This window comes from Coccinella septempunctata, chromosome 8 (genome assembly GCF_907165205.1).
Source record: "Coccinella septempunctata chromosome 8, icCocSept1.1, whole genome shotgun sequence".
Lineage (NCBI taxonomy): Eukaryota > Metazoa > Arthropoda > Insecta > Coleoptera > Coccinellidae > Coccinella > Coccinella septempunctata.
The window spans coordinates 6637398-6709486 of NC_058196.1; the positions used below are offsets into that span (position 1 = coordinate 6637398).

The following is a 72089-nucleotide window of genomic DNA, read 5'->3' on the forward strand; positions in this document are numbered from 1 at the left end:
TCATCACCATTTACATCTGAATATTTAGCTTGAGATGAAAGAAGTTCAACGGATGCATAGATACACACGATGAATTAAAAACAGTCATAATTCCATTCGAGAGAGCCAAGATTGGTTTTCTTTCACGTGATTCTTTCCCCTACAGATAAATGCGATAAAAAATCGTTGAGATATGCCGCCTGGATTGCAATTATGGAGGAAATAGCGCGCTGCGCCTCTCTACAGTTAATTCATCCGTATACTTATATTCCGCCTGTTTACATCTGCTTTGAAGATACAACGTTGCCATTTTCGGAGGTGCTAACGAGCAAAGAGTCCCCCACAGCAATTCTTCGATATACAGCTCAGCACACTAGCGCCAGTGATATACATTCGAACTAAAAGATTGTTCAGTACATAAACGGGGTGCGTTGTGACCTCAAAACGATTTTTTGATATGTTGGTCCCTGAAGCCTCCTGAATCTAACAAGCTAAAAAACAAGGCAAAACGTTGTCACCTCCGATTTCGGAGGTGACAGCGATATATATGAGGTGAGAGCGTTAAACGAGTTACTATTTCGGAGGTGGTATTAACACTTTATAACTATATATATATATATATATATATACAGGGTGTCCGGGGAATAACTGTACATACTCTTACCAGAGATAGAGTTGGACTAGCTGGTTACGGATTGACTATAATAAATTAATTTCTGGATTTTTCTAGAAAGCTACAGGGTGATTTTACAACTTCATGGAAATACTTAGACCATCATAAAATCCAAACTTATTGACGGATATTATTGAAATTTGGGAGGTTATGGACATATGCTAAGGTCAAGTCAGAAAGATATCATTTATTTCATTATTCCAGGGTCGGACTCATTAATATGAATTTAAAGAGTTCAGGGTAAAAAAAACACTTTGTATTTCAAATTACAAATAATTGATTCGTTTTTTAGGAAGAAGCTAAATTATGCTTCAATTCTTGGTATCACTCAAAGTTGTCACATCAACAATTATTTTTTCATGAATTTTTGAATTTGGATAAATTTCGAAAAATCGAATTTTTCACCATGAAGAGAACTGAAAATCTCAGGTTTGAAGATAAAATGCGAATGTATTAATAGAAAATTTACAAAAAAAATCAGAGCTTCAATAAGCACTTCAATAACGAAACAATAACAAATGAAAAAAACTAAAATACAGTAAAGAGTACCTAATAAAAATAAAAATAGGAACGAATGAATTGCTGAGTCAACGATATTTCAAAAGTGGTTCGAAATGAAAATCATTAGCCTGTACACATTTCTCATCTTGCCGAATTTTCAAATTGGATACAGTCTTCCGAATCATATCGCCATTATTTCGTAAAATATCGCAACAGTTGATTATTCTCTTCATCAGCTATTCTCTTGACTGGAAGAAGTGTAACTTTGGTCTATATAATTGTAGTCGAACACTAGGTATACATAAGAATAATTTTGAAATATGCTTCTGTATACCCTTTAAACATTACCAATTTTTTTTTCAAAATACCTTCATTTACTCCCTCAAAGTGAAATCCGAGTCTGGAGTGGCCACCCAGTATATCAACAAATTATCATAGTCTTCTTCACCTTTAGTGACTTTTTTAAGAAAATTTATCATTTATTTTCGACCTGCACAAGATGACTATGTCCTGTTCAGGTAAATAAATTGCAATTTTCGAACTTTATCCAAATTAAGAAATTTATAAAAAAATAATTGTTGATGTGACAACTTCGAGTGATACCAAGAATTGAAGCATAATTCCAGCTTCTTCCTAAAAAACGAATCAATTATTTGTAATTTGAAATACAAAGTGTTTTTTTTTACACTGAACACTTTAAATGAATATTAATGAGTCCGGCCCTGGAATAATGAATTAATTGATATCTTTCTGACTTGACTTTAGCATGTGTCAATAACCTCCCAAGTTTCAATAATATCCGTCATTAAGTTTGGATTTTATGATGGTCTAAGTATTTCCAAAAAGTTGAAAAATCACCCTGTAACTTTCTAGGGAAATCCAGAAATTAATTTTTTATAGTCAATCCGTAATCAGGTAGTCCAACTCTATCTCTGGTATGAGTATGTACAGTTACTCCCCGGACACCCTGTATATATATATATATATATATATATATATATATATATATATATATATATATATACATATATATATATATATATATATATATATATATATACATATATATATAACTATATATATATATATATATATATATATATATATATATATATATATATATATATATATATATATATATATATATATATATATATATATATATATATATATATATATATATATATATATATATATATATATATATATATATATATATACACAATGGTTTAATTCCCGAACAATTATAGACAATGTTTAAGGGGTGTGGGAAATGATTGGTGTTATATTTGTACTCTCTTCTTTATTTCATATGTCTACGTTTCGATCCACATCGGGACCTTCTTCAGGACAACTAAAAAACATGAATATAAATCAGCACATAAATGAAGGACAAACAATAAGATGACCTACCGAAATACAGAGGTGTTCAAGTTGTTTCCAGAGTTACAGCAATCATAATAATAATACACAGTTAACACAGGGTAGACTGTCAGGAGGTGCATATATCCAAATGAATATGATAAATCCTATATAGCCTGCAGCAATGAAATTATAATCGATACAAAGAGGCACATTCGGAAGTTTCTAAACTATAGAGCATCTAAGAGAGGTTAAACGAAGCGGAGCATAGAACCAGGTGGAAACCCGTGAACATAAAACCATGAAATGGCCTCAAGGAATTGTCATATTTTTTTTTTCATTTATTACATTAATTATTTATAAGATGTTGTTATTGTGTTATTTCTAATTCAATTTATTATATTTATTTATTTATTTTGTTTTATTCATTAAATGTCCCATCATTATCACCATCACATTTCTTGTCTGTTCACTCATTCACCCTTATCCAGTCGTCTCCTCCACACCTCGGTATCACTATTCCAGTCTTTTTCTTCCATCAGTCAATTGTTCTCCCCTTTATTTGTCCTCGTGATTCACTCTCACTAAAACACGGTTCGGTAAACAGGTCCCTCTCACCGACCACATTACCCGGGTCTTAATCACATATCAGGTTCGAAATTGACTAAGTATAACTTTTTGCCAACCTTTCACTCTCACTGAAGGATGGAAAAAGTGGGTGGAAATTCAAACGTCCGCGGCTCATCCACCATCCAGTGTACCCATTTCAGCTCCACTTAGTGGCCTCGCCATCTCTCTCTCACTGAGTTGGTCGAAACGGATCAGATATGTGTAGATACTACTGATGTTATTGATGTCTCTTCTATAATTCATAGAATTGACCTGTCGTATGATGTGGTACATTTCTAGGAAACATCGTTTGCTTCCATTCCGCTCAGAGTCAAGGACCTGGACAGAGTCATAGTCCATGAGATGATCCCTGTTCCTGGTATGGTCGGCCAATGCACAAATCTTTTTGGGGTTTTTTATGTCGCTCTTATGCTGTGTCAATCTTTTCTTTAATTGTTGTGATGTCTGGCCTATGTAAACCTCCTCACATACAGAGCAAGGGACTAAATATACTACGCCACTCTTGTTCATGGTGTTGATTCTTTCTTTTGTGCGACTAAAAAGTTTATCAATCTTAAATTCCGATCGGGGTATCAGTCTCACGTTTGAGGTTCTTAGGAGACTGATCAATGCATTGGTTAGACCCTTGATCAACGGAATGGACGAATAGATAAGGTTGATTTTTTTTTTTTTTTTTTTTTTTTTTTTTTTAATTTCACACAGAATGTGGTGCCTTTCGGATTGCTCGGGAAAAAGCGCCAAGAGCAATCCGACTGATTAGTGTGGGAATATCACTTGTCGTATGATGCTGACAGTTGCCAATATTACGGCCTTCTGCATCCAAGTTATGGTGTTTGAAGGCAGATCCATCTCTCTCAAGTGCTCAACGGTTTTCTTATGTACCAGACCATTGCAGCTAATCACCAATGGCTTTATTTCTACTTTTTCCAGCTCAAAAGTTCGCTTCATCTGTCTTGATAGCAATTCGTATTTGGCAATCTTCTCTCCGTAGGCTTTAGCGAGGTTTTGGTCTAACGGTACCGCGAAGTCAATGATGATCGCCGACTTCTTATCTTTGTTCCATACAACCATGTCTGGTCGGTTATGTTCAGCACCCGGATCTGTTTGCACTGTCAAGTCCCAATAGATCTTGATATCTTGGTTTTCCCGGACAGTCGTCGGTTCGTAGATGTGATGAGGGACGAACTCTTGGAGAAGCCGTTCTCTGAGACACATAAACTGGTGTACAACTTTGCCCATGTTGTTATGGCGAGACAAGTATTTGGTGTTAGCTATAGTCGAGCATCCAGATGACAAATGTTGCACAGTTTCCTCAACGTTGTTGCAGAGCCTGCATTTTGTGTTTTCGATGTTTTGCTTCATTATGTGTTTCGCGTAGGCTCGTGTAGGAACAACTTGATCCTGTATTGCCATCAGGGTTCCCTCAGTCTGAGGATAGAGGTAACCCTGAGTGAGGTAGGTGTTCGTGCTGGGCAAGTCGACTTCTGGCTGCTGCAGGCTGGCATAGAACCGTCCATGTAAGGGCTTTGATCTCCATTTTTCTTTCCATTTTTCAACCATGTTCTCTGTTTCAGGTTCCTGCTCATCGTCGTTTCCTGCCGGCGTGGACACATAGCGTTGGCTAGTTACCCACTGGTGCACCGGTAAGTTGCTCTGCAGAAAAAAGGTTTTAATTCTGCTTTCTTCTTTCAGATAGACGTTCTCCAGTGAGCTCAGTCCTCGCCCCGACTCTCTACGTGGAATATACAGCCTTTCAATAGCTGAATTTGGATGCAGCAAACCATACTGTGTCAAGGTGGTCCTAGTTCTCCTGTCTAGTCTTTCCAGATCCGTCCGAGACCAGGTGAGTACTCCAGCAGTATATATGAAAGCCGGTATTGCCCAGGTATTGATAGCGGTCATTTTGTTCTTGGCTGACAGTTGTGTGTTTAAGACTTTCTTGATCCTTGTGAACAGCTCTCTTTCGACTTCTTCCTTATTCTCCCTTTGTCTAATTTCATATGTCTCCTGGACACCAAGATATTTATACCTCTCTTCTGCCCCTAAAGCTGGTATCACTTGTCCGTCTATCAACACCATATTTTCTTCACGTTCCAGTTTCCCTCTCATCACAGCGACCGTCGCACATTTATCCAGCCCGAATTTCATCCCAATGTCTCCGCTGAACTCTCTCACCAGCTCTATTTCCCCCTCCAACTGCTGTCTGCCTCTGGCGAATAATTTAAGATCGTCCACATAGAAAAGATGAGTGAGCTTTCTACTCTGGTCTAATGAGTATCCGTAGGACGATCTGTTTAACATGCCGCTTAACGGATTTAAGGCGAGACAGAACCACAATGGACTGAAGCTATCACCTTGGAATATACCTTTTCTGATATTTATTGAGGTTGTTTTGGACGAAGTTGATGTTCCTTCAAGTATAAGTGAGGTACGCCACGTTGACATTAGGGAGCGGAACAATGAAATCACCTGTGGGTTTACCTTGTATATCTTCAAGATTTCTAACAGCCAAGTGTGGGGTACAGAGTCAAATGCCTTCCGGTAATCTATCCATGCCATGGCGATGTTTTTCTTCTTCCTTTTAGCCTGTTTTGTGATTGTATTATCTATTACCAGAAGTTCCTTACTGCCTCTGCCACCTCTCCTGCAGCCATTTTGTTCCCAGGCTAATATTTTATTATTTTTCAGGTGAATCCGGATCTTGTGACCGACCGTCGAGGTAAGTATTTTATAAGCGGAACAAAGGCATGTGATCGGCCTGTAGTTTTCAGGTTTGGTAGGATCTCCTTTTTTGAAGATCATGTACGTCATGCCTTGTGTGAAGAATTTTGGTATCTTATTCGGGTTCTCCAAAGCTGAATTTAGGAGCCGTGCCAAAACCCCATGAGTGGATGGTAAGTACTTCCACCAATAATTATGAATGTTGTCTATTCCAGCCGTTGTCCAATTTTTCATTCTTTTGACGGTCATCGCTATATCTTCCTTCGTGATGACGACAGAGTGCATTTCGGATAGATTTGCATGCATTTCTTTTTCAGTATCTATCCATGTGGCTTTGGTGTTGTGGCTTTCCCTTTCTGTCCACATGTTAGACCAGTATTTTTCGAATTCCTTCAGTTCAGAATCAGCTACTCTCGAGTATTCTTGCTGGGATCTATGTTGTTCTCCCAGATCTCTGAAGAAACCTTTTTGGTTGGTGTTGAATTGATTATTTTGACGGTATCTCTTAGTTCTTTTGTGGTACCTTCTTAATCTGCTGCCCAGGGTTGCCAGTTTCTGCTTTAAGGTCTCCATATGTATCGCTAGCTGTTGTTTGTACTGAGCATCTCTTCTACTCAGCTTTAATTTCCTTGAGTAGCATTGCACTTTTCTGTTTACTTTTTTGCCAACTTTTGTCTCTGTCAGAAAAGAATGAAGGACTCCAATTTCTTTCCGTAAGATGTTAATTTTCTTTTCCAATCTTTCCTCCCACGGGGGTTTTTTCTGTGGGTGTGCCCCTTGTGCTTTAGTTACTGTCGGTGTCTGCAGAATTCTGTTAGTAACCATTGCAGCGCAGTAGACCTTGTGGCACAGTTCTTCTAGGTTTTTGGAGCTATTCAATATTTCACCCAGAGCAGTGTTTACGGTGGACACTGTTGTTTTGGAATGCTTACTTCTCCTCATCTTGGGAATTCGCTGTCTATCTGCCATTTGGATTCCCTCCCAACTTAGAGATTCCTCCTGGAAGATTTCGCGTATCTCACGTATCGTCTCGTCCGGCTCTGTCTCCACCGTTGGCTGTAGTCCATCAACCCCATCACCTGTATTGTTCCGATCCGGGAGTAAGCTTAATCGATGTATGCTCCTTCGGATGTTATCTGTCCTCGTCGTTGGAGAATTTCGAGCAGCGGTCCTCATTGCCTCAAGCTCATCCGGAGAGAGTAGCTTGCGGGTTCTTATGTTCCGAATTTGGGCTATCAAGTGTTTTCCGGTGAACTTCTTGTCGGGATAGATCTCCTCCCATCGTTCAGCCAGTTTTGCGGCATATTTCTTCGTGTTCCTTCCGCCTTCAGTAACCAAATAATAAGCATTAATCAGACTGCGGTTCATTTCTCTTGTCCAATGCTGCCTTTTCTGTTCCAGGGTTCCAGCGAGACCGCCCGAATCAGACGTGTCCAAGCCATTGAACCGGGAGTTTCTGAACAATCTTCTTGGCCTTGTGGTACCAGTTCGTAGAGGAGTGCCACTTGCTCCACTCGTATCTACTAGGGACCGTGACGATCTTCCCCTAGGCGCGATCCCAACACCAGGGGCGGGTTCCGAGGCTCTTTGAGTATCGAGAGCATGTTATACACAGTAGGAGGGGTGCTAACCCTCTCACTGGTTGACTCGGGTACGCGGGGACGTCACTCCCCGAGGGCCGGAGCCCCCCTGCGTATAGGTTGCGTTATATATATATATATATATATATATATATATATATATATATATATATATATATATATATATATATATATATATATATATATATATATATATATATATATATATATATATATATATATATATATATATATATATATATATATATATATATATATATATATATATATATATATATATATATATATATATATATATATATATATATATATATATATATATATATATATATATATATATATATATATATATATATATATATATATATATATATATATATATATATATATATATATATATATATATATATATATACCCGGTTGACTCGGGTACGCGGGGTCGTCAGTCCCCGATGGCTCCACACCACCCTGCGTATGTATATATATATATATACATATATATAGATATATATATATATATATATATATATGTATGTCAATCCTACATTTCGGGGACGAAAAAATCCGAGGATCCTACACTTTGGACCCAGAGCCTACAGTTCGGGGACGTCCCCAAAGTGTAAGTCATATTCTTGGTCAACTTATCGTACACTTTGGGTACGAAGTCCCCAAAGTGTAGCATCTTTAAATATCCTACACTTTGGGTACATTTTGTTAGTTTGTTAATGCTACAGTTTCGGTACATCTGAAATATCTATTTTAATTTTTTTGGTCGGAAAAACTTATATCAATCGTTTTTTGGATTCGCGAAAGGTGGGGGGAGGGGGTGAATATTCAAATGATCTTATAACAAATCGTAGTTTATTAGATGACGAAAGTTATTGTCCGTTGTCAAACCGAAATATTACGACAATTATCGACTGTATTCTTTGAAAAAACGCTCATAATTTAGAGATGATATGGAAGTTCCACTTATATTACGGAATTAGTTTTATCAAGGATACTCCTTCACATTTAATTAATATGAGTTTGGGCCTTTGGGGTAGGGGGGAATATTTTCAAGATATTACAAATGTGTCGCGATTTGATATACAGGGTGTCTGTAAACAAATGCGAAGGACTTAGGGAGATGATTCCTCGATGAAAATAAGAAGGGGTAGTTCCTATATAATTTTTCGAAATCGATCTCCCTTCCAAGATACAGCCTTTGGAAGGCGATGACGAGTTGACAGTTTTTAATTTTTTTTGCGGGTTCTGAAAAACACTGAGTCATAAAACTGTACAAAATATATTATGTACTCAGTGGATGTTACTCACACAATTTATTTCCCCCGAACGTCAATATTTGAGTTTATGAAAGTCGAGTTATCAAAGTTCACATATAATTCGCCTATTTTGGCGGATTCTATCCGCTAGTAGTAAGAAACTGAATAAAACAGTTTCGAAAACAGCTACTTTCGGTACTGATGTTTGTACGATTCAATAAATCATACCGTTAGTTCCATTGTCGGGGCGACTGCTGAAAAATTAATATAAGTATATGCACAGCCCTCTTAACAAGGGCTGTGGTATATGATATGTATATATGTACTCTCATATCGGAATAATATGGATTTAATGCTCTGATTGCTACATAACATTAACAGATCATTCGAAATTGTGCATTTATAAATAAATATACATAACATGCTCATTCACAATGATACATATCACAGATAATACGAAATAGATATACAATATACTTTTCATGAAAAACATTACAAATTAATGTATATGATACATAAACATTATATTATGTTTCATATGTATCATGTGGAGTGAGCACGTTATGTATAAATTATTTATTTATAAATCCACAGTTGTATTTCAAATGTTCTGTTTCCGTTATGTAGCACCCTTCTGCATGTAACATGTTGGTTTGCTGGGGTTGCAATATGTATGACACGTTGATGTTATGCAATTGTGTTTGCTGGGAAACGACTTGCTGAATTGATGAAACCTTAATACGTTACTCCTTGTTAGTAACAAACAAACAACAATAATGAATGACAATTGGCATACTGTCAAATTCCTGCATCCGTCGACCGCCTTCCCCTTGCATAACAAGAAATTGAAATCCTGGGGCTACAGCCGTCCAAAATTCAATCATGAAAATAAAATAAATCACCATTTGACGAAATGAAATGGTGATATAGAGATGACGAGATATAGAAGTATATATATATCTCGTTCACTTTCAACAAGATTCAGCTTCACCTCATTACTTTCATCCAGTGAGGTCAAGGGGTAGGGGATTTACGGGGAGAGTATCGAAATCCATACGATCTGCGGTAAGGTGAACTTTATCTCAAAGTTGACCTGAGGTGAATACCTGATTGATTGGGTTGCAATTGTTATTATCATCCCCTCAGGAAAAGAAACTATATCCGCCTTTGAGTGAGGCAATGGTATTTCCAAGAGAAATGGATTGTTAGAGAACGGCCAATAGAATTGCCACTACGCTGCCCAGACTTGACACCTTCTTACTGTTTTTCCTTTACTCTTTCAAAGTAGATGCGATGTAAAAGAATTGAAAGTAAACTGGACAACGCATGTTGAGAAATTCAAGTTGAAGTTTTTCAGAACATTAGGCATGAATTTGAAAATTTAAGGTTATATTTGTGTACAAAATTATGGACAACATATTGAAAAACTTTTATCCCTAATAGTACACAACGTCCATGGGACGTACAATTCATGTCCATTTAACGTCGGATCGTCCATGGACTTGATTTGTATTTGATCCGTTTCCGGACAGTTTTAGGACGTCCACGATATACAACGTGTCCCAAAATTCAACGATAAGCCGGCGCCGTAGGGTGTACATGGTCGTGACTACTTCAGAAAAAATAAGAAAAAAAATCCAACTCACTTTGTTATTTAATTACAAGATAACTTAGAAATTCTACGAAAATTAACACCCTTCATGACATTTTAAGTTACCACGGCCACAATTTTTCAAAAATTTTTGTAAATTTTTTTGTGTCGGCAACTTAAGTAGTACTGCTGCCCACCACGATTCCTTTATCTCCTAGAATACTTATAGTTTTTACACAAAAAATAATGAAAATATGTTTTTCCCATAAAATTTTGAAAAATTTTTCCGTTCAGCCCACTTTCCCTCATTGTTTTGTCAAAAAAAGTATGGAAACTATGGCGGCAAGTTTTTTTAAAAATTAACACAACTTACCAAGATTCCAAAATAGTATAATAATCCAAGAAAAATAGTCGCAGAAAAAATATGCGTACCATTTCTTAGAAGGACTAAATTACTTAATTGTTCTCGTTCATAGTGACAATTTTTATTATGTGCCGTAAAGAGATTGTGTAAAATCATTTCTTGGAATTTCAATGGGGTACGTGTGTTGTTGATGAAATTTAGAAATTAAAGAGAGAAATATAGCGAGAGATACACCTTAGAGAAGGATAGTAGATGTTCTTTGTTTAATAACAATAGCACTGATAAAGAAGTTCCTATTCTCGGCAAAGTCAGTACCAATCTCAGAACATAGATACATGGAATGGAAAATAAACATTCCAAAGACTGGAGTGAGATAGTTGCTTAGTGTTGCCAATCAAAATTGAGACAGTTGACTCGGACATCATTGTAACATCAATTTTCAGTACGAATAGATAGGAAGTATGTAAATTTTTCAATATAACGCCACTGCCTTAGTGTCGCGCTAGACAGAGAAACATCGAATGTGTGAACTACAAAAAATTCATTCGTAGCATAGAATGTCCATATCATGTATCTATGTTCTAAGGTACCAATGACTATTATTGTTCTGTGGTCAGTACTTTTTGCTACGTTTACCGTGCACCTTTCCGTAATAATTTATTGGACTGGATTTAAGTGATCTGCAAACTAAACTGACCTGGCATTACTTTGAACTGTGATTGTGTTTTGTGAATCGCAACTTCGGCATATTCTGGACTTTTTAGCGTTCATCATGCAGCTACCATACACACCGTTGGAATACGCTAATATGCATCTAATTTATGGAGAATGTCGGTGCAATGCTAACGCTGCTAGCAGACTGTACCGAGAAAGATACCCGGATTATCGAGTATTTCTGAATGTTCATCAAGCGTTTTCGGAGGGTCGTTTTCCATCTGCCAGGAGAAACGCTGGAAGACCTAGATCGGAATGCGATGAAGAAGTTCTGAATGAAATAAACATTGATTCAACTACCTCAGTACGTGCTATAGAAAGAGCTACCGGAATCCCAAAAAGTTCAGCACATCGAATTCTTAAACCTCACAAGCTCCACCCATATCACTATAGACGTGTGCAGACACTATTATATACCCCGGGACTATCCACTACGGATCGCATTTTGCTGTGTGATGCTGCAAAAACACCGGGAAGATCCCCAATTCCTGGACAAAATTCTATGGTCGGACGAAACAACATGTAAGAAAGATGGCTATTTGAACCTTCACAACTTGCACAGCTGGAGCAATCAAAATCCGCACCTGATGAGACAAGACAAATCCCAATATCAATTCACTTGTAGAGTTCAAGAATTACATCTCGGAGGAAAGAGAGCGAGCAGACTTTGCTCTGATTCGTAGATAGACGTAGATCTACGCTCTGATTGGACGGTATTGACGTAACAGATGGAAAAGATGCGATTCTGGAACGAGGCAAAGGTTAACCTGTGGACGGGCATATTGAATGGACAAGTGATTGGGCCCTTTGAGTTGCAAGGAAACTTAGATGGAGGTAGTTATTTGAACTTTTTACAAAATGATTTGCAAATATTATTAGAAGACGTCCCCTTAAGTGATTTACAAAACATGTGGTTTCAAAATGATGGTTGCCCAGCACACTACGCCTGTCCTGTACAAGAATACTTGAACCAGGAGTATTCAGGGCGTTGGATCGGCAGACTTGGCCCTATCTTATGGCCACCCCGTTCACCCGACCTAAACCCCCTACACTTTCTATTGGGGTTGTCTCAAGGACAGGATCTATGCGACACCCATCACGACATTCGACGAAGTTCGGCAAAAAATCTGTCAAGCTGCGGCTCATATCAGTGGAAAAAGATATGCACGAAGCATTAAAAGATCATTTCTAAGGCGATGTCGTGCGTGTATTGATGCTGGCGGTAAGCAATTTGAACATTTTTTGTAAGGTTTATTATCAAATAAATAAATAAATACCATTTTTCAATTAATTCAACAACAAAAACCCATTTTAGGCACATAGTTGATTACTACCAACAAAAGCAATTAAGACATTTCATTATTGTTTCTACTAATATGGATCTTTTTGCGACTAGTTTTCTTGAAGTATTATAACATTTTAGAATCTTGGTTAGTTGTGTAAATTTTTAAAAAAACTTGCCGCCATAGTTTCCATACTTTTTTCAACAAAACAATGAGGGAAAGTGGGCTGAACGGAAAAATTTTTCAAAATTTTATGGGAAAAACATATTTTCATTATTTTTTGTCTAAAAACTATAAGTATTCTAGGAGATTAAGGAATCGTGGTGGGCAGCAGTACTACTTAAGTTGCCGACACAAAAAAATTTACAAAAATTTTTGAAAAATTGTGGCCGTGGTAACTTAAAATGTCATGAAGGGTGTTAATTTTCGTAGAATTTCTAAGTTATTTTGTAATTAAATAACAAAGTGAGCTGGATTTTTTTTCTTATTTTTTCTGAAGTAGTCACGACCATGTACACCCTACGGCGCCGGCTTATCGTTGAATTTTGGGACACGTTGTATATCCATTGTTAGTCCGATTTATGTACAATGTCCGTATCGGTTATCCATTGGATGCCCGTGATGGACATAATACGGACTATATGACATATGTCCGTATCATATAGTTCCAAAATAGTCCCTGACCGACTTAATACAGGCAATGTCAAAAATATGTCCTTACTGGATATCCATAGGTGTCTGTGATGAACATAGTACGGACCATATAACTTATACATATGTATATATTACATGGTCCGTATAACATCCATCACGGATACCTAGTGGATATCCGGTAGGGACATCTTTTGAATGTCCATACTGGATATTCACTAGGAGACCGTAAGGGACGTAATATGGACCAAATAACATGTCCATCACGGACACCTAGTGGATATCCGGTAGGGACATCTTTTGAATGTCCATACCGGATATTCACTAGGAGTCCGTAATGGACGTAATATGGACCAAATAACATGTATATATCACATGGTCCGTATAACGTCCATGACGGACACCTATTGGATATCCGGTAGGGACATCTTTTGAATGTCCATTCCGGATAATCACTAGGAGTCCGTAATGGACGTAATATGGACCAAATAACATGTATATATCACATGGTCCATATAACGTCCATGACGGACACCTAATGGATATCCGGTAGGGACATCTTTTGAATGTCCATACCGGATATTCACTAGGAGTCCGTAATGGACGTAATATTGACCAAATATCATATATATGTTACATGGTCCGTATAACGTCCATCACGGACACCTAGTGGATATCCGGTAGGGACATCTTTTGAATGTCCATACCGGATATTCACTGGGAGTCCGTAATGGACGTAATATGGACAAAATAACATGTATATATCACATGGTCCGTATAACGTCCATGACGGACACCTATTGGATATCCGGTAGGGACATCTTTTGAATGTCCAAACCGGATATTCACTAGGAGTCCGTAATGGACGTAATATGGACCAAATTACATATACACATTACATGGTCCGTATAACGTCCATCACGGATACCTATTGGATATCCGGTAGGGACATCTTTTGAATGTCCATACCGGATATTCACTAGGAGTCCGTAATATGGACCAAATAATACATATATGTATGTCAATGAACACCAAAACTCAATATTATTTTTCACTAAACTCCATTTTTCCGATGAATATGTTCCTACAAGAAGGTATATCGTATAGGACGGTTGCAGCGAAGACTCAGTAATGCGATGTCCCCACATACTCGGGGGTTCGAATCCGGGCCAAGTGTAAAAACTTTCTAGTAAGTATGGATGGAAATGAGAACACAGAAAATACCATCTGCGTCTGAGTGTAAGACATTTGGTTCTAGAACATTGAAATTCTAATAGATAGGAGGATAGCCAAAGTCGTGGTAAATTTTTGTACCGTTGAGATAACTAATGATGGTCCCAACGGGATATCCATTGGACGTCCGCGATGGACGTCCGAATTCGGTTTAAAGTTGTGACATTTGTACGTCCCTCGGATGTCCATAGAATGTCCATTGTACCAGAAATGGACGTCCCATGGATGTCAGTAATGTCCGAAGAGAACGTCCTATGGATGTCCATAGGACTACTTTGTGCTATTAGGGATACTTTGTGGAAATATTTCATTATTTTCATGTCTTATTGCAACCCTTGCTACGGTAACTATTGTACGGTTTTTTTTTTAATTTTTCGGATGTACTGGCTCAGCGTAGAGAATTTTTGAAAAAGTCATGATATCTTATCTTCAAATAAAGTAGCTCAACACGCATTCTAGATTATAGATTTTAGGGTAGGCTGTAATCACGCTCGCAGGGTTGATAAAAATTGATTGGAACCTACCGTATAAAATGTACCCCTACTCTACCAAAAAGATTTTGATCGAGATCCGATATTGCTGGTGTTACTGGCCCCTTTAGAATAACAATAGAACCGCTTTTTTGTTGTTGAAATATCAATAAGAGTTTCGAGGTCGTCATCGAGACCTTCAAATCCGATATTTCACGTGGAAATATTCAACGTCGCTGGGCCGTAATTGCTTCCTTCATTCATATTCTGGAAACGGATTCGTGTTCGAATACCCAGTGATCATTGGGGCCGAGGGCCCCATACTCTACCTCGCGTCCCCGACAAATAGGGGCTCCAAACACACGATTTTTTTTTCGAACGAAAATGGGACTCAACATCTGTGTACCCCACTCAGCCCTGCGCATAAATTTTTTGAAGCCCTAGCACACTAGGACCCTGGGTTATACACAGCCTGGTACCCCCGGAGGGTAACATACGAGTCCTCAGCAGTGAAATCATGGGATAATAACGTTACATTATAATTAATAATTCGTTAATTTTTCTTCTGATTAAATATTTTCATTTCGAGAAAGGTATTTCTTCGATTTTATTATGTTCTCAGAATGTGGTAGAGGATGGCAATTTTTTTCACCTATTCCTCTGAAGCTTACCTTCTGAAATAACAATTCGACTGGACCTTACTTTACGGACAGTGATCGATTTTGTTGGTAATTTTTTTATACATCCAATTTTTTATAAGAAATAGATTGGTACCAGTTTCAACTTCGGCAAGCTCGTAGTTTAGGCGGTAACTTGATCTCGATTTTTTTAATGTTTCTCTCGCTTAAATTCAAAAATTTCTGTGAAAATGTTGAAATTTGAGTTATTATGCTATTTTCATAGAAGTACCTATACGAAACTAGCAGGTCGGGGGATACAAGATTTCTCCACTATAAGAAATTAGTATTATTCTAATAATATTAGGTTGGGGAAAAAGAAATCCATTATTTTTTCGGTAGATGGCTGTAGTGATCGATATCTCGTGAATTATCGATCAAACAATTTCAAATTTATGCTCGTTGTCAAGGTAACAGTTCGCACTAAAAGAATTCGTTTGCAGTTTTTTGTTTTGTCCATTCAGTTCTGAGTTACACGGCGTTAAAGATGGAAGTCAACAAAGAGAAAATTCGGTACATTTTACAGTTTTTCTTTGATAAGGGCGAAAATGCAAGTCAGGCGGCTGAAAATGTGAATAGTGTTTATGGTCCCGATACTGTAACAGCTAATTACGCGCAATTTTGGTTTCGTCGATTCCGTTCGGGTATTTTTGACGTTAAGGATGCCCCTCGCACAGGCAGGCCCGTCGTCGAAAATGTCGACAAAGTCACTGAAATCATCGAAGTGGACCGGCATGTTAGTAGTCGTAGCATCGCCCAGGAGTTAAAGATCGACCACAAAACAGTTTTAAACCATTTGCACAAAGCTGGGTTTAAAAAAAAGCTTGATGTTTGGGTGCCACACCAATTAACACCAAAAAACATGATGGATCGAATTTCCATCTGCGAAGCCTTGGCCAAACGTAATGAAATCGGCCCATTTCTTAAACGGATGGTGACTGGGGATGAGAAATGGGTCACATACGACAACATTATGCGAAAGCGATCGTGGTCAAAGCGCGATGAAGCAGCTCAGACGGTGGCCAAACCGGGACTAACGGCCAGGAAGGTTCTGCTTTGCGTTTGGTGGGATTGGAAAGGATTCATTTATTACGAGTTGCTTCCATATGGCCAAACATTAAATTCAGACATCTATTGTCAACAACTGGACCGTCTGAAGCGAGCAATTGACCAGAAACGGCCAGAATTGGCCAACAGAAGAGGTGTCGTGTTCCATCAGGACAACGCCAGGCCACACACTTCTATAGTGACTCGTCAGAAACTCCAGGAGCTTGGTTGGGAAGTTTTGATGCATCCACCATACAGTCCGGACCTCGCACCAAGCGATTACCATCTTTTTCTTGCATTGCAAAACTTTTTTAGTGATAAGAAATTGGCATCAAGGGAAGAGTGTGAAAATCAATTGCTGGAGTTTTTCGCTAATAAGGACCAAGACTTTTATGAAAGAGGCATAATGAAGCTACCATTAAAATGGCAACAAATTATAGAACAAAATGGTGCATATTTGACCTAAATAGGACAATGCAAAACATGTTAAATAAAGTCTGGAAGTTCACGTAAAAATAATGGATTTCTTTTTCCCCAACCTAATATATCGACTTAATTAATGCTACGTTGCTACTACTATAAGGCCCGGTTGTTCAGTTGAGGATTAGGCTGAGTTTTAAGATAATCCTAAATTAACTTGACAGAACTGACTTGGAATGTCAAAATTAATCTAGGATAAACTTTAATCCCGAACTGAACATCTGGGCCTATACATATAGAGTTTCGGATTTTGCGAGAATCTACTACTTTTTCTTCAAAACAACAACTACGATGAATTAAATGTGATTGACTGTTAGCGACACCATCAACCAATATCAACCATCTAAATTCTGTAGTCCATACAATTTTTTTTGAACTCTCATTATACTATGTAGCAGTCTGATACTGAAATACGTCATTTAACAAAATGAGTTGTCAGCTATCGATCTATTAATTAAATCGTTCTATAATTGGTCCTAAATTGACAGTCGTATTGTGAACAACGATATGCAGCGGATTATCTAAACAAGAATAAGAAATAAATTCTGAAATGTTTCGGATCATGAGGCTAATTGAATCTTATTCGTATCATTTGTTGAAGTTCATTATTCTGAATATCTTTCCTTCAATGAATGAAAATATAATATCCACACACATAATATTTATATGAGATAATTTTCGCAAGAGTTTCAATGAAATCTGAAAATTTTCATCATTCTGGAGCATTCTGGACATCAATAATTCTCGAATCACCCATAGAATAAATTCAATTTTATCCAATATAACACGCAAAACGAAATGTTATTCGAACTCGGCATCTTGAGCAATTCGTTCCTAAAAAGCCCGAATCAGGTAGAAAATTTTGAACCCTTCATATCAGCATTAACACGTGTTTTGCAGTAAACAGATGCCGATTTCATTTTCAACGGGCAATGTAACCAGGGTCGGCGTTGGGTAATAAAGGGATGAACGTTTCTTACAACAAGAAGAATTTGAATTTTCATATGACGGTGAGGGCATTTGTTTCAAAATTTTCACAGTACAAGAAGTATACAGGGTGTTTCACGAGTAAACAGACAAATGAAAACCGTGAATAGAGGGCATTGAGCTGTTTTCAGAATCATCCCATATACAGGGTGTCCCAAAACTAGTGAATCAAGCGTCACACCACGATAGAGTAAACCAAATATTATATTATCGAATGACACCAACATTAGTTCAACGAAAATGTACCGTTTTTGAAATAATCAGGATTTTACTAAAATACCTAAAATTGCCGATTTTCGAATTATTTTTCTAAATAACAGGGCCAGTTTGTGAAAAAGGATATCGATTTTAAATTATATTGAACTAAGATTATAGTGTTATTTCCCTTAATTGAAATTATTCTGAGTAGTAAATCGGTTACCTATGTAAATGTGAATTAAAAAAATTGTATTTTCTGCATGATTTTTATTACTCAGAATAAACCCCTCTATAGGGGTGATAATATGGTAGAAAAACACTATCCTTAATCACAAATTGGCCTTGTGATTGAAAAAATAGTTCGATAATCGGCAACTTTAGGTTAGGTTTTTTTCAGAAACGGTACATTTTCGCTCAACTAATGTTGGTGTCATTCGATAGTATTTGATCTACTCTATCGTGGTTTGACGTTTGATTCACTAGTTTTGGGACACCCTGCATATAGGTGCCTTCGGTTCTTCGGGGTTTCCTGAAATTTCTCGAATTTCCGTTCGGCTATAACTCTTGAAATTCTCGATCAAGTCGACTGAAAATTTATATTTATCCTTGAGTTGTTAATTTCATTGAAACAGAGCATTAAAAGTCGAAAAACACCAGGACCGGGCTCAGTGAGGCTTTATTCCACTTCAAACTCATAAAAACACCGTGTATGTAGTTTTTAATCATAATTTTAACTTTTTCGTTATCTGCATTATTATTGTCTAAAAATGAATTAATTATTGGGTTGCCCCACCTGTTGATCATGTTCTAGAAATAATTGTTTTGGTCAGACGCCTTTAAGGAATATAGCACTTCATGAAAATGTATTTATAAATTCTTAATTGAATTTTTTTTTTAAGAATATTCTGTTGAATGTGTTCAACAATTGTATCATATTCGGTCTTCAAAATGGTCATTCACAATGATAAAATGTTTCAAAATTGATAATACCCAAATATAGATGGAAAAACTACGCTATCTTGAAACTAAAAATTAAAACTTGATCTTCAGAATGAATCTTTTTTTCTATGGACAACTAGTTGTGTGAATGAAAACAAAGAAAGAAATCGCGGCGTGTCAGATCTGGAGATCTAGCAGTCCAATGTTGGGGTCCTACCCTTCTAATGAAATGACCTGAAATACTGATAAATACTTTTGCTGTGCAAGAATATCATCAATGTTTCAAGAAAAAATTGTAATAAGACCAGACCAATCAATATATTTCCATAGATCTAATAATGACTATAACGGAATCAGTGAAGAATTCGAAACTGCCTTTATCATACTTACTCACTAAAAGACCAAATGAGATGAAAATCAATTCGGAAAATTACTTCATGTCCACGTTGTCCATAAAAAGCGATTCATTCGGACGATATCAAGTGATAATTATTATTTTCATGATAGCGTAGTTTTTTATTGCTATTTTTGTTCATTATCAATAATAAAGCTTATTATCACTGTAAATGACTTATCTGAATAACCAAATATGCTATAAATATCAAAAACGAATGCGAGACATATATTGAGAACGAAAAAAGTCAGTTGAACATTTCCAATTCCATTTTTAGATTTCCACATTTGATTGGCGATCATATTCATCACATGAATGTGAAGTCAATATGCAGCGCAGTTTTTTCAAGAAGCATTTCACCACCAAACAATTATTCATTAAAAATAATCCACCGATAGGGCACACCAAAGCTTCATTGATTTTGAGAAAATCAATGCAGATACCTGAAAAATTCAAAATTGTGACGAAAAACTACAAACAGGGTGTTCTTCATGAGTTTAAATTTGAATATAGCCTCAATGAGTCCGGTCCTGTGTTCGTCAACTTTTAATGTTCTGTTTTATTGAAACTTACAAGTTTAAGCGGATAATGAATTTTTAGCCGAATCCAACTAAAATATTTGGATTTATAGCCGAACGAAAATTCGGAAAATTTGAATAAACTCGTCTGTTTATCGGAAACGGAATAGGTACCTAAGACGCACCTATGAGGTGTTTTTGAACTCAACTCAACGCCCTCTATTCACGGTTTTCATTTGTCCGTTTACTTGTGAAACACCCTGTGTACTGAAAAATTGCAAAAGACTCCTCGAGCAATTAAGAAATACCATTAAATCAAGTTAATCAAGGAGTTTCTTTTGATCCGCTTTGATGAAAAATGTCAATATCCAGTTATTATTATTATTTGGGGTGATTAATTGGAAAATGCGCATAAGAATAGGTTAAATAAACGAAACCGAAACGGTACAGGGTTATATACTGAATCTCCCCATTTTTTTTATTAATCATAATTTCTACCCCACACGTTTTTTCAATATTTGATTCGAATAGGTTTTGTTTATCCACATTGGGGTCTATAAAATAATAAAAGAAGTCTTATTTCAAGTTCGGCCTCAATAAAATTAAGGGGTTGATTTTGAGTCGAAACAACACAAAATTTATTATTTTATGTGCAAATTGGAGAGATCTGAAGAAATGAGCCGAAAAAATGAATTACATAACATGAAAAATATTTTCAAATCATAAGAATTGTTAAAAATGGTAGGCATCAAGTTAGGATAGAAGAGTCTTGTTTGTTATTTATCTGAAAAACATGTACCGACCTGTATATTTAAAACTCAGAGATTGATATCCTCAATTTGTTCGCAATATTTATGAAACCCCCTGTATGAAGTTTTAGAAATGAGAAAGTGTGAAGGATCGATAGTTTAACAACAGGTTTCACAAAACTTTGAGACCAAATCAACGATTTGACAATAACTCAATTTCCAGAATTCCACTGAAACCTTTTTATTTCCGAATAGAAATAGAAACTGAGATTCATGGATTCGGAGTATATGAATAGATCATAATTTGATGAGAGAAATATTTATTCTCCGATCACGTTTTTTGAAACCAGATTAATCGAACCAATCCTAAAAAGCCAGTATTTTCGCTGAAATATCAATAATAGTTGAATGATCCGAGACCTTCTAAAATCCATATTTCACATCGTAATATTGACATCTCCGTGGCCGTGATGGCCTAGTTGCTCAATTCTATTCTAACAGCAGTGATTCTTCAATATTTTTCTTAGTAACGATCGGGAGCGCCGAGGGCCTCATACCAGGGAAATATGGGAGCTGCAAACAGACGACTTTTTTCGAACGAAAATGGAACTCAACACAACAATGGAACCATATTCCGAAATGAATTTTATTCAATAAAACCGTTTGTGAGATAGAATTAAAACTATAATTTTTTTATGGTTTTTCAACAGCTTGTATCTTTTAAACCGAGCCGATTCGGAAAGAATAGTAAAGGAAAAAGTTTTTCTCCTGACATTAAGAATCTACTGTTGAAATATTTTTACGAGTCAAAGACTTGCCCTGTATAGTTATGTGTTAACACAATTGTCTCATATTATTTCTGTTGATTCGTGAAATTTTATTCACAATGGCAACTTCTAAAATATGTCCAACGCAATTAATGTCTAATCACTGAATCTGTTCATGTTCATGCGTTAACTGTCATAAGTCATATCCTAAAAAGCAAAATTTTATACTAATGCATTTCATTGTTTTTATCTGAATGATTTTTCTCGAAAACTTTCACGTTTCATATTCGATCATAAGATATCTCAGTCATGTTAATGTGAATACATTCAATTTTTCGAATTTTGTCGGATATCAAAAATTCATAAGAGAATAAGACCTTATATGGGACAACTTTGAGTGGTATCACGTGGCACGTACCTACTGAAGCCTAATTAAGGTTCTTTCTAAAAAGCGAAAGAATTAATTATTTCAAATGAGGATAAATGAGTCCAGCCCTGGAATATTGAAATAATTCATATCTCGAAATGTATCAATAATAACCTCCCAAGTTTTTTAATATTCCGTCGATAAGTTTGTCTTGAATAATGTAAATGATGTTCCCAGTATTTCCATGGATTCAGAGGCAGTTCTACGAGTGATTTGAGGGAGGGCGGAATATGCTTAGAATAAAGAATCAAATCATAAGTATTCTATGTTCTGATGGAATAAGTGATTGAAGGGGGGGGGGCTTTGAAATTCTGTAGGGTATTTGTTGTATTTCTATGTAAATGTAACTTAAAGGGGGGGACATATACCCGCCTATAGTCTCTTCTCTACTCGCATATTGAACTGATGAGGCCGATACTAATGAAAATCCATAATTGAACTATAAACTAAATTACATGATTTTCACTATGTTGAGTTTTCAAACACTAAAGTGTTAGTGGTTAAAAACTCAACTAGGCTACGCATTCCAATAAAATTAATAAAAGTGAGTGTATATGACGTTATTTCTCTCGTTAACATTAAGGTAAACGTACTGCGCCCACTTCCACTTTCTAATGGCGAAAACAGACGTAGGCACCGAAAAAAATACACTACACCCGTAAAACTGTGCGCTCCTTGTTTGTTTCCGGTACCCCGAAAATGTGTACTTAGGCCATAAAAATGCCGTCCAAACACTGAATCCACAAGGTCTTTCTGATGTCGAATGTGTTGTACCAATGGTGGCTACCCTCCATAGTTGTACCTATGTCTGTTCTTGCCATTAAAGAGAGTTGAAGTGCTGCCACTTCTTCAGGCAGACTAATCGAACTCACGACTTGTCGATTACCGATCAAGCTCTTTTGACGGGTAATCAAGAGGTCGTGGGTTCAATTCCCGCCCGTCCAGAAACTTTTTTGTTTTCAGTAATTTGTCTGCACTCCATTAAATTGTCCTCGTATTTCCCTCACAGACATTAATTCCCTCATTGAATGAATGGAATTTCCATATCAACGTCAATAATATATTTACGGTTGAAGGGGGTGAAAAATTGGGGTGAAACGGGAGATGAAAAGCAAGAAAACTACATTACAATTTCTCAGTTATAATTTTGCTTCAACTGATAGTTTTTCAAAATCTTAAAATATATAACCTACCCACATTCTCAGCCAAATGTCAACGCAGGGAAAAATCACCATGGAAATCTTCAAATACCACCGTGATCTGATCACATAATTCATTCCTTACAACTGTGTGCACAATTACTATACTTCATACATTTTGGGGACGTTTTGCACCGTATAAGCTGTATAAGTTGTATAAGTCGTATAAAGTGTATAAGTTATACGCGTCCCCAAACTGTAGGATTGACATACATATATATATATATATATATATATATATATATATATATATATATATATATATATATATATATATATATATATATATATATATATATATATATATATGAACCCGTAGTGCGTTGTTACCTCCACTAAGTTCATTGGGCGACCTGACCTCCGGGTGAAGGAGTTATATAATTGGAATAATTTTTGTTTATATATGTAGAGGGGAAGGTAAATAGCAGGGGTACCTAAAGAGGGGAAAAGATTTTTATCGAAAAATTTTTCTTCAAACGAATCAGACCTTACTACCTCCGCATATATTTCTTATTAGTAGTGCGCTCTCACCTCCCGCAACGTTGTCAGATTTTAGGAGGACAGAAAGTAAGACAGCTCGAATTCTACTCATATATAGAATATAGCTGCTCTTCCGATTCATTCACACATATTGAAACCTGTAAATAGTTCGAGAACGATACTAGATAATATTAATAAACTTCATACGCTGATAATTGATTGATAAGGTTCGTGATCTCGGTGTAAATGAATTTGGACAGTTTTGAATAAATATGCTTATGTCTACGATACTTCGTCCGATAAGGGAAGTTTAATACCATATAGGTCCCAAAATGAATGATGCATGAAAATGAAATTTTTCGTGACATATAGGATTAATTCAAAAGACAATTTTACCGAATTTGTTCTGGTATGAAATAGTAGTCTAATTTTTGGGCATTATATTCACGACATTAGGAACTCCATATAAATGTTTTTCCTGAATGAATCAATAAAGATATAGGTTTTACTTTCAGCTTCTATACTTCATTCACTTTCATTTTAGCACTGGATTGGCCATGGAAATTGGATACCTTTCACTCTGTATGGTACGAAAATGTTGGGTTAAGACGCTTGTCGAAACATTCTTGAGTTTTAAATCAGTGCCACGTAGTCCGTTCTACGTGAGTCTCTCAGTAATTACGTATTTCATCACAATGTCAAATCACTTCGGAAAATATTGAGTCGAAAATATGTAACGAACATAATTGACGTTTATACAAACTGATTGAAGACATACCAAATCTATTTATTTATATGGAAAATACAAGTGATCAGTAGCTTGAGGAGAGTTACTGTTGTTTATCTTCTTTGGCTGGAGGTTGAAGACTTTACATCAGTTGTAGAATTCAAAAAAATCAACCCGAAGATGAAATGCATTTGATGAGGTGTTAGCATTGAGTTGAATAATCAAAGGTGGTAGGGAATGGGTATCTCTTGAAGAAATGAACGGATAATTACAAGAATGTTGAATTCTTCAACAAAAATCATCTTGCGTGATTAGTAGTCAAAATAATTAAAAGAAGTTTGAAGCAAGAGGGGCTTCACCTCACAAAACAACTGGCTCGTATTCATGTCTGTTTATTTTCAATACATTGATATAATGATAATAATTATACAGGGTGTGGCGTAATAAATGGGTAATATGGATCCTGCAGGTAGAGGTCTCTATGGCGGTTCAGATAAATATATTTTACGTTTGGTAAAAGAGCCTTGGTTTTCGAGATATTATTATATAAATAATAATAATATCTGGATATTGACATTTTTCATCATAGCGGATCAAAAGAAACTCCTCGATTTAATTGCATTTCTTAATTGCTCGAGGTGTCTTTTGCGATTTTTCAGTACACAGGGTGTTTCACAAGTAAACGGAAAAACGAAAACCGTGAATAGAGGGCATTGAGCTGAGTTCAAAAACACCTCATATGTGTGTCTTGTGCATTCCGTTTCCGATATACAGAGGAGTTTATTCAAATTTCCCGAATTTTCGTTCAGCTATAACTCCAAATAATTCAGTTGTATTCGGCTAAAAACTCATTATCCGCTTAAGCTTGTAAGTTTCAATAAAACGGAACATTAAAAGTTGACGAACACAGGACTGGACTCATTGAGGCTATATTCAAACTTAAACTCATGCAAAACACTCTGTTTGTAGTTTTTTTCGTCATAATTTTGAATTTTTCAGGTATCTGCATAGATTTTCTCAAAATCAATGAAATTTTGGTATGCTTTATCAGTGGATAATTTTTAATGAATAATTATTTGGTGGTGAAATGCCTCTAGAAAAAACAGCGCTGCATATTGACTTTAACTTCACAATAATTAATGGTATGAATATGATCGCCAATCAGATGTGGAAATCTAAAAATGGAATTGGAAATGTTCAACTGAATTTTTTCGTTTTTGATATTTTAGCATATCTGGTTATTCAGATAAATCATTCACAGTGATAATAGGCTTTATTATTGATAATGAACAAAAATAGCAATAAAAAACTACGCTATCATGAAAATGATAATTATAACTTGATATCTTCCGAATGAATCGCTTTTTATGGACAACGTGGACCGGAAGTAATTTTCCGAATTGATTTTTACCTCATTTGGTCTTTTAGTGAAGGTAATGATTGGCACTTCGAATAAGTATGATAAATGCACTTGCGAATTCTTCACTGATTCCGTTATAGTCATTATTGGATCTATGGAAATCTATTGATTGGTCTTATTACAATTTGTTATTGAAACATTGATGATATTCATGCACCAGCAAAAGTATTTATCAGTATTTCAGGTCATTTCATTTGAAGGTTAGGACCCCAACATTGGACTGCTAGATCTCCAGATCTGACACCCCGCGATTTCTCTCTTTGTTTTCATTCACACAACTAGTTGTCCATAGAAAAATAGATTAATTCTGAAGATGAAGTTTTAATATTAAGTTTCAAGATAGCGTAGTTCTTCCATCCATATTTGTGCATTATCAATTTTGAAACATTTCATCATTGTGTATGACTATTTTGAAGACCGAATATGGTATAATTGTTGAACACATTCATTTCATTTCTTTGAAAAAAATCAATTAAGAATTTCTATTTTTCATGAAGTGCTCTATTCCTTTTAGGCGTCTCACCAAAACAATTTTTTCTAGAACATGATCAACAGGTAGGGCAACCCAAAAATCAATTCATTTTAAGACAATAATAATGCAGATAACAAAACAGTTTAAATTATTATTAGAAAACTACATACACGGTATTTTTATGAGTTTGAAGTTAAGTAAAGCCTCACTGAGCCCGGTCCTGATTTTTGTCGAATTTAAATGCTCTGTTTCAATGAAATTAACAACTCAAGGCTAAATATAAATTTTCAGTCGACTTGATAGAGAATTTCAGGAGTTATAGCCGAACGGAAATTCGAGAAATTTCAAAAAACACGGAAGAAACCTATATATAGGGTGCCCCAAAACTATCGAAACAAACGTCACTCCACGATAGAGTAGATCAAATACTATCGAATGACACCAACATTACTTGAGCGAAAATGTACGGTTTCTGAGAAAACCTAACCTAAAGTTGCTGATTTGCTAACTATTTTTTCAATTACAAGGCAAATTTGTGATTAAGGAGAGCGTTTTTCTCCCATATTATCACCCCTGCTTGATCTGAGTATTAAAAATCATGAAGAAAAAACAATTGTTTCAATTAACATCAACTTAGGTCGAGACTTAGGTTATGGTTATCGATTAACTACTTAAAATAATTTCAATTAGGGGAGATAAAACAATAATCTTAGTTCAATATAATTAAAAATCGATATCCTTCTTCACAAACTGGCCCTGTTATTGAGAAAAATAGTTCGAAAATCGGAAACTTTAGGTATTTTAATAAAATTCTGATTATTTTGGAAACGGTACGTTTTCGTTGAACTAATGTTGGTGTCATTCGATAATATTTGGTTTACTCTATCGTGGTGTGACGTTTGATTCTCTAGTTTTGGGACACCCTGTATATGGGGTGATTTTGAACTCAGCGCAATGCCCTTTATTCACGGTTTTCATTTGTCTGTTTACTCGTGAAACACCCTGTATACTCCTTGTACTCTGAAAATTTTGAAACAAATGCCCTCACCCTCATGTGAAAATTCAAATTCTTCTTGTTGTGAGAAACGTTCATCCAGAGACTCTGGTTCATCCCCCCGACCCTGGTTACATTGCCCGTTGAAAATGAAATCGGCATCTGTTTACTGCAAAACACGTGTTAATGCTGATACGAAGGGTTCAAACTTTTCTACCTGATTCGAGCTTTTTAGGAAAGAACTGCTCAAGATGAGTTCGAGTAACATTTCGTTTTGCGTGTTATATTGCATAAAATTGAATTTATGCCATGGATGATTCGAGAATTATTGATGTCCAGAATGCTCCAGAATGATGAAAATTTTCAGATTTCATTGAAACTCTTGCGAAAACTGTCTCGTATATTGTCAAGTTTAGATTTTAATTCATTCAGAACTTTGAAGTTCGACAAATAATGATGTAAATAATTCAATATTATATTTGCCTCAGACTCGAAACTTTTCGAGAAACGATTTATTTAATGATTTGATGACGAATAAATCAAAAAATTATGTGTGTTGATATTATATTTTCATTACTTGAATTATATTTTCATTCATTGAAGAATTTTTAGAATAATGAAGTTCAACAAATGATACGAACAAGATACTTATTCAATTAACCTTATGATCCGAAACATTTCAGAATTTATTTCGTGTTTAGATAATCCGCTGCATATCGTTTTTCACAATACGACTGTCAATTTAGGACCAATTATAGAACGATTTAATTAATAGATCAATAGCTTTCGAAAATGTTGGTCAGTCTATGAACTGACAACTCTTTTTGACAAATGACGGATTTCAGTATCCGACTTTTATATAGTATGATGAGAGTTCAAAAAAATTTGTATGGACTAGAGAATTTAGATGGTTGATATTCCGCGTCGCTAACAGTCAATCACATTTCCTTCAGCGTAGTTGTTGTTTTGAAGAAAAAGTAGTAGATTCTCTTCACAAACCTTTTAGGGCTTTCACTCCCAATCTCTGAAACAAAATTAATTAAAAATTGGGAGTGAAAGCCCTAAAAGGTTTGTGAAGAGATGCAAAATCCTCCCAAAATAAATTTCAATCGATATCTAGTAGATTCTCGCAAAATCCGAAACTCTACATGTATAGCAGTTGTTCAGTTCGGGATTAAAGTTTATCCTAGATTGATTTTGACATTTCAGTTCAGTTCTGTCAGATCAATCTAGGATCATCTTAAATCTCGGCCTCATCCTGAACTAAACAACCGGGCCTTATAGTAATAGCAACGTAGCATTCATTAAGTCGGTATATTATTGGAATAATACTAATTTTTTATAGCGGAGAATAGTGGTTTTCAGCCTCGGTAGGTATTCACGAAATTCGTTTTATTATGTTTTTTTGAGGTGAATCGGCCCGAAATCTTGGATCCCCCGACCTGCTAGTTTCGTATACTTCTATGACAATAGCATAATAACTCAAATTTCAACATTTTCATAGAAATTTTTGAATTTAAGGGAGAGACACATTGAAAAAATCGATAGCAATTTACCGCCTAAACTACGAGCTTGCCGAAGTTGAAACTGGTAACAATCTACTCAGTGCTTCATAATATGTATAGTTTTATGACTCAGTGTTTTTTAGAACCTGTAAAAAAAATTAAAAACTGTAAACTCGTCATCGCCTTCCAAAGGCTGTATCTTGGAAGGGCTGTCGATTTGGAAAATTTACAGGAAATACCCCCGCTTATTTTCATTAAGGAATCATCTCCCTTATTCCTTCGCATTTGTTTACAGATATCTTGTATATAGCTATATTTTATCTATGTACCTTTTTATTTTAGATAGTAGAAGTTAATCAATCATCTGTATCTCAATCATATGTATCCGAGTATGTATCTATATTATTAACTTCATTTTGAAGATTCATTATATCTTGACAAAAATATGGTTGCAATTTCAAAATATGTTGACTCGAGGCCTTCCAAAGACTTCAATATTGTTTATTTTTTCCCTTACACCCTGTATGATCAATCGAAAAATGCAAATCTGTTTTGGCGAATTCTTCATAAAATCTTACTTGTTTCGATATAATTGGTAATTTTCTTTATGATACATCACTGAAATATTTAAACCAGAGAGATGGTACAAGCTCTTCAAATTTTCGGGAAAATCCAATATTTAAACATAATCGATAATAAAAGAGATGTTTCTGAGCAAAGGATTCCTCAAAATCATTGAGAAATCTGATTCAAGAAAAATATAAAGAGCGTTCCATTTGAAATAACACAATGTCCAACATTCGGTTTAGCCGACGTTGTTCATTTCTGTGATATTGTGAAATTTGTAGCATTTATTTCTCCTGATTCTGAAATGAAAATTTTCGGATTGGCTCATTGTCCTTGAATATTCATCACCATTAACATCTGAATTTTCTTATCCAAAAAATGTTTTTCTCTGAACAGCTTATTTTATTATATGCAATGTAACAATACTGATTATTCGTTATACTAATAGGTAGTATTATCTATATGGATCATTTCCATAGAGAGAAGAAATATCATTATGGACAAGACTCAAATCGATTCGTTTTCAGATAGGTAATGAAATAGTTCGCCAAATTCAGAATTATAGTGTTAGCTTGAGATGAAAGAAGTTCAACGGATGCATAGATATACGCACGATGAAATATAAACAGTCATAATCCCATTCGAGAGAGCCAAGATTGATTCTCTTTCACGTGATTCTTTTCCCTACAGAGGAATGCGATAAAAAATCGTTGAGATAGGCCGCCTGGCTTGCAATAATGGAGGAGAAAACGCGCTGCGCCTCTCTTTACTTAATTCCTCCGTATACTGATATTCCGCCTGTCTACATCTGCTTGCACAGTACAACGTTGCCATTTTCGGAGGTGCTAACGAGCAAAGAGTCTTTCAGAGCAATTCTCCGATATACAGCTCAGCACACTAGCGCCAGTGATATACACTCGAACTAAAAGATTGTTCAGTACATAAAGGGGGTGCGTTGTGACCTCAAAACGATTTTTTGATATGTTGGTCCCTGAAGCCTCCTGAATCTAACAAGCTAAAAAACAAGGCAAAACGTTGTCACCTCCGATTTCGGAGGTGACATCGATATATATGAGGTGAGAGCGTTAAACGAGTTACTATTTTGGAGGTGGTATTAACACTTTATAACTATATATATATATATATATCTATATATATATATATATATATATATATATATATATATATATATATGAACCCGTAGTTCGTTGTTACCTCCGTTAAGTTCATTGGGCGACCTGACCTCCGGGTGAAGGAGTAATATAAATGGAATAATTTTTGTTTATATATGTAGAGGGGAAGGTAAATAGCAGGGGTACCTGAAGAGGGGAAAAGATTTTTATCGAAAAATTTTTCTTCAAACGAATCAGACCTTACTACCTCCGCATATATTTCTTATTAGTAGTGCGCTCTCACCTCCCGCAACGTTGTCAGATTTTAGGAGGACAGAAAGTAAGACAGCTCGAATTCTACTCATATATAGAATACAGCTGCTCTTCCGATTCATTCACACATATTGAAACCTGTAAATAGTTCGAGAACGATACTAGATAATATTAATAAACTTCATACGCTGATAATTGATTGATAAGGTTCGTGATCTCGGTGTAAATGAATTTGGACAGTTTTGAATAAATATGCTTATGTCTACAATACTTCGTCCGATAGGGGAGTTTAATACCATATAGGTCCCAAAATGAATGATTCATGAAAATGAAATTTTTCGTGACATATAGGATCAATTCAAAAGACAATTTTACCGAATTTGTTCTGGTATGAAATAGTAGTCTAATTTTTGGGCATTATATTCACGACATTAGGAACTCCATATAAATGTTTTTCCTGAATGAATCAATAAATATATACGTTTTACATTCAGCTTCTATACTTCATTCACTTTCATTTTAGCACTGGATTGGCCATGGAAATTGGATACCTTTCACTCTGTATGGTACGAAAATGTTGTCGAAACATTCTTGAGTTTTAAATCAGTGCTACGTAGTCCGTTCTACGTGAGTCTCTCAGTAATTACGTATTTCATCACAATGTCAAATCACTTCGAAAAATATTGAGTCGAAAATATGTAACGAACATAATTGACGTTTATACAAACTGATTGAAGACATACCAAATCTATTTATTTATATGGAAAATACAAGTGATCAGTAGCTTGAGGAGAGTTACTGTTGTTTATTCTCTTTGGCTGGAGGTTGAAGACGTTACATCACTTGTAGAATTCAAAAAAATAAACCCGAAGATGAAATGCATTTGATGCAGTGTTAGCATTGAGTTGAATAATCAAAGGTGGTAGGGAATGGGTATCTCTTGAAGAAATGAACGGATAATTACAAAAATGTTGAATTCTTCAACAAAAATCATCTCGCGTGAATAGTAGTCAAAATAATTAAAAGAAGTTTGAAGCAAGAGGGGCTTCACCTCACAAAACAACTGGCTCGTATTCATGTCTGTTTATTTTCAATACATTGATATAATGATAATAATTATACAGGGTGTGGCGTAATGAATGGATAATATGGATCCTGCGGGTAGAAGACTCTATGGCGGTTCAGATAAATATATTTTACGTTTGGTAAAAGTGCCTTGGTTTTCGAGATATTATTATATAAATAATAATAATATCTGGATATTGACATTTTCCATCAAAGCGGATCAAAAGAAACTCCTCGATTTAATGGCATTTCTTAATTGCTCGAGGTGTCTTTTGCGATTTTTCAGTACACAGTACACAAGTAAACGGACAAACGAAAACCGTGAATAGAGGGCATTGAGCTGAGTTCAAAAACACCTCATATGTGTGTCTTGTGCATTCCGTTTCCGATATACAGAGGAGTTTATTCAAATTTCCCGAATTTTCGTTCAGCTATAACTCCAAATAATTCAGTTGTATTCGGCTAAAAACTCATTATCCGCTTAAGCTTGTAAGTTTCAATAAAACAGAACATTAAAAGTTGACGAACACAGGACCGGACTCATTGAGGCTATATTCAAACTTAAACTCATGCAAAACACTCTGTTTGTAATTTTTTTCGTCATAATTTTGAATTTTTCAGGTATCTGCATAGATTTTCTCAAAATCAATGAAATTTTGGTATGCTTAATCAGTGGATAATTTTTAATGAATAATTATTTGGTGGTGAAATGCCTCTAGAAAAAACAGCGCTGCATATTGACTTTTACTTCACAATAATTAATGGTATGAATATGATCGCCAATCAGATGTGGAAATCTAAAAATGGAATTTGAAATGTTCAACTGAATTTTTTCGTTTTTGATATTTTAGCATATCTGATTATTCAGATAAATCATTCACAGTGATAATAAGCTTTATTATTGATAATGAACAAAAATAGAAATAAAAAACTACGCTATCATGAAAATAATAACTATAACTTGATATCTTCCGAATGAATCGCTTTTTATGGAATTGATTTTCACCTCATTTGGTCTTTTAGTGAAGGTAATGATTGGCACTTCGAATAAGTATGATAAATGCACTTTCGAATTCTTCACTTATTCCGTTATATTCATTATTGGATCTATGGAAATCTATGGATTGGTCTGGTTTTATTACAATTTGTTATTGAAACATTGATGATATTCATGCACCAGCAAAAGTATTTATCAGTATTTCAGGTCATTTCATTTGAAGGGTAGGACCCCAACATTGGACTGCTAGATCTCCAGATCTGACACCCCGCGATTTCTTTCTTTGTTTTCATTCACACAACTAGTTGTCCATAGAAAAATAGATTAATTCTGAAGATCAAGTTTTAATATTTAGTTTCAAGATAGCGTAGTTCTTCCATCCATATTTGTGCATTATCAATTTTGAAACATTTCATCATTGTGAATGACTATTTTGAAGAGCAAATATGGTATAATTGTTGAACACATTCATTTCATTTCTTTGAAAAAAATCAATTAAGAATTTCTATTTTTCATGAAGTGCTCTATTCCTTAGAGGCGTCTGACCAAAACAATTATTTCTAGAACATGATCAACAGGTAGGGCAACCCAAAAATCAATTCATTTTGAGAAAATAATAATGCAGATAACAAAAAAGTTCAAATTATCATTAAAAAACTACATACACGGTGTTTTTATGAGTTTGAACTTAAGTAAAGCCTCACTGAGCCCGGTCCTGATTTTTGTCGAATTTAAATGCTCTGTTTCAATGAAATTAACAACACAAGGCTAAATATAAATTTTCAGTCGACTTGATAGAGAATTTCAGGAGTTAGGTATAGCCGAACGGAAATTCGAGAAATTTCAAAAAACACTGAAGAAACCTATATATAGGGTGCCCCAAAACTATCGAAACAAACATCACACCACGATAGAGTAGATCAAATATAATACTATCGAATGACACCAACATTAGTTGAGCGAAAATGTACGGTTTCTGAGAAAACCTAACCTAAAGTTGCCGATTTTCGAACTATTTTTTCAATTACAAGGCAAATTTGTGATTAAGGATAGCGTTTTTCTCCCATATTATCACCCCTGTTTAATCTGAGTATTAAAAATCATGTAGAAAAAACAATTGTTTCAATTAACATCAACTTAGGTGTAAACTTAGGTTATGGTTATCGATTAACTACTTAAAATAATTTCAATTAGGGGAGATAAAACAATAATCTTAGTTCAATATAATTTAAAATCGATATCCTTCTTCACAAACTGGCCCTGTTATTAAGAAAAATTGTTCGAAAATCGGAAACTTTAGGTATTTTAATAAAATTCTGATTATTTTGGAAACTAATGTTGGTGTCATTCGATAATATTTGGTTTACTCTATCGTGGTGTGACGTTTGATTCACTAGTTTTGGGACACCCTGTATATGGGGTGATTTTGAACTCAGCGCAATGCCCTCTATTCAAGGTTTTCATTTGTCTGTTTACTCGTGAAACACCCTGTATACTCCTTGTACTCTGAAAATTTTGAAACAAATGCCCTCACCCTCATATGAAAATTCAAATTCTTCTTGTTGTGAGAAATGAGAAATGTCATCCAGAGACTCTGGTTCATCCCCCCGACCCTGGTTACCTTGCCCGTTGAAAATGAAATCGGCATCTGTTTACTGCAAAACACGTGTTAATGCTGATACGAAAGGTTCAAACTTTTCTACCTGATTCGAGCTTTTTAGGAAAGAATTGCTCAAGATGAGATCGAGTAACATTTCGTTTTGCGTTTCATATTGGATAAAATTGAATTTATGCTATGGATGATTCGAGAATTATTGATGTCCAGAATGCTCCAGAATGATGAAAATTTTCAGATTTCATTGAAACTCTTGCGAAAACTGTCTCGTATATTGTCAAGTTTAGAATCCATTCAGAACTTTGAAGTTCGACAAATAATGATGTAAATAATTCAATATTATATTTGCATTTGCCTCAAGACTCGAAACTTTTCGAGAAACGATTTATTTAATGATTTGATGACGAATAAATCAAAAAATTATGTGTGTTGATATTATATTTTCATTCATTGAAGAATATTTAGAATGATGAAGTTCAACAAATGATACGAACAAGATACTTATTCAATTAACCTCATGATCCGAAACATTTCAGAATTTATTTCGTGTTTAGATAATCCGCTGCATATCGTTTTTCACAATACGACTGTCAATTTAGGACCAATTATAGAACGATTTAATTAATAGATCGATAGCTTTCGAAAATGTTGGTCAGTCTATGAACTGACAACTCATTTTGACAAATGACGGATTTCAGTATCCGACTGCTATATAGTATGATGAGAGTTCAAAAAAATTTGTATGGACTATACAGAATTTAGATGGTTGATATTCCGCGTCGCTAACAGTCAATCAAATTTCCTTCAGCGTAGTTGTTGTTTTGAAGAAAAAGTAGTAGATTCTCGCAAAATCCGAAACTCTACATGTATAGCAGTTGTTCAGTTCGGGATTAAAGTTTATCCTAGATTGATTTTGACATTTCAGTTCAGTTCTGTCAGATCAATCTAGGATCATCTTAAATCTCGGCCTCATCCTGAACTGAACAACCGGGCCTTATAATAATAGCAACGTAGCATTCATTAAGTCGGTATATTAGTGGAATAATACTAATTTTTTATAGCGGAGAATTATGGTTTTCAGCCTCGGTAGGTATTAACGAATTTCATTTTATTATGTTTTTTTACGGTGAATCGGCCCGAAATCTTGGATCCCCCTACCTGCTAGTTTCGTATACTTCTATGACAATAGCATAATAACTCAAATTTCAACATTTTCACAGAAATTTTTGAATTTAAGGGAGAGACACATTGAAAAAATCGATAGCAATTTACCGCATAAACTACGAGCTTGCCGAAGTTGAAACTGGTAACAATCTACTCAGTGCTTCATAATATGTATAGTTTTATGACTCAGTGTTTTTTAGAACCTGCAAAAAAAAAATTAAAAACTGTAAACTCGTCATCGCCTTCCAAAGGCTGTATCTTGGAGGGGCTGTCGATTTGGAAAATTCACAGGAAATACCCCCGCTTATTTTCATTAAGGAATCATCTCCCTTATTCCTTCGCATTTGTTTACAGAATATAGCTATATTTTATCTATGTACCTTTTTATTTTAGATAGTAGAAGTTTAATCAATATGTGTTATTTTCGAAGACCAAAACAAAAATTTCAATTGCACATGATTTGTTACTTTTAAGAATCATCATCTATTTTGAATAATAAAACTGCATGCGAAAATACTTAGATTAACTTTTGTCTTCCTCCTTTCATCATGCGTCCATCATAGTGTCCGCTGTTCATCATAGCTTCTGGGAATTTACCAATCAATCATCTGTATCTCAATCATATGTATCCGAGTATGTATCTATATTATTAACTTCATTTTGAAGATTCATTATATCTTGACAAAAATATGGTTGCAATTTCAAAATATGTTGACTCGAGGCCTTCCAAAGACTTCAATATTGTTTATTTTTTCCCTTACACCCTGTATGATCTATCGAAAAATGCAAATCTGTTTTGGCGAATTCTTCATAAAATCTTACTTTATGATACATCACTAAAAAATTTAAACCAGAGAAATGGTACAAGCTCTTTAAGTTTTCGGGAAAATCCAATATTTAAACATAATCGATAATAAAAGAGATGTTTCTGAGCAAAGGATTCCTCCAAATCATTGAGCAATCTGATTCAAGAAAAATATAAAGAGCGTTCCATTTGAAATAACACAATGTCCAACATTCGGTTTAGCCGACGTTGTTCATTTCTGTGATATTGTGAAATTTGTAGCATTTTTTTCTCCTGATTCTGAAATGAAAATTTTCGGATTGGCTTATTGTCCTTGAATATTCATCACCATTAACATCTGAATTTTCTTATCCAAAAAATGTTTTTCTCTGAACAGGTTATTTTATTATATGCAATGTAACAATACTGATTATTCGTTATACTAATAGGTAGTATTATCTATATGGATCATTTCCATAGAGAGAAGAAATATCATTATGGACAAGACTCAAATCGATTCGTTTTCAGATAGGTAATGAAATAGTTCGCCAAATTCAGAATTATAGTGTTAGCTTGAGATGAAAGAAGTTCAACGGATGCATAGATATACGCACGATGAAATATAAACAGTCATAATCCCATTCGAGAGAGCCAAGATTGGTTCTCTTTCACGTGATTCTTTCCCCTACAGAAGAATGCGATAAAAAATCGTTGAGATATGCCGCCTGGCTTGCAATAATGGAGGAGAAAACGCGCTGCGCCTCTCTTTACTTAATTCGTCCGTATACTGATATTCCGGTCTACATCTGCTTGCATAGTACAACGTTGCCATTTTCGGAGGTGCTAACGAGCAAAGAGTCTCTCAGAGCAATTCTCCGATATACAGCTCAGCACACTAGCGCCAGTGATATACACTCGAACTAAAAGATTGTTCAGTACATAAAGGGGGTGCGTTGTGACCTCAAAACGATTTTTTGATATGTTGGTCCCTGAAGCCTCCTGAATCTAACAAGCTAAAAAACAAGGCAAAACGTTGTCACCTCCGATTTCGGAGGTGACATCGATATATATGAGGTGAGAGCGTTAAACGAGTTACTATTTTGGAGGTGGTATTAACACTTTATAACTATATATATATATATATATATATATATATTTTTTTTTTTTTTTTTTTTTTTTTTTTTTTTTAAATCACCATTCTAGGGTTAGGTCGCTGAGGATGCCGGGTCATCTTGACCAAGACATATCTCAGTTGCTCGTGAGGAATCTACGTACGATACGTGTAGTCCACAGGATAACCTCCTTTTGCGCATCGCTTATTATGCTCTCATCGAGGCCGAGCTTCAAAGTATTCTCCACCAGATGTGTTTCGACAAGACCATTGGTTGTTATGATGAGAGGAAGGATTCTTGTGCAGGTAAGTCTATTTATTTCTTTTAGTTCGAAGGCCAGGTCGTGATATTTTAAGATTTTCTCCGTGTACGCTCTCTCAACATTGTCATCCGCTGGAATGGTAACGTCAGCTATTATTACCTGCTTCAGTCTCTTCTCGAAGAGCACAATGTCGGGACGATTGTGTGGAATGGACCTGTCTGTTATGAGTGGTTGGTCCCAGTACAGCTTCACCTCCTCATTCTCCAGGATCTCTTTTGGTGAGTATTTATGGATTGGTTGGGTCGTTCCGAGTAGTCCATATTTTTTGGCGATGGCTTGATGGTATGCCTTTGCCATGGAATTGTGGCGGTCCGTGTATTCTCTTGGTGCTAGAATTGGACAGGACGACGTGACATGTTGTATTGTCTCGAGTGATTGTGAGCATTTGCGGCATCTGTCGGTGGTTAAATTTTTCCCTATTATATTTTTCAGGTATGCTCTGGTGGGTATGACCTGATCCTGTATGGCCGTTAGTCTGCCTTCTGTTTCCGGGAACAGGTAACCAGCCTTTAGGTATGCAAGTGATTTCTCTCTATCAATTTTCTTATTTTTCAGGGCTGTTGGGTACCTTCCATGGAGTGCTCGGCCATGCCATATCTCTGATAGCTCTTGGATGTTGGGGGGCGCAATTGGATCATTGCTAGATGACAAGTTTAGTGCTGTTACATTGTCATCTTCTTCAGATAGCGCTTTGAAGAAAGGTAAGTTTCTTGATCTGAAATATTTCCTCATCTCATTAACAGTGTTGTGGTGCGTAGTTTCAATGTTTTGTAGCCCTCTTCCTCCATCTTTTCTAGGTATGTATAGTCTATTGACCGAGGCGTTTGGGTGATGCATTCCATACCTAGTTAAGAGACCCCTTACTTGGGTGTCGATGGCTCTCAGTTCAGTTGTTGACCATTTTATTATTCCGAAAGAGTATGCTAAACACGGCACCACCCACGTGCTTATTGACGTGAACATTGCTTTGGAGTTCAGTTTGCTCTGTAGTACCTTCTTTAGTCTGCCTATGAATTTGTCCTTGAAGGTGTTTTTTACTTCATTGGTCATATATATATATATATATATATATATATATATATATATATATATATATATATATATATATATATATATATATATATATATAGTAAAATAGGTTAAGGGATGTCGACCAAGTAATAAAATAAAGAAAGATGTTTACTCTTTAATCATAGCCTAGCTTTCGAAAACTCTTCGTTTCTTCTTCAGGGCAACTGTAATGGCAAATAACAGTAAAATTAAAAACAATGTTAAAATGAATCTCACAAACTTACTGAAATCTGAGGTTAAAACAAACACAAAATAATCATGGTTAAAATGGTAACAGTTTATGCTATTCTAATTCCAGGAGTCAAATATTCTTTCTATTCAAAAATCCACTAAATTACACAATCTAGGTTAAAAGTCAAAATCTCACGAAGTCAATTTTCTAGAAACGTCAAAAACCACAGAGCACAGAACAATCACCTCATCCCGACAAAAGACATTTCACGAGAATCTCATCCATCTACAGGACCGTCAAAAAATGGTATACGGGAGTACTCCAATAAGTAGGCATATATTGGACTTAGGTTTTGAGTGTCCGTTTTTTTATTAATTGAATTTTCTTGATTGTTTCTTATATGGATCATTTCCAAAATGCATCGTTTCCTGTAGTTGTTGTTCATGTCTAAAATTCTTGCATTTTCTAGGTCTGCAGCATGTGAATATCGATTGGCGTGAACAGACAATGCACATCTAGGGTTGTTTTTTTTTATATCACTTTTGTGTAGTGTTAATCTTTGTTTCAAGTGTTGGGATGTCTGACCAATGTATGTCTGGTGACAGTCCGAACACTCTATTTCATATATGACATTTGATTTTAGATAATCTGGTATAGGGTCTTTTAATTTCGAGTAGAGTGATGAAATTTTCTTTTTCGACTGGGGTACAATCTTTATGGAATTTAAACCCTGAAAACACTTCTTTATCTTACCAGTTAGATTCTTTATGCTGGGTAGGCTACGATATTTAATTGGCTCATTGTTATCTAAGATTCCCAAATCAGTATTCCTGGTTGGTGTTTCTCTTTCAGATGACGAAAAGAGCAATTTGTTTAACATTGCTTTGGGATACGAGTTGTCTGATAAAAGTCTGAACAGTTTTTTTAAGTTGGTATCAAGGAACATAGGATCACATATTCTCTCTATTCTGTTTTTCTGCTCTCTAATGAAATTTACTTTTGTGTTTATCGAATGGTCTGATAAGAAGTGTATAAATCTACCTGATGAGGTCTCCTTCCTATACCAATCAAGCCTAACTCTGTCTCCCACCCTGCACACTCTTGTATCGAGAAATGGGACGGAGTTGTTGTCATCCCTTGACAGTGACAAGGGTTCAGTGACGGTACTCATGAACAGAACGGATTACTTTACCAAAATGTATGAAATTGTCAACACAGACAACTTTAGAGAGGTACCCAGAGATCCAACATCCACAATCCAAACCAAGACAAACAAAATCATCAGCACACTGGAAACTGAAGGGATAATAAGCAGCATCCAAGCCAAACAAATGAAGTCGTATAATTCGACTAGTCCAAGAATGTATGGTAACCCAAAAATCCATAAAGAAAATATTCCAATGAGACCAATAGTTTCGGATGTAAAAGGTCCAACTTGCAAACTATCTGAGTATATAGCTCAAATTCTTACATCAGCCTATGACGACACCAACAATTACTATGTTAAGGACTCCTTTGATTTTTCAGCCAAGATTAATAACTTTGAACTACCACCAGGTTATGTTTTGATCTCTCTGGATGTTGTCAATTTATTTGGGAATATTTCCGGGGAACTTGTTCTTGCTGCATTGGATGATAGCTGGGATAAAATAAGTGAACACTGCACGATACCACAAGAAAAATTCAAGCAGATAATTACATTTCTTATGGATTCGGGATACTTCATGTTTAATGGAAAGTATTACTTTCAGATGTTTGGATGCATTATGGGTTCCAGACTCAGCCCAATTATATCACTGTATGTTATGGATTACCTACTTACCAAGAGTATACCGAGATTGACCTTTATATTAGGCTTCATTAAGAAATTTGTGGATGATCTGATCATATCCCTACCTTCATCAGGGATAAATGAAATTCTAGAAGTATTTAATGACTTTGATCCAAATATAAAGTTTACTGTCGAGATGGAGGATGACAACAACTCCGTCCCATTTCTCGATACAAGAGTGTGCAGGGTGGGAGACAGAGTTAGGCTTGATTGGTATAGGAAGGAGACCTCATCAGGTAGATTTATACACTTCTTATCAGACCATTCGATAAACACAAAAGTAAATTTCATTAGAGAGCAGAAAAACAGAATAGAGAGAATATGTGATCCTATGTTCCTTGATACCAACTTAAAAAAACTGTTCAGACTTTTATCAGACAACTCGTATCCCAAAGCAATGTTAAACAAATTGCTCTTTTCGTCATCTGAAAGAGAAACACCAACCAGGAATACTGATTTGGGAATCTTAGATAACAATGAGCCAATTAAATATCGTAGCCTACCCAGCATAAAGAATCTAACTGGTAAGATAAAGAAGTGTTTTCAGGGTTTAAATTCCATAAAGATTGTACCCCAGTCGAAAAAGAAAATTTCATCACTCTACTCGAAATTAAAAGACCCTATACCAGATTATCTAAAATCAAATGTCATATATGAAATAGAGTGTTCGGACTGTCACCAGACATACATTGGTCAGACATCCCAACACTTGAAACAAAGATTAACACTACACAAAAGTGATATAAAAAAAAACAACCCTAGATGTGCATTGTCTGTTCACGCCAATCGATATTCACATGCTGCAGACCTAGAAAATGCAAGAATTTTAGACATGAACAACAACTACAGGAAACGATGCATTTTGGAAATGATCCATATAAGAAACAATCAAGAAAATTCAATTAATAAAAAAACGGACACTCAAAACCTAAGTCCAATATATGCCTACTTATTGGAGTACTCCCGTATACCATTTTTTGACGGTCCTGTAGATGGATGAGATTCTCGTGAAATGTCTTTTGTCGGGATGAGGTGATTGTTCTGTGCTCTGTGGTTTTTGACGTTTCTAGAAAATTGACTTCGTGAGATTTTGACTTTTAACCTAGATTGTGTAATTTAGTGGATTTTTGAATAGAAAGAATATTTGACTCCTGGAATTAGAATAGCATAAACTGTTACCATTTTAACCATGATTATTTTGTGTTTGTTTTAACCTCAGATTTCAGTAAGTTTGTGAGATTCATTTTAACATTGTTTTTAATTTTACTGTTATTTGCCATTACAGTTGCCCTGAAGAAGAAACGAAGAGTTTTCGAAAGCTAGGCTATGATTAAAGAGTAAACATCTTTCTTTATTTTATTACTTGGTCGACATCCCTTAACCTATTTTACTGAATACTACGACCGTTAATTGTATACTATATATATATATATATATATATATATATATATACACACATATATATATATATAGTTATAAAGTGTTAATACCACCTCCAAAATAGTAACTCGTTTAACGCTCTCACCTCATATATATCGATGTCACCTCCGAAATCGGAGGTGACAACGTTTTGCCTTGTTTTTTAGCTTGTTAGATTCAGAAGGCTTCAGGGACCAACATATCAAAAAATCGTTTTGAGGTCACAACGCACCCCCTTTATGTACTGAACAATCTTTTAGTTCGAGTGTATATCACTGGCGCTAGTGTGCTGAGCTGTATATCGGAGAATTACTCTGAAAGACTCTTTGCTCGTTTGCACCTCCGAAAATGGCAACGTTGTACTGTACAAGCAGATGTAGACAGGCGGAATATCAGTATACGGAGGAATTAAGTAATGAGAGGCGCAGCGCGTTTTCTCCTCCATTATTGCAAGCCAGGCGGCATATCTCAACGATTTTTTATCGCATTCCTTTGTAGGGGAAAGAATCACGTGAAAGAGAACCAATCTTGGCTCTCTCGAATGGGATTATGACTGTTTATATTTCATCGTGCGTATATCTATGCATCCGTTGAACTTCTTTCATCTCAAGCTTACACTATAATTCTGAATTTGGCGAACTATTTCATTACCTATCTGAAAACGAATCGATTTGAGTCTTTTCCATAATGATATTTCTTCTCTCTATGGAAATGATCCATATAGATAATACTACCTATTAGTATAACGAATAATCAGTATTGTATCATTGCATATAATAAAATAACCTGTTCAGAGAGAAACATTTTTTGGATAAGAAAATTCAGATGTTAATGGTGATGAATATTCAAGGACAATGAGCCAATCCGAAAATTTTTATTTCAGAATCAGAAGAAAAAAATGCTACAAATTTCACAATATCACAGAAATGAACAACGTCGGCTAAACCGAATGTTTGACATTGTGTTATTTCAAATGGAACGCTCTTTATATTTTTCTTGAATCAGATTTCTCAAAGATTTTGAGGAATCCTTTGCTCAGAAACATCTCTTTTATTATCGATTATGTTTAAATATTGGATTTTCCCAAAAATTTTAAGAGCTTGTAGCATCTCTCTGGTTTAAATATTTCAGTGATGTATCATATAGAAAATTACCAATTATATCGAAACAAGTAAGATTTTATGAAGAATTCGCCAAAACAGATTTGCATTTTTCGATAGATCATACAGGGTGTAAGGGAAAAAATAAACAATATTGAAGTCTTTGGAAGGCCTCGAGTCAACATATTTTGAAATTGCAACCATATTTTTGTCAAGATATAATGAATCTTCAAAATGAAGTTAATAATATAGATACATACTCGGATACATATGATTGAGATACAGATGATTGATTAACTTCTACTATCTAAAATAAAAAGGTACATAGATAAAATATAGCTATATACAGGATATCTGTAAACAAATGCGAAGGAATAAGGGAGATGATTCCTTAATGAAAATAAGCGGGGGTATTTCCTTTAAATTTTCCAAATCGACAGACCTTCCAAGATACAGCCTTTGGAAGGCGATGACGAGTTTACAGTTTTTAATTTTTTTAACAGGTTCTAAAAAACACTGAGTCATAAAACTATACATATTATGAAGCACTGAGTAGATTGTTACCAGTTTCAACTTCGGCAAGCTCGTAGTTTAGGCGGTAAATTGCTATCGATTTTTTCAATGTGTCTCTCCCTTAAATTCAAAAATTTCTGTGAAAATGTTGAAATTTGAGTTATTATGCTATTGTCATAGAAATATACGAAACTAGCAGGTCGGGGGATCCAAGATTTCGGGCCGATTCACCTTAAAAAAACATAATAAAATGAATTTCGTGAATACCTACCGAGGCTGAAAACCACTATTCTCCGCTATAAAAAATTAGTATTATTCCAATAATATACCGACTTAATGAATGCTACGTTGCTATTACTATAAGGCCCGGTTGTTCAGTTCAGGATGAGGCAGAGATTTAAGATGATCCTAGATAATCTGACAGAACTGAACTGAAATGTCAAAATCAATCTAGGATAAACTTTAATCCCGAACTGAACAACTGCTATACATGTAGAGTTTCGGATTTTGCGAGAATCTACTGCTTTTTCTTCAAAACAACTACTGCGCTGAAGGAAATGTGATTGACTGTTATCTATATCATTTACATCATTATTTGCCGAAATTCAAAGTTCTGAATGAATTAAAATCTAATCTTGAAAATATACGAGATAATTTTCGCAAGAATTTCAATGAAATCTGAAAATTTTCATCATTCTGGAGCATTCTGGACATCAATAATTCTCGAATCATCCATGCAATAAATTCAATTTTATCCAATATAACACGCAAAACGAAATGTTATTCGAACTCGGCATCTTGAGCAATTCGTTCCTAAAAAGCCCGAATCAGGTAGAAAATTTTGAACCCTTCATATCAGCGAACACGTGTTTAGCAGTAAACAGATGCCGATTTCGTTTTCAACGGGCCATGTAACTAGGGTCGGCGTTGGGTGAAAGGATGAACGGTTCTTACAACAAGAAGAATTTGAATTTTCATATGACGGTGAGGGCATTCGTTTTAAAATTTTCAGAGTACAAGGAGTATACAGGGTGTTTCACGAGTAAACAGACAAATGAAAACCGTGAATAGAGAGCATTGAGCTGAGTTCAGAATCATACCATATACAAGGTGTTCCAAAACTAGTGAATCAAACGTCACACCACGATAGAGTAAACCAAATATTATCGAATGACACCAACATTAGTTCGACGAAAATGTACCGTTTCCAAAATAATCAGAATTTTATTAAAATACATAAAGTTGCCATTTTCGAACTATTTTTCTTAATAACAGGGCCAGTTTGTGAAAAAGGATATCGATTTTAAATTATATTGAAGTAATATTATTGTTTCATCTCCCCTAATTGAAATTATTTTAAGTAGTTAATCGATAACCATAACCTAAGTAAATGTAAATTAAAACAATTGTTTTTTCTACATGATTTTTAATACTCAGAATAAACAGGGGTGATAATATGGGAGAAAAACGCTATCCTTAATAACAAATTGGCCTTGTGACTGAAAAAATAGTTCGAAAATCGGCAACTTCAGGTTAGGTTTTTTTAGAAACGGTACATTTTCGCTCAACTAATGTTGGTGTCATTCGATAGTATTTGATCTACTCTATCGTGGTGTGACGTTTGATTCAATAGTTTTGGGGCACCCTATATATAGGTTTCTTCGGGGTTTTTTGAAATTTCTCGAATTTCCGTTTGGCTATAACTCCTGAAATTCTGATCAAGTCGACTGAAAATTTATAATTAGCTTTGAGTTGTTAATTTCATTGAAACAGAGCATTAAAATTCGACAAAAATCTGGACCGGGCTCAGTGAGGCTTTACTTAACTTCAAACTCATAAAAACACCGTGTATGTAGTTTTTTAATCATAATTTCAACTTTTTTGTTATCTGCATTATTATTGTCTCAAATTGAATTGATTTTTGGGTTGCCCCACCTGTTGATCATGTTCTAGAAATAATTGTTTTGGTCAGACGCCTCTAAGGAATAGAGCACTTCATGAAAATGTATTTAGAAATCCTTAATTGATTTTTTTTCGAAGAATATTATATGTAAATATAATAATATAATATAAAATGTTTCAAAATTGATGATACCCAAATATGGATCGAAAAACTACGCTATCTTGAAACTAAAAATTAAAACTTGATCTTCAGAATGAATCTATTTTTCTATGGACAACTAGTTGTGTGAATAAAAACAAAGAAAGAAATCGCGGGGTGTCAGATCTGGAGATCTAGCAGTCCAATATTGTGGTCCTACCCTTCTAATAAAATGACCTGAAATACTGATAAATACTTTTGCTGGTGCATGAATATCATCAATGTTTCAATAACAAATTGTAATAAGACCAGAACAATCCATAGATTTCCATAGATCCAATAATGACTATAACGGAATCAGTAAAGAATTCGAAAGTGCATTTATCACACTTATTCGAAGTGCCAATCATTACCTTCACTAAAAGACCAAATGAGGTGAAAATCAGTTCGGAAAATTACTTCAGTTCCACGTTGTCCATAAAAAGCGATTCATTCGGAAGATATCGAATTATAATTATTATTTTCATGATCATGATAGGGTAGTTTTTTCTATTTTTGTTTATTATCAATAATAAAGCTTATTATCACTGTTAATCACTTATCTGAATAACCAGATATGCTATAAATATCAAAAACAAATGCAAGACATATATTGAGAACGAAAAAATTCAGTTGAACATTTCCAATTCCATTTTTAGATTTCCTCAGTTGATTGGCGATCATATTCATCCCATTAATTAATGTGAAGTAAAAGTCAATATGCAGCGCTGTTTTTTCCAGACATTTCACGATCAAACAATTATTCATTAGAAATAATCTGAAAAGGCATACCAAAGTTTCATTGATTTTGAGAAAATCAATGAAGATACCTGAAAAATTCAAAATTATGACGAGAAAAACTACAAACAGAGTGTTTTGCATGAGTTTAAATTTGAATATATCCTCAATGAGTCCGGTCCAGTGTTCGTCAACTTTTAATGTTCTGATTTATTGAAACTTAGAAGTTTAAGCGGATAATGAATTTTTAGCCGAATCCAACTAAAATATTTGGAGTTATGGCCGAACAAAAATTAGGGAAATTTGAATAAACTCCACTCTATATCGGAAACGGAATGCCTAAGACACACATATGAGGTGTTTTTGAACTGAGCTCAATGCCATCTATTCACGGTTTTCGTTTGTCCGTTTACTTGTGAAACACCCTGTGTACTGAAAAATTTCAAAAGACTCCTCGAGCAATTAAGAAATGCCATTAAATCAAGGAGTTTCTTTTGAACCGCTATGATGAAAAATGTCAATATCCAGTTATTATTATTATTTGGGGTGATTCATCGAAAATCCCCAATATCTCGAAAACCAAGGCACTTTTGCCAAACGTAAAATATATTTATTTGAACCCCCATAGAGTACTCTACCCGCAGGCTCTATAGTATCCATTCATTACGCCACACCCTGTATAATTATTATTATTATATCAATGTACTGAAAATAAACAGACATGAATACTAGGCAGTTGTTTTGTTTGAAGGTGAAGCTCCTGTTGCTTCAAACTTCTTTCAATTATTTTGACTACCATTCACGCAAGATGATTTTTGTTGAGGAATTCAACATTCTCGTAATTATCCGTTCATTTCTTCAAGAGATACCCATTCCCTACCACCTATGAGTATTCAATTCAATGCTAACACTGCATCAAATGCATTTCATCCTCGGGTTGATTTTTTTGAATTCTACAACTGATGTAAAATCTTCAGCCTTCAGCCAAAGAAAATAAACAACAGTAACTCTCCTCAAGCTACTGATTACTTCTATTTTCCATGTAAATAAATAGATTTGGTATGTCTTCAATCAGTTTGTATAAATGTCAATTATGTTCGTTACATATTTTCGACGCAATATTTTCCGAAGTGATTTGACATTGTGATGAAATACGTAATTACTGAGAGTCTCACGTAGAACGGACTACGTAGCATTTATTTAAAACTCAAAAATGTTTTGACAAGCGTCTTAACCCAACATTTTCGTACCATACAGAGTGAAAGGTATTCAATTTCCATGGCCAATCCTGTGCTAAAATGAAAGTGAATGAAGTATAGAAGCTGAAAGTAAAACGTATATCTTTGTTTATTCATTCGGGAAAAACATTTCAATGGAGTTCCTCATGTCGTGAATATAATGCCCAAAATTTAGATAACTATTTCATACCAGAACAAATTCGGTAAAATTGTCTTTGGAATTAATCTCATATGTAAAGAAAAATTTCATTGTCATGTATCATTCATTTTAGGACCTATACGGTATTAAACTCCCCTATCGGACGAAGTATCGTAGACATAGCATACTTATTCAAAACTGTTGATATTCATGAAGAAAAGATAATAATTTCTGTCCAAATTCATTTACTCCGAATCCTTATCAATCAATTATTAGCGTATGAAGTTTTTTAATATCAGTATCGTTCTCGAACTATTTACAGGTTTCAGTATGTGTGAATGAATTGGAAGAGCAGCTGTATATGAGTAGAATTCTAGCTGCCCTACTTTCTGTCCTCCTGAAATCTGACAACGTTGCGGGAGGTGAGAGCGCACTACTAATAAGAAATATATGCGGAGGTAGTAAGGTCTGATTCGTTTAAAGAAAAATTTTTCAATGAAAATCTTTTCCCCTCTTTAGGTACCCCTGTTATTTACCTTCCCCACTACATATATAAGCAAAAATTATTCCAATTAAAAAACTCCTTCACCCGGAGGTCAGGTCGCCCAATGAACTTAACGGAGGTAACAACGAACTACGGGTTCATATATATATATATATATATATATATATATATATATATATATATATATATATATATATATATATATATATATATATATATATATATATATATATATATATAGGGAAAAAGAGCTAATTTGGGTATTCGGCAATTATTGGCTGGGCAATTATCAACAATCAGGTGTCATAACATCTATATTTCGAACCTCTTGTGGTTCTTCTTCAGGATGCTAAAATAATATAATAAGTGGATACACATAAAAACAAACTTCTAACAATTACTTACGTCCGACAAGATTATTGTTTAAATTTACAGAGAGATTTTTGGAGAAACATTATATATATGATTAATTTAAACTCAAATTTATAAAGCAGGTTGTTTGAATAAAATAATAAAGCAAGTTGGTTTGAAGCAAAATTGCAATTGTAGGTTAATGTCACAGAACACAGTAAAACACAGAACATAAACAATCAAGTAATGACATCGACAGTATGGTCATCGGCTGGACGTTTGTCCAAGGATAATATGTAACTATATATCGCGCTGAGGTTTCCGAGATCAGTCTTCCTGTTGATGTTGTTTTCGTTTTCATTGATAAAACACATTTCTAAAAATGTTCTTTTATTGTAGTCTGAGTTGAGACACAATATTTCGGCTTCATCGAATTTGAATTTGTGGCCCAATGATGATGCGTGGTTAGCCAATGCGCATCTGTCTGGTCGTAGCTTGGCATCACTTTTGTGGATGGCAATACGCTTTTTTAGGCATTGAGAAGTTTGGCCAATATATACAGAGTTACAGTTCCCACATGAGATGCGATACACCACATCTGACTTGGACATTATGGGGATTCTGTCCTTCACATGGCTGAAGATTCTTCCCACTGTCAGTGGGTTGTATTTTGCAATTTTTATGTTTTTGACATCTTTTAAGATATTGGTCAATTTTCTCGTTAAAGATGGGAGGAGAGGTAGGGATACATATTTGATGGGTTCGTTCTGGGCTGTTGTTGCTGGTTCTTCTGTTGGTGATCCATCCTCACTTAGGTCAAGGGGCAGGGCATGAAGACATCTTTCCAAAAACATCCTAGGGTAGCCGTTGTCCTCGAAAATGTTGAGCAGTCTTTCCTCCGCCGACTTCAGGAAGTCGGGGTGGCAGATGTTCTTGACTCGTTTGAACATTCCCTTGATAAGGTTTGTTTTCACGGACCAAGAATGATTGGATTTGTAATGGATGTATCGTCCTGAGGAGGTCGGCTTCTGGTACCAATCGAGTTTGATCACATTATCTGTGCATCTCACCACTTTTGTGTCGAGAAATGGAACCCCATTATCTGTTTCCTCCTCCACCGTGAACTCAATGTGTTGATCGAAGCTGTTGAACACTGTTAATGTTTCAGCCGTCATGTCGTCAGGGATGGCGAGGAGGAGATCGTCGACGTATTGATAAACTATTGGTGTATGAAAAGGTAATAAGGGAATGCAGTAATTCAAGAGGACTGTCATTATGATCAAGGCCAGGATGGAACTAATTTTATTACCCATCGCACAGCCGAAAATCTGCGAGAAGAAAGATCCCCTGAATGTGAAATAACTGGAGTCGAACAGAAACTTTATGATTGATAGAAATAAGGGCATTTCGATGTCTGTGATCTGTTGTATTCTGCTCCATTCAGATTGAATAATTTGAATATATATATATATATATATATATATACACTTAATGTGGTGACTCAGAGCCTCTCGGGTTCCTTTTCGAGCCAAGAGAAGTTCCGTTCGTTAGTGAGGAAAGATGACCTGTCGGATGATATTGACTGTCCCCAACAATACCGCCTTCTGCATCCATGAGATAGTATTAGGGTGCAGTTCTAATTCTTTCAGATGTTGAACGGTTCTTTTAAGCACAAGTCCATTGGCACTTATAATCAATGGTATTATTTCAACTTTTTTTAGCCTCCACATATCTCTTATCTGCCTTGCCAACATTTCATATTTCCTTATCTTTTCCGCATAGGTCTTTCCCATATTCTGGTCTAGTGGTACCGCAAAGTCGATAATTGTTGCCGTTTTAGTTTTTTATTCATCACCACCATATCCGGCCTATTGTGCTCCGCTCCCAGATCAGTCAGTATCGTGAGGTCCCAGTATATCTTCGCTTCGTCGTTTTCCACAACTGCTTCCGGAACATAGAGATGGTGCGGCGTGAAGTGTTGTATGAGGTTCTTTTTCAGGCACATGAGTTGATGTACCACCTTTCCCATGTCATCATGTCGTGTAAGGTATCTTGTGCTGGCTACTGCTGAGCATCCTGCTAGTAGATGTTGTGTGGTTTCCTCAGCGTTATTGCACAGTCGACATTTGGTGTTTTCTACTTGTTGTTTCATGATGTGTTTACTGTAATTTCGGGTTGGTATAACTTGGTCCTGAATAGCGAAGATCGTTCCTTCTGTTTGTGGAAAGAGGTAACCTTGAGTCAGGTAGGTATTGGAGGCTGCTATGTCTACGTCTTCCTGGTGCAGGTTTGCGTAGAACCTGCCGTGCAGTTGTTTACTTTGCCAGCTTTGTCTGAGTTGTTCTGCATGGTTTTCTCTATCCTGTTCATCATCGTTCGTTTCCTGTGTCATACTTTCCTGTGCTGCTACCCATTGATGTATTGGTAAGTTTGTGTTATTGAAATAATTTTTGATATTAATTTTTTCTTGTTTACAGGTATCTTCGATGGAACACAAGCCTCGACCTCCCTCTTTTCTGGGTAAGTATATTCTTTCAACAGCAGAGTTAGGGTGCAGTAGGCCGAACTGGGTCAATGTGGTTCTTATTTTCCTATCTATTAGTTGCAGGTCCGTTTTAGACCAAGCGAGTGTTCCTACTGTGTACGTGAACGACGGAATAGCCCAGATGTTTATGGCCATTATTTTGTTTTTAGAGGACATCTGTGTTTTCAAGATTAATTTTACCCTCCTAAGTAATTCTGTTTTTGCTTGTTCTTTATTCTCTGTTTGTCTGATTTCAAATGATTGTTGTATACCCAAATATTTATATGTTTCCTCAGTGCTTAGATTATTTATTTCTCTACCATCCCTTAGCCTCATGTTCTCCTCTTCCACCATCTTCCCTCTTTTAACTGTTATAGTCGCGCATTTTTCTAGCCCTAGTGTCATACCTATGTCCTCACTAAAGCTCCTAACCAGTTCCAACTCCCCCTCCAGCTGTGTTCGTCCCCTTGCGTAGAGCTTCAAGTCGTCCATATAGAAAAGGTGCGTCAGTTTTGTTCGGGCATCGATGGCGTATCCGTATGCTGATCTATTGAGCATACTACTTAGAATATTGAGCGCCAAGCAGAACCAGGGCGGGCTCAGTCCATCCCCCTGAAAGATGCCTCTTCTGATTAATATTTCAGATGTTTCGTAGGTCTCTTTACCTTCGCTCACTGATAAAGTTGTCCTCCATGTGTTCATCAAGAATTTTAGCGTGTTTATCACCCTCCTTTCTATCTTGTAGATTTCCAATATTTCGATTAGCCACGAGTGTGGGACAGAGTCATATGCCTTTTGGTAGTCTATCCAGGCGACGGCTATGTTTTTGTTTTTCTTCTTTGCCTGTTTCGTGATTGCTCTGTCTATAACCAGGAGTTCTTTGCTGCCCCGACTCTTGCTTTTGCAACCATTCTGCTCCCAGGCCATTATGTTGTTGCTTTTGAGGTGTGTGCTAATTTTGTGGGCCAGCGTGGATGTTAATATCTTATAGGCAGAAGGTAGGCATGTGATAGGCCTATAATTTTCAGGTTGTGCTAAGTCTCCCTTCTTTGGCACCATGAAAGTTTTTCCCTTTGTAAAGTAAGATGGGATGATCTCAGGGTTTTCTAATGCTTCCTCTATAAGTCGCGCCATAGCCTTGTGAGCAGATGTTAAAGCTTTGAACCAGTAATTGTGGATTCCATCTATGCCAGGGGACACCCAGTTCTTCATCCTTCTGGTTGTTTCTTTGACATCGTTCTCGCTCACCGTCACTTTGGGCATCTCTTGTAAATGTTGTTGTGCCTTCCTTTCGATTTCAATCCATGGGGCCGTCCGGTTGTGTTCCTTCTCTGCTGACCATAAGGAAGACCAGTGCTCTTTCATTTTTTTCGGGTTTGGGGGTTTTTCATTTTTTCCATTGTTTTTTTGATCTATTTTCCTGAAGAACATTTTTTGATTGTTGGTGAACTGGTTGTTTTGTTGATATCTCTGGGTCCTCTTATGATACCTCCTCAGGCGATTTCCTAAAGCAGCAATTTTTTGCTTGAGTTTTTCGAGGTGCGTCCGTAATTTAGTTTTATAGTGTGCATCCCGTTCCTTCAACTTAATTTTTCTTATGTACTCCCTCAGTTTCCTATGTACCCTATTGCTCACTTTTTCATTATTCATGTAAAGATGAATAATGCTTATCTCCTTTCTGAGTGATGCTATTCGTTTTTCCAGGCGCTCCTCCCATGGTGGTTTCCGAGGTTGTTGGTTCTGCTCTCCTCCCTATATATATATATATTTACATCTGGCATACTTTATTGCGTCCTTTCAAAAAGCAACCTTATTGCGTCTCCCAGAAATACGCTACCTAGGTGGAATCTGATCGAAGTATATTAATCTACGCAAAAAATTACGTAGTTTGGTCGTTTCAGATCTCAAATATCTTTATTAATAAAGAAGTTGATATACGCACATTATTGCGTCCTTTCATGGTGCTACCATTAGTGCGTCCGGCGTATATTTTGTTTTCATATGTAGCACAATGCTGCGTCCGAATTTTATTCAATCTTTCACCATTAGCATGTTGTTGCGTCCAGCGTAGTTGCCACATATGTTTTAGAATCTGGTACAGTAGGATTATTCGAACTCGATGACGTGAGCGTATTATAACATTGGCTCCAGTTATTACAACTTTCATCTTTCAAAACACCTCTATACAGGGTCTTTCACGAGGAACCTCACCCATATTTATACGGGAAACTACTGAACGTATTTTCATGAAATTCAGCACTTATAAGTATTTCACGATGCTGATGAAATCTAAAATATTTTCAAGGCATGAGCACCTCCGGTTTTTCCGGAAATGACGTCAACTTCCGTTTTTCAAATTAGAACACCATTTTTTTATTGCAGAAATAAATTCCTTAGAAAATTTCAAGTTATTTTGATGTAACATTTTACAGTTTTGGTTGTAAAATTCTCTCTGAGCGGGAAAATTCGAAAAAAAAAATCGAAAATAGAGCTCCGCTGAAACAAGAATAACTTCGAGGTTTTTGGATGGAAAATTTTCATTTTTGGGATTTTTCAAGATGTAAGATTGATGTATCCACTTTAAAAATCGAAATCGCGATTCATGATACAGGGGGTGAAAAAATCGCTTTCAAAGTTAGGGATGACAAAATCGTGAAAAATCAATTTTTTCAAATTAGAACCCCATTTTTTTATGGCAGATATTGAATCTACGTTAAAAAATAATGTGAGTGTATGCATCACACCCTTGCCCTAAAATGGATATTTTCTGAGTTATTCACAAAAAACTGTTTTTCGTCTTGAATTTTCAGCTATTTCTTTTCCCTTCACGCCAAAAAGATGAAACTTTCAGGAACTGTTATTTGAACCATGCTGTAGATTTTTCACCCCTTCTTGAAACCGACTTCAAGTTACTATAAGGAGAACCATGGCAAACTCTCGCAGTTATAACTAGAGAAGATGCTCAAAGATTTGACCGTTAATTTCTAGACATTTATTTATACGTCTCAGGAATGCTTCGTGCGTTGCTCTTCTTATTTCATCGGGAGAAAGAGATCTGCAAAAGTGTTTAAAAACCAAATTGAGTTTCAAAACTATGAATCTAAAAATCTAAACAAACCTGAACGCATTTCTGACTCGTTCTATGCAGTCCTCTGTATCAGTCAGGGGAGTTGAGTAGACAATATTTTTTATCCTACCCCAAACATAATAGTCTAAAGGAGTTAAATCGGCAGAACGTGGTGGCCAAAGATGTGGACCATTGTTCGCCAACCATCGATCTTCAAATAGCCTGTAGAGGATATTTGACACATTGAGTGAATTGTGTGGCGACTCGCCATCTTGTTGATACCATAAGTCATTATGGTTCTGTACTAGCGGCTCAATTATTTGAGTCAATATATCAGAATATCTATATCCTAAGGGAGAACATTCTTTAAATAATGCAAACATGTGTAGTGTTCTATCTTACCAGTTAAAGTCCCATCATAAATGTGAACATCGAGAATTGCATTATTTTTGATGGCGCAAAAAACATTGAAACTCCAGGTCTCTTGAAAGTTCCATTGTCTGAAGTGGTGGTTGTTCTCTTCATCCCAATAATGACTGTTATGCCTATTGAAAGAACCATTCTTTGTGAATGTAGATTCATCTGTCCAAATTATACAGTCCAAAAAGTTTTCATTCTCTTGAAATCAAATCATCATAGCTTCGCAAAACTCTGTTCTCCTGACGAAATCAGTTTCCTTCAAATGCTGTACCCTATTGAATTTATATGGGTGCATTTTAAGTTTTTTTTAATATTCTCCAAACACTAGATTGAGATAATCCCAGATCAATTTCGGCATCTTTGAGAGAATTTTGAGGACGCAACATTATGCGTCGTGTGAAAGACGTATATTGACTGTATATCAGTTTTCATCATTTGAAGCGCCCCCGAAGCGGAATTTGCGTGAACTAAAAATATACTTTAGGTTTCATGAGACGCACTTTACTGCGTCTGGAGATATGTTTTTCAACATGGAATAACTCTTTTATCAAAAGATGAATGAAATCTATAGTTGTTCCAAAGATAGCTCTCGACGTCTTTCACGATTTGCGACCACCCCTGTCGTTGAATCCCTCGAAATACCAGAGAAAACTCTGAAAAACAATGTTGCGTCCGGTATACGGACGCAGTATTATTCAGGACGCAATAGTGTATGGCCCAAAGACAATGTATGGACGCAACATAGTATGCTGGATAAATATATATATATATATATATATATATATATATATATATATATATATATATATATATATATATATATATATATATATATATATATATATATATATATATATATATATATATATATATAGTTATAAAGTGTTAATACCACCTCCAAAATAGAAACTCGTTTAACGCTGTCACCTCATATATATCGATGTCACCTCCGATTTCGGAGGTGACATCGTTTTGCCTTGTTTTTTAGCTTGTTAGATTCAGGAGGCTTCAGGGATCAACATATCAAAAAATCGTTTTGAGGTCACAACGCACCCCGTTTATGTACTGAACAATCTTTTAGTTCGAGTGTATATCACTGGCGCTAGTGTGCCGAGCTGTATATAGAAGAATTGCTCTGCGGGACTCTTTGCTGGTTAGCACCTCCGAAAATGGCAACGTTGTACCGTACAAGCAGATGTACACAGGCGGAATATCAGTATACGGAGGAATTAAGTAAATAGAGGCGCAGCGCGCTATCTCCTCCATAATTGCAATCCAGGCGGCATATCTCAACAATTTTTATCGCATTCTTTTGTAGGGGAAAGAATCACGTGAAAGAAAACCAATCTTAGCTCTCTCGAATGGGATTATGACTGTATACATTTCATCGTGTGTATCTATGCATCCGTTGAACTTCTTTCATCTCAAGCTAACACCATAATTCTGAATTTGGCGATTTAATTACTTACTTGAAAACAAATCGATTTGAATCTTGTACATAATAGTGATTCTTTCTATGAAAATGATCTATATAGATAATACCACTCATTAGAATAACGAATAAATCAGTAATGTTCTTAGAACATAGAATAACAGGAAGGAGCTTTTCTAGGTACACCTAGAGGTAAAATATATCTATATATACTATGAAGAACTTTCTTTCAGCTCGAACTTTCGATATTCATTTATATCAACATCGATAGCACTACAAAAAGTGTATCACTCACAAGAGCGTAATGCTCTATGTAGGGAAACGGCTTAAATGGATGATACCAGATAGTTTTTTGTTAAGAATGTACAACTACCTGCAAGATAACACAACAGGAGAAAAATTATTCATTGTTTCAAACACTTGTTAAAATACATATCGGGCTAAAAACCCTGAATCTACGCCAACACGAATCACGAATTTGTACAATTGGAGATATTTCAAGCTATTCCGTCTCTGGTTTCTGCATGATTTTATCGGGCCAAATGTTGCCTTGTTTCGGCCGGTTTGATAACCACTGATAGGAAATATTGACGAATTTTCAATGAAGTGTTAGAAATTTTTGAATTTCTTTTTCCTATTTTCTAATGAATAACCACTGATATATCTATGGGAGATGATTCCCCAACATGAGGGTTCCTCAAACAACTGAAGAACAGAAGAATCTTCACTTGGAAGGCCGAACCTAGTCGAAAGACCTTCATGGTCATAAGCAAGATTTGGAATACTATTAATTCCACTACTGGGTAAACTGAGCTTACCTTCACCCACCTGAAGATGTTATTGTGTCGTGGTTCAAAACTAATTTTGTAAAATCGTATTATCTATTTTGAGTTCAATTGTGGATCTTCATCCAGTATCAGTCACATCAATTCAATATATCTCTATAATTCTGAATTTGGCGAAATAATTCATTACCTACCTGAAATAAAACCATAATAATATTGATTCTTTCTATGAAAATTATTTATATAGATAATACTTCCTATTAGAATAACGAATAATCAGAAATGTTACATTGCATATAAAAAAATGAGCTGTTCAGAGAAAGGAGAATACTTTTTGGAAAAGAATATTCAGAAGTACAGGCCGATCCTTAGGCGTGCCGAATTCCTTATGTGCCGCTCCGCCCGCTCCAAAGACAAAAAATATACTTTTTTTTACATATATACGGTGTCCCAGATAAGATGAAAAACATTTTAATGTGAGATAGAGAACACCTCGAGGATTACGAAGAACCCCCACATGTAGTATCTAAGAGTTCTAGATTCTGATTTACAGGGTGTTTTTCAAATTTAAATGGAAATTGAAACCACTCTATCTCCTGAACGGAGATATTCATCCGAAATTTGATATGAAGATAGCTTCTATGAGGTTCCAGAAACTGATTTTTCGTCTTGATAGCGACAATAATTTTTTCTATCGTGTCGATATTCAACATCCTATTGATCTCATAACGAAGTGAATTTTGAATTTTTATGGATTTAATCAATTGAATCACTATTGAATGTTAATTTTAGTTTTCATTTGATCTACTACTTAGATCAGTTTTCTGAAGAGTAACTCGAGGATGGTTCTTCAACAATTATTTATTTTTAAGTAATTTAATTGGTAAAAATAAAATATAAAGTGATCGTTTTCATCCCATGATGAAGTGAATTTTATATCTTAATGAATTGCATTAAAGAATTAATTGTTCCTACATCTTTGGTTGCAGAGATGATTTTATTTGATGTTATTTTATAGAACGCACCGCACCTTTGATTTTTTTTTGTATTGGATCAAATGAAAATTGGAATAAACATTCAATAATGTATATTTAATTGATTAAATTCGTAAAGATTCAAAATTCACTTCGGTATGAGAAGAATAGAATGTTAAATATCAACACGAGAAAAAACTTATTGTCACTATCAAGAAATTGAATAAATAAATTTTACAGTTTACGCAGATATCGAGAAATCATGAAATTCATTGGGTGATTTCGCGAAATTTTAACGACAACGACTGTCCAAATTTACTGTCCTGCAAATAGAATGATATTGATTGCAGTTTTCTGGAACCTCATGGAAACTATCTCCATTCCAAATTTCGGATGAATAGGCGATTCCGTTCAGGAGATAGAGTTGTTTTAATTTCCGCTCCACTCAAACTTTAATAACACCCTGTAAATGAGAATCTATAATCTCCCATTTGGATGATGATGTCCCTGCCCTCCGACATCTTCTCTACAGATTTTTATGTTATCTAATCTACACAATGAAAATGCAATTTACATTTTTAAGTACATGCAGTAACTGTAGGAAGCATCATAATTGAACCCTAGCCGTTTTTGTTTTTACGACCACGCGATTCTATTTCAAAATCTGGTAATTTTTACAAACCCTAGACATTCCTATCTCGAGTCCCTATCGATAACGATAATTGCTCTCAGATGGTGGTTTGTTCGATCTTTACATCACGTTCTTCTGAAGCAAGCATTCTTTTGTTTTTCTTTTTTTCGGTGAAAGGGAACAAGGAATATTCGATTTGACAAGATTGAAAAATTCAGTTTCATTTAATATTTTTCGTCGTCTCATTCAAAATTTGGATAATTGGAGTTAGAAAGTAATACTCAATAATTGACACTGACTGACAAATGAAGGTGGCTGTCTGAGGCCATCCCTTTTATTTGGGCGACCGCGTGCCGGACAAGCGCTGCATACCTGCTAGGATCGACACTACCGTAATAGATAGTGATGAATATTCAATGAGAATAAGCGATTCCGAACATTTTCAGATTAATTCAAATTATTTCAGAATCGAGAGAAAAAATGCGATAAATTTTACAATATAAAAGAAATGAACGTCGGCTGAACCCAATGTTGGTCATTGATGTGTTATTCCAGATCGAACGCTCTGTATATTTTCTTTGAATCGGATTGCTCAATGATTTTGAGGTATCCTTTGCTCAGAAGCATCTATTTTATTATAGATTATGTTTAAATATTAGATTTTCCCGAAAATTTAAAGAACTTGTACCATCTCTCTGGTTTGAATTTTTTAGTGATGTATCATAAAGAAAATTACCAATTATATCGAAACAAGTGAGATTTTATGAAGAATTATTCAAAACAGATTTCATTTTTCGATAGATCATAAAGGATGTAAGGGAAAAATTAAACAAAATTGAAGTCTTTAGAAGGCCTCGAGTCAACATATTTTGAAATTGCAACCATGTTTTTGTCAAGACATGATGAATCTACAAAATGAAGTTAATAATATAAATACATACTCGGATACATATGATTGATATACAGATGATTGGTTGGTAAATTCCCAAAAGCTATGATGAACAGCGGACACTATGATGGAGGCATGATGAAAGGAGAAAGACAAAAGTTAATTTAAGTATTTTCGCATGCTGTTTTATTATTCAAAATAAATGATTCTTATAATCAACAAATCAGGTGCAATTGACATTTTTGTTTTGGTCTTCGAAACTAAACTTCTACTATCCAAAATAAGTAGGTACATAGATAAAATATATCTATATACAGGATATCTGTGAACAAATGCGAAGAACTAAGGTAGATGATTCCTTAATGAAAATAAGCGGGGGTAGTTCCTATAAATTTTTTTCCAAATCGACAGCCCTTCCAAAATACAGCCTTTGGAAGGCGATGACGAGTTTACAGGTTTTAATTTTTTTTACAGAAGCACTGAGTAGATTGTTACCAGTTTCAACTTCGGCAAGCTCGTAGTTTAGGCGGTAAATTGCTATCGATTTTTTCAATGTGTCTCTCCCTTAAATTCAAAAATTTCTGTGAAAATGTTGAAATTTGAGTTTTTATGCTATTGTCATAGAAGTATACGAAACTAGCAGGTCGGGGGGATCCAAGATTTCGGGCCGATTCACCTTAAAAAAACATAATAAAATGAATTTCGTGAATAACTACCGAGGAGAATCCACTATTCTCCACTATAAAAAATTAGTATTATTCCGATAATATACCGACTTAATGAATGCTACGTTGCTATTACTATAAGGCCCGGTTGATCACTTCAGGATTAGGCCGAGATTTAAGATGATCCAAGATTGATCTGACAGAACTGAACTGAAATGTCAAAATCAATCTAGGACAAACTTTAATCCCGAACTGAACAACTGCTATACATGTAGAGTTTCGGATTTTGCGAGAATCTACTACTTTTTCTTCAAAACAACAACTACGCTGAAGGAAATGTGATTGACTGTTAGCGACACGGAATATCAACCATCTGAATTCTGTAGTCCATACAAATTTTTTTGAACTCTCATCATACTAATATAGCAGTCTGATACTGAAATCCGTCATTTGACAAAATGAGTTGTCAGTCATAGACTGACCAACATTTTCGAAAGCTATTGATCTATTAATTAAATCGTTCTATAATTGGTCCTAAATTGACAGTCGTATTGTGAACAACGATATGCAGCGGATTATCTAAACACGAAATAAATTCTGAAATGTTTCGGATCATGAGGTTAATTGAATAAGTATATTGTTCATATCATTTGTTGAACTTCATTATTCTAAATATTCTTCAATGAATGAAAATATAATATCAACACACATAATTGATTTATTCGTCATCAAATAATTAAATAAATCGTTTCTCGAAAAGTTTCGAGTCTTGAGGCAAATATAATATTGAATTATTTACATCATTATTTGTCGAACTTCAAAGTTCTGAATGAATTAAAATCTAAACTTGACAATATACGAGACAGTTTTCGCAAGAGTTTCAATGAAATCTGAAAATTTTCATCATTCTAGAGCATTCTGGACATCAATAATTCTCGAATCGTCCATGGCATAAATTCAATTTTATCCAATATAACACGCAAAACGAAATGTTACTCGAACTCATCTTGAGCAATTCGTTCCTAAAAAGCTCGAATCAGGTAGAGAAGTTTGAACCCTTCGTATCAGCATTAACACGTGTTTTGCAGTAAACAGATGCCGATTTCATTTTCAACGGGCAATGTAACCAGGGTCGGGGGGATGAACCAGAGTCTCTGGATGAACGTTTCTCACAACAAGAAGAATTTGAATTTTCATATGAGGGTGAGGCATTTGTTTCAAAATTTTCAGAGTACAAGGAGTATACAGGGTGTTTCACGAGTAAACAGACAAATGAAAACCGTGAATTGAGGGCATTGCGCGGAGTTCAAAATCACCCCATATACAGGGTGTCCCAAAACTAGTGAATCAAACGTCACACCTTGATAGAGTAAACCAAATATTATCGAATGACACCAACATTAGTTCAACGAAAACGTACCGTTTCCAAAATAATCAGAATTTTATTAAAACACCTAAAGTTCCCGATTTTCGAACTATTTTTCTTAATAACAGGGCCAGTTTGTGAAGAAGGATATCGATTGTAAATTATATTGAACTAAGATTATTGTTTTATCTCCCCTAATTGAAATTATTTTAAGTAGTTAATCGATAACCATAACCTAAGTCTCGACCTAAGTTGATGTTAATTGAAACAATTGTTTTTTCTACATGATTTTCAATACTCAGATTAAACAGGGGTGATAATATGGAAGAAAAACGCTATCCTCAATCACAAATTTGCCTTGTGATTGAAAAAATAGTTCGAAAATCGGCAACTTTAGGTTAGGTTTTCTCAGAAACCGTACATTTTCGCTCAACTAATGTTGGTGTCATTCGATAGTATTTGATCTACTCTATCGTGGTGTGACGTTTGTTTCAATAGTTTTGGGGCACCCTATATATAGGTTTCTTCAGTGTTTTTTGAAATTTCTCGAATTTCCGTTCGGCTATAACTCCTGAAATTCTCTATCAAGTCGACTGAAAATTTATATTTAGCCTTTAGTTGTTAATTTCATTGAAACAGAGCATTTAAATTCGAAAAAAATCAGGACCGGGCTCAGTGAGGCTTTACTTAACTTCAAACTCATAAAAACAACGTGTATGTAGTTTTTTAATCATAATTTAAACTTTTTTGTTATCTGCATTATTATTGTCTCAAAATGAATTGATTTTTGGGTTGCGCCACCTGTTGATCATGTTTTAGAAGTAATTGTTTTGGTCAGACGCCTTCAAGGAATAGAGCACTTCATGAAAAATAGAAATTCTTAATTGATTTTTTTTTCAAAGAAATGAAATGAATGTGTTCAACAATTATACCATATTCGGTCTTCAAAATAGTCATTCACAATGATAAAATGTTTCAAAATTGATAATGCACAAATATGGATGGAAAAACTACGCTATCTTCAAACTAAATATTAAAACTTGATCTTCAGAATTAATCTATTTTTCTTTGGACAACTAGTTGTGTGAATTAAAACAAAGAAAGAAATCGCGGGGTGTCAGATCTGGAGATCTAGCAGTCCAATGTTGGGGTCCTACCCTTCTAATGAAATGACCTGAAATACTGATAAATACTTTTGCTAGTGCATGAATATCATCAATGTTTCAATAACAAATTGTAATAAGACAAGACCAATCCATAGATTTCCATAGATCCAATAATGAATATAACGGAATAAGTGAAGAACTCGAAAGTGCATTTATCATACTTATTCGAAGTGCCAATCATTACCTTCACTAAAAGACCAAATGAGGTGAAAATCAATTCGGAAAATTACTTCAGGTCCACGTTGTCCATAAAAAGCGATTCATTCGGAAGATATCAAGTTATAATTATTATTTTCATGATAGCGTAGTTTTTTATTGCTATTTTTGTTCATTATCAATAATAAAGCTTATTATCACTGTGAATGATTTATCTGAATAACCAGATATGCTAAAATATCAAAAACGAAAAAATTCAGTTGAACATTTCCAATTCCATTTTTAGATTTCCACTTCTGATTGGCGATCATATTCATACCAATAATTATTATGAAGTAAAAGTCAATATGCTGCGCTGGTTTTTTCTAGAGGCATTTCACCACCAAACAATTATTCATTAAAAATTATCCACTGATAAAGCATACCAAACTTTCATTGATTTTGAGAAAATAAATGCAGATACCTGAAAAATTGAAAATTATGACGAAAAAAACTACAAACAGAGTGTTTTGCATGAGTTTAAGTTTGAATATAGCCTCAATGAGTCCGGTGCTGTGTTCGTCAACTTTTAATGTTCTGTTTTATTGAAACTTACAAGCTTAAGCGGATAATGAGTTTTTAGCCGAATACAACTAAATTATTTGGAGTTATAGCTGAACGAAAATTCGGGAAATTTGAATAAACTCCTCTGTATATCGGAAACGGAATGCGCAAGACACACATATGAGGTGTTTTTGAACTCAGCTCAATGCCCTCTATTCACGGTTTTCGTTTGTCCGTTTACTTGTGAAACACCCTGTGTACTGAAAAATCGCAAAAGACTCCTCGAGCAATTAAGAAATGCCATTAAATCAAGGAGTTTCTTTTGATGCGCTATGATGAAAAATATCAATATCCAGTTATTATTATTATTTATATAATTATATCTCGAAAACCAAGGCACTTTTACCAAACGTAAAATATATTTATCTGAAGCGCCATAGAGTCCTCTACCCGCAGGATCCATATTATCCATTCATTACGCCACACCCTGTATAATTATTATCATTATATCAATGTATTGAAAATAAACAGACATGAATACGAGCCAGTTGTTTTGTGAGGTGAAGCTCCTCTTGCTTCAAACTGCTTTTAATTATTTTGACTACTATTCACGCAAGATGATTTTTGTTGAAGAATTCATCATTCTTGTAATTATCCGTTCATTTCTTCAAGAGATACCCATTCCCTACCACCTTTGATTATTCAACTCAATGCTAACACTGCATCAAATGCATTTCATCTTCGGGTTAATTTTTTTGAATTCTACAACTGATGTAACGTCTTCAACCTCCAGCCAAAGAAGATAAACAACAGTAACTCTCCTCAAGCTACTGATCAATTGTATTTTCCATATAAATAAATAGATTTGGTATGTCTTCAATTAGTTTGTATAAACGTCAATTATGTTCGTTACATATTTTCGACTTGATATTTTCCGAAGTAATTTAAAATTGTCATGAAATACGTAATTACTGAGAGTCTCACGTAGAACGGACTACGTAGCACTGATTTAAAACTCAAGAATGTTTTGACAAGCGTCTTAACCCAACATTTTCGTATCATACAGAGTGAAAGGTATCCAATTTTCATGGCCAATCCAGTGCTAAAATGAAAGTGAATGAAGTATAGAAGCTGAAAGTAAAACGTATATCTTTATCGATTCATTCGGGAAAAACATTTATATGGAGTTCCTGATGTCGTGAATATAATGCCCAAAAATTAGACTACTATTTCATACCAGAACAAATTCGGTAAAATTGTCTTTTGAATTAATCTTATATGTCACGAAAAATTTCATTTTCATGCATCATTCACTTTGGGACCTATATGGTATTAAACTCCCCTATCGGACGCAGTATCGTAGACATAATCATATTTATTCAAAACTGTCCAACTTCATTCACACCGAGATCACGAACCTTATCAATCAATTATCAGCGTATGAAGTTTATTAATATTAGTATCGTTCTCGAACTATTTACAGGTTTCAATATGTGTGAATGAATCAGAAGAGCAGCTGTATTCTATATATGAGTAGAATTCGAGCTGTCTTACTTTCTGTCCTCCTAAAATCTGGCAACGTTGCGGGAGGTGAGAGCGCACTACTAATAAGAAATATATGCGGAGGTAGTAAGGTCTGATTCGTTTGAAGAAAAATTTGTCGATAAAAATCTTTTCCCCTCTTTAGGTACCCCTGTTATTTACCTTCCCCTCTACATATATAAACAAAAATTATTCCAATTATATAACTGCTTCACCCGGAGGTCAGGTCGCCCAATGAACTTAACGGAGGTAGCAGCGCACTACGGGTTCATATATATATATATATATATATATATATATATATATATATATATATATATATATATATATATATATATATATATATATATATATATTTTTTTTTTTTGTGCAGTCGCTACGGACCTTGGAGAAACCTTCTGACCATTCTCGCCGTACCCAGCATCACCTGTTTCTGCGAACTCGATATAACACTGCGGTCCAGACAAAGTCTTTCAGTGTTTTCGGGCAGATGTTTTTTGACCAGACCATTCACTGAAATGATCAACGGGAGCACACCAACGGATTTAAGCTTATGAATCTCACGTAGTTGGTAAGCGAGTTCATGATATTTTGTTATCTTCTCCGAGTAAGCTCTCGCTAGATTCTCGTCCGCTGGAACCGTGAAGTCCAGCAGCAGGCATGTTTCTTTCTCCTTATCGAAGAGCGCAACGTCCGGTCTATTGTGCGCAACCCCTCTGTCGGTTATAAGGGTTGCGTCCCAATACAACTTGTAGCGCTGGTTCTGCAGGAGTGTTTTCGGCTGGTATAAGTGTTGTGGTATTTCATCATGCAGCAACCCCATATATATATATATATATATATATATATATATATATATATATATATATATATATATATATATATATATATATATATATATATATATATATATATATATATATATATATATATATATATATATATATATATATATATATATATATATATATATATATATATATATATATATATATATATATATATATATATATATATATATATATATATATATATATATATATATATATATATATATATATATATATATATATATAGTGAATTCGAAGTATTGCCGTCTATTATAGTATTTTAACATATATATATATATATATATATATATATATATATATATATGAACCCGTAGTTCGTTGTTACCTCCGTTAAGTTCATTGGGCGACCTGACCTCTGGGTGAAGGAGTTTTTTAATTGGAATAATTTTTGCTTATATATGTAGAGGGGAAGGTAAATAACAGGGGTACCTAAAGAGGGGAAAAGATTTTCATTGAAAAATTTTTCTTTAAACGAATCAGACCTTACTACCTCCGCATATATTTCTTATTAGTAGTGCGCTCTCACCTCCCGCAACGTTGCCAGATTTCAGGAGGACAGAAAGTAGGGCAGCTTGAATTCTACTCATATACAGGATACAGCTGCTCTTCCGATTCATTCACACATACTGAAACCTGTAAATAGTTCGAGAACGATACTGATATTAATAAACTTCATACGCTAATAATTGATTGATAAGGATTCGGAGTAAATGAATTTGGACAGAAATTATTATCTTTTCTTCATGAATATCAACAGTTTTGAATAAGTATGCTATGTCTACGATACTTCGTCCGATAGGGGAGTTTAATACCGTATAGGTCCTAAAATGAATGATACATGACAATGAAATTTTTCGTTACATATGAGATTAATTCCAAAGACAATTTTACCGAATTTGTTCTGGTATGAAATAGTTATCTAAATTTTGGGCATTATATTCACGACATGAGGAACTCCATTGAAATGTTTTTCCCGAATGAATCAACAAAGATATACGTTTTACTTTCAGCTTCTATACTTCATTCACTTTCATTTTAGCACAGGATTGGCCATGGAAATTGAATACCTTTCACTCTGTATGGTACGAAAATGTTGGGTTAAGACGCTTGTCAAAACATTTTTGAGTTTTAAATCAGTGCTACGTAGTCCGTTCTACGTGAGACTCTCAGTAATTACGTATTTCATCACAATGTCAAATCACTTCCGAAAATATTGCGTCGAAAATATGTAACGAACATAATTGACATTTATACAAACTGATTGAAGACATACCAAATCTATTTATTTACATGGAAAATAGAAGTAATCAGTAGCTTGAGGAGAGTTACTGTTGTTTATTTTCTTTGGCTGAAGGCTGAAGACGTTACATCAGTTGTAGAATTCAAAAAAATCAACCCGAAGATGAAATGCATTTGATGCAGTGTTAGCATTGAATTGAATACTCATAGGTGGTAGGGAATGGGTATCTCTTGAAGAAATGAACGGATAATTACGAGAATGTTGAATTCCTCAACAAAAATCATCTTGCGTCAATGGTAGTCAAAATAATTAAAAGAAGTTTGAAGCAACAGGAGCTTCACCTTCAAACAAAACAACTGCCTAGTATTCATGTCTGTTTATTCTCAATACATTGATATAATAATAATAATTATACAGGGTGTGGCGTAATGAATGGATAATATGGGGCCTGCGGGTAGAGTACTCTATGGCGGTTCAAATAAATATATTTTACGTTTGGCAAAAGTGTCTTGGTTTTCGAGATATTGGGGATTTTCGATGAATCACCCCAAATAATAATAATAACTGGATATTGACATTTTTCATCATAGCGGTTCAAAAGAAACTCCTTGATTTAATGGCATTTCTTAATTGCTCGAGGAGTCTTTTGAAATTTTTCAGTTCACAGGGTGTTTCACAAGTAAACGGACAAACGAAAACCGTGAATAGAGGGCATTGAGCTTAGTTCAAAAACACCTCATATGTGTGTCTTAGGCATTCCGTTTCCGATATAGAGAGGAGTTTATTCAAATTTCCCTAATTTTTGTTCGGCTATAACTCCAAATATTTAAGTTGGATTCGGCTAAAAATTCATTATCCGCTTAAACTTCTAAGTTTCAATAAAACATAACATTAAAAGTTGACGAACACAGGACCGGACTAATTGAGGATATATTCAAATTTAAACTCATGCAAAACACTCTGTTTGTAGTTTTTCTCGTCATAATTTTGAATTTTTCAGGTATCTTCATTGATTTTCTCAAAATCAGTGAAACTTTGGTATGCCTTTTCAGATTATTTCTAATGAATAATTATTTGATCGTGAAATGTCTGGAAAAAACAGCGCTGCATATTGACTTTTACTTCACATTAATTAATGGGATGAATATGATCGCCAAGCAACTGAGGAAATCTAAAAATGGAATTGGAAATGTTCAACTGAATTTTTTCGTTCTCAATATATGTCTTGCATTTGTTTTTGATATTTATAGCATATCTGGTTATTCAGATAAGTCATTAACAGTGATAATAAGCTTTATTATTGATAATGAACAAAAATAGAAAAAACTACGCTATCATGATCATGAAAATAATAATTATAATTCGATATCTTCCGAATGAATGTACCGTTTCTAAAAAAACCAAACCTAAAGTTGCAGATTTTCGAACTATTTTTTCAGTCACAAGGCCAATTTGTTATTAAGGATAGCGTTTTTCTCCCATATTATTATGTAGAAAAAACAATTGTTTTAATTTACATTCACTTAGGTTATGGTTATCGATTAACTACTTAAAATAATTTCAATTAGGGGAGATGAAACAATGATATTACTTCAATATAATTTAAAATCGATATCCTTTTTCACAAACTGGCCCTGTTATTAAGAAAAATAGTTCGAAAATCGTCAACTTTATGTATTTTAATAAAATTCTGATTATTTTGGAAACGGTACATTTTCGTCGAACTAATGTTGGTGTCATTCGATAATATTTGGTTTACTCTATCGTGGTGTGACGTTTGATTCACTAGTTTTGGAACACCTTGTATATGGTATGATTCTGAACTCAGCTCAATGCCCTCTATTCACGGTTTTCATTTGTCTGTTTACTCGTGAAACACCCTGTATACTTCTTGTACTCTGAAAATTTTAAAACGAATGCCCTCACCGTCATATGAAAATTCAAATTCTTCTTGTTGTAAGAACCGTTCATCCTTTCACCCAACGCCGACCCTAGTTACATGGCCCGTTGAAAACGAAATCGGCATCTGTTTACTGCAAAACACGTGTTAACGCTGATATGAAGGGTTCAAAATTTTCTACCTGATTCGGGCTTTTTAGGAACGAATTGCTCAAGATGCCGAGTTCGAATAACATTTCGTTTTGCGTGTTATATTGGATAAAATTGAATTTATTGCATGGATGATTCGAGAATTATTGATGTCCAGAATGCTCCAGAATGATGAAAATTTTCAGATTTCATTGAAATTATTGCGAAAATTATCTCGTATATTTTCAATTTTAGATTTTAATTCATTCAGAACTTTGAAGTTCGGCAAATAATGATGTAAATGATATAGATAACAGTCAATCACATTTCCTTCAGCGCAGTTGTTTTGAAGAAAAAGCAGTAGATTCTCGCAAAATCCGAAACTCTACATGAATAGGCCCAGTTGTTCAGTTCGGGATTAAAGTTTATCCTAAATTGATTTTGACATTTCAGTTCAGTTCTGTCAGGTTAATCTAGGATCATCTTAAATCTCGGCCTTATCCTGAACTGAACAACCGGGCCTTATAGTAATAGCAACGTAGCATTAAATTGACTCGGTATATTATTGGAATAATATTAAATTTTTATAGCGGAGAATAGTGGTTTTCAGCCTCGGTATTCACGAAATTCATTTTATTATGTTTTGTTGAAGTAAGAACTGCTGGCCAAAGTTGATTTGGGACCAGTTCACTTCTATAAAGCAACCTGCTGACAACTAATATTATGTTCGGCCTAATGCGCATGCGCAACTAAGTTAGGTACACGTGCTATTAATGGTGCAGAAGCCAGTTCTGTCGGGAATGCGAATAGATAAAGGCTACTCTCACTATTAATAGTTTCAAGCGACCATCGGCCATTTTGTGTAATTCACCAGTGTGTTAAATATATCTTTAAATAAACTTTGTTAAAAACCGTCTCATCAGTTTTAAGAGTATCCACCCTCACATGGTAGCAGCGCTTGTGTGTATGTGCGTGCGTATTAATTAACAAACAGAAGACCACGTGTTAAACAGAAGACTAGAAGACCACGTGTTAAACAGAAGACTAGACGACCACGTGTTAAACAACAAGCATGTTCAATCAAGAAGAGATGATCGAGATGGACCAATCCGATGCAAGCGAAAGGTCAACGATGGGAGTACCAGAAAATATTTTTGCAATGCTCACGAACACCAATTTCGTGAAGATGTTGGCAGAGCAAATAAACAACTTGAATCCTCCGGCAACGTCAACAGGAAGCACAGTATCAGAACAATCTGTGGAGAAGGTCAATATACCCACCTTCATAATACCTCAATTTGAAAACAGCGACAAGCTGAGGGGTCATTCCAATTTCCGCTCATGGAAACAAAGAGTCGAGCGTGACATTAGGGCCCTAGGAAGATCGCAATTTCTACTGCACAACATGGGTGGACCAGAGTGTAACATGAGCTTAGAAGAGAAAAACATGTACAACGCTCAAGTGCTACAATACTTGGAAGCATCGTTGCAGCACGCTCCCAGAGCTGTAATAGAAAATGAAGAATCGGCAGCTGAAGCCTTCAAAAAACTTATCCAAATGTTCGGCAAAAATGATGTTCAAAAAATGGTGGAAGTATTGGACAATTTTGGAAAAATTACATTTTACCCGAAGATGAACCCGGTGAACTTCGTCTCACAATTCGAAAAAGGAGTTCAAGAATTCAAGGAACTGGGCTTTCCGTTGGACCCGAAGATCATAGTGGGATATTTTCTACATAAAATCAAGGATGCTAATGGTTTCTTGGCGTTTTTCACCACAATGGCTACACTACCAGAGGAAACGAGGACGTACGAGTTCGTAAAGAATGCCTTTCTGGAGGTGGCGAATAGCCAATATTTTAAGGAAGCAGAAAACAGTATGTATAAGAATGAATCAAATGATAGTTTGGATATTTGTTCCGAGTGTTTTGGTATTACGGGTGAGAATCTCAATACTGAGATCAATGAAGTGTATACTGTATGCTCTTTTTGTATTGACGATCCCATTGGGGAATGTACTTTTGCTAATCCTAATTCAGTTTCAGTGCTCTGCATCAAATGTGGTAAGAGAGATGATAATAATTGTTGTGATTTTTGTTTAGAGAATAGGTCTGATCGAACAAACAGGGATGGTTCCAAGAAAGAGAAATATCCAGCAAAGAGGTCTCCTTATTTTAAAGAGAAAAGGGCAGAAAAGAGTCCTTACACACTGGATCAGTTGGAGAAAATAAAGAAAATGACACCAGCTGAAAAGCGTGACGCAAGTTGCAGAAAATGTGGTTTGATGTTCCACAAGTCAAACACATGTGTGAACACAGAGAGATTCTGCTTTTTCTGCCATAAGAAGGGACACGAAAAGAAGGACTGTAGGAAACTGAAAGATCAAAAATCTAGTAAGTCATTGTTCGATTTGAATAAGTTCAGTATGTTTGCAACATTTCTAGTTGATTCTGGTGCATCTCACCATGTAGTGAATGTACAGAATATTTTGTTGAACTATCAGGCTTATAAAAAGCCGATATCTGTTGTTTTGGCATCGGAAACTGAAAGCACTATGTCAATGGGTCAGGGAACTCTTCCATTATTAGTACAGTTTGGAAAAAGTTCGCACGTTGTACATCTAG

General features: G+C 35.1%; 2 protein-coding genes across 2 annotated transcripts; one reads left to right on the forward strand and one right to left on the reverse strand.

The window, feature by feature from the left end:
- Positions 1 to 4961: 4961 nt before the first annotated feature.
- On the forward strand, positions 4962 to 38931 carry LOC123319477. The gene is made up of 5 exons (XM_044906476.1): positions 4962 to 4988; positions 37799 to 38012; positions 38138 to 38247; positions 38462 to 38730; positions 38827 to 38931. The coding sequence occupies exons 2-4, from the start codon at positions 37815 to 37817 to the stop codon at positions 38484 to 38486; spliced, it is 333 nt and encodes a 110-aa protein (XP_044762411.1). The 5' UTR covers positions 4962 to 4988; positions 37799 to 37814; the 3' UTR covers positions 38487 to 38730; positions 38827 to 38931.
- A 10154-nt stretch (positions 38932 to 49085) lies between these two features.
- On the reverse strand, positions 49086 to 50284 carry LOC123319476. The gene is made up of 2 exons (XM_044906475.1): positions 49241 to 50284; positions 49086 to 49184 (listed from the first exon to the last, which is right to left on the reverse strand). Exon 1 carries the CDS (start codon positions 50134 to 50136, stop codon positions 49426 to 49428), a length of 711 nt encoding a protein of 236 aa, XP_044762410.1. The 5' UTR covers positions 50137 to 50284; the 3' UTR covers positions 49086 to 49184; positions 49241 to 49425.
- Positions 50285 to 72089: the final 21805 nt, after the last annotated feature.

Bases quoted from the DNA above. Each gene is read 5' to 3' on its own strand.
- LOC123319477 (XM_044906476.1), top strand. From the start codon at position 37,815: ATGCCGGGTCATCTTGACCAAGACATATCTCAGTTGCTCGTGAGGAAT. The intron at 38,013-38,137 runs GTAAGTCTATTT...TACCTGCTTCAG, and splicing joins GAGGAAGGATTCTTGTGCAG to TCTCTTCTCGAAGAGCACAA. The intron at 38,248-38,461 runs GTGAGTATTTAT...TATATTTTTCAG, and splicing joins ATTCTCCAGGATCTCTTTTG to GTATGCTCTGGTGGGTATGA.
- LOC123319476 (XM_044906475.1), bottom strand. From the start codon at position 50,136: ATGTTCAAACGAGTCAAGAACATCTGCCACCCCGACTTCCTGAAGTCG.